We start from the raw sequence: 72089 nt of genomic DNA on the forward strand, positions 1-72089 counted from the left end.
TTTGTTACTTAATTTGTTTTTCAAAGATGTAACGTTTATTTAACACTGTAGCTTTTTACTACAGGTGGTGCTAATAGGGGTTAAACAAAAGACACAAGGGCAGCAAAATCCCTCACTTATTTCTTGCACAAAGACAAAACTGCTATGTGGGAGCAATGCAGATTAATTCCTCAATTCTCACAGCACTTCTTGACACCACTGGTTACAGGTTACCTCTTAAGTATTTGAAGATTTCAGTAGGGCTGACTGATTTAGATTTGGATAGGTTTAAATCGTACTTGTCAGTGTGCTATTAATTTTTAACCACAGTCATTTTTCCCCAGACCTGTTATTATGCTAGGCAGTCCCAGGAAGCATAAAACTTTGACCTGTGCTCTCCTGCATTTGCATACTGCACTTTCTGTAGGTTCTTTATTCTGTAATCAGAATTCTAACTACCTCCTTAGCTGCATATAGATACAGGAATCCACAGATCCAGATGAAACATCCTCCCACCTGGTTATATGGTTGTTAGACATACATTCGTTTATATTAACTGGTCTTTTCTTACTCAATTCAGATGAAACACAAATAACTTCTGCTGACATCTGAGCTCTGTTGGTGCAGTGTGGTGGAATGTGATTTTTCCTTATGACCCACCAATTATTTCTATGTTTTTTTCTAGTATTTGAGATCTCCTTTGGGAGCTACATTGCTCAAAAAATACTAAGACTGAAGCAACCACTGCCTCAGCACAATGCAAAACTCCAAGGTCTTTATGACAGCCAGTTTGGGAATGATTGCAGCCTCATCTTCTCAGATTTTCAAGATTGATAATTACACAATCCCAAACTGTCTCAAGTTTTCAAACTGAAACAACTTTTTACGAATAACAGTATTTTATTATCATTATTCTAACATGGAATTTATTCTTAAAAACCTTGGTAAAATATACTTACAGATCTCAAAACTAGTAGACCATTACATGAAAACTCCTCTATCTGCACGATCTCATCGGACAACTTAACGGAAGTTCAAACTTCATTGGTCAAACTCACAGAAAGGTGAACCATGATGATGAAACAGACTTAATTCTGAAGATATCACAGAATGTATTGACATGAGACTTGTCAGAAGAAACTGAAAACTCCAGCAAGTCCTTTGCAATTGATTTTCTTAGTCATTGAGAAACTGCTACAGAAAATTTTGGGCAAACATTTTTTCCACGTGGAAACTTAATTTCATCAGTAGAACAGAGAATTTATCTTGAGGTTTATAGTCAGTTTTTCAACATAGTAATCTTCCAAAAAGGGAATCTAACTTCCCTCCTTTTGTTCCTGAAGCTTCTTTATCTGGCAGAGCAACACAATCAGAGAATCAGACAACTATGAAAAGCTCAAAATTCCTGGTCAATATTTTTTTTTTTTCTGACAGTGTCAATGAAACTGTAACAATACAGAGAGATTTCTGTTTAACTTTTTCTTTAAAAAATAGAGCAGAGACCCTCATCCAGCCTGATCCCCAGTTTGGTCATTTAAATTGCATTTTTTTTAACAGTTTTTTTTCCTCGCCTTGGACTTTGGAAAACAAGTAGATATTTTCCTCTTTATAAAAATGCAATCTTTTTAATCAAAGCACTGCCAATCCATTGATCTTCTCTTTCCCAGGCTAAACAAACTGCATTTTGCAAATAATTTGTTACGTTCTCCATGTTGTTCAAGCACAGTCTGAAAAAAATAAATGAATAAGTAAAAAAAAAAAAAAAAACCACCAAGATCTGGATTCAAAAAGTGAATATGCAATTTCCTTTTCATTTGCTCCTTTGTTCTTTCTCTTTTTCTGTGACATTTGTTCTTTTTGACATTCGTACCCAAATCAGGCTAGATTTTTCTTCTATATTTTGTATCTTACAGATCTAAGACCAGATAACCAATTGATAGATACAATGTAAGTTTGTTCACATCCAAATAATTTTTAAGTAGGTAATAATGGTAGTTCTGATTACAAATTTTTATTTCCCCCTTTAAAAGTCACTTTTAAATATTAGATATCACAATTGTAAGATTCAGTGTTAATATCTTTACAACCTGACTTAAACATTTTGCCATCTAAATCTGTATCATCAATTACTTAAGCTTTATGATCACAAAAATCTCAGTAAAACTTTTATTTTTCTTCCATAAATCTCCCTGCTGTTAAAATTAGAGCATCTTGCTTTCTGATCTTTCATCCATAGCCTCATTTTTTTAGACCAGAAACTTTGGTACAATAAATGTCTCTTATTATGTTTGTGAAGTACTTAGCAGACTGAGGCATTAATCTTGCCTGGGGGTTCTCTTGTCGTGTTGCCAGGCAAACTTTTTTAGCTGTGAAATACTGAAGACAAATATTTCTCTTGCTTCTGCTAGTGGTAGCTATTTTAAGTTTGGGGGTGGTGGGTGGGAAGAGCAGAACAGCCTAACAAAAATAAAAGCAACTCTTGCAAATACATTCAGTCTTTCATCTCAGTGGTCAAAAACTCAAAAGATGGAATGTGATAGAAGACAAATAGTTTGGGAAAATAGCAAATGTATGTGAAATACAGCTTGGAAGCTGTCCTGTGAGAGGCTAGAGAGGACACAAAGCTCTTGAAGTATGTGGGGGAAGCACTTTCTGTGACATTAGTGTTTGATTAGGTAGTATAACAGATAATGTAAGAGAAAATAAGACTCTCACAAGAAGCAACTGAACCTTGAGTTTTGACAGTCATATGTTGGGCATCTTATCACTTTTATCCTCAGGGCCTCTTAAACGACACATAAGGACTTTATTCCAGTGGATAATTATTATAAGTGCACAGTGAAATGCTACACTTTTTTTAAAAGATGCATTGGTTAGTCTTAGGTGACTCTACAGTGGATGACAGAGTATTGGGGTCTGATTTTGCATGCTGTATGATACATAAACTCTGGTATTTGCTAGGACTTCGAATAATACAAAGGTTATGATGTCAGGAGTATAAAAAGTAGTAGAGCCTTCAAGTCTTGACCTTTGATTGATAGACAGCTTTAAACTTCCTAGCAAAAAATCAAGCGTACAGTTATTGGGTTAGTTGTCCTCTACATGAAATCATTTTTAAGTTATGATCAATCATGAGTCAAGCAGCATCTTATCATGAAGTGCTTAAAAAAAGCAAAGGGGATTTACCTAAGAGTTTTCCAAAACTGTTTCAAGAGGAGACTGTGATGTCAGAAAGAGGAGAAATTGATCAAATAACCTAGAGCAGGTGAATGTTGTGGGCAGTCTTTATCTAACCTTACATCCAGGTGGAAGAGTGGAAGTTTATCTATAAATGGAGCAAATAGCACATACAACCATTAACATTCTGCTTGCAACTATCACTTCCAAATATTTCAGTGAGGTTGTGAAAGGCTCTTTCTCTGACTATATATACAAATACCAGGTTTTCTGATGCACATGGATCTAATAACAAATGGGCCCAAGTAATAGAGGAGCCAACAAAGTGGTGATATTTGGATTTCAAGAACAAGAGGCAATAGAGACAGACTGGGACACTCAAAGTGCCTTATGAACAATAGGAAATATTTCTTTGCCCTGTGAGTAACAGATTACTGGTACAGGCTGCCCAGAGGTGTTGTGATATGTCCAACTCTGGGTGTCCATAGCTGAGTAAGGATTTGGAGCAGATGACCTCCAAATGTCTCTTCCAACCATAACAAATCTGTGATTCTGCGATAATGATGTAAGTGTTGATAAGAATTTCATACACAATTGTGAGATAGTCTTCGTACTTCAGGTTCAAAAGTGCTCAAAAGTGCTCTACAAGCATGGATCTACCTCGAATGTTAACAGCATCTATCCAAAACAGATTTCAGAAAATCAAATGATGCGATGTTACACTGTTTTGAGGGGGATTTGAAGGTCATTAATACCATTGCATTAAATGTAAATATTGGGAAAAATTCAGTGTCATTTAGTGATTTTAAGGATAAATTTAATAATTATCTACAGGCAACTGTTGATAATTTCTGTCATCATTAAAACGAAAGATAACAAAAATGTATACAATAATGAATTGCTTCTAAATTATGTATCAGACTAATCAGACTATTTTGCTCTTCACTGTAAATAGAAAAAAAATACTTACAAATACTGAAAATAATATGTCCAGTCAATTATCTTTGTAAAAGCTGTACTATCTTAGATATTATTCAGAATAATGGCAGGTTGTTTGCTTTTTTTGTTGTGGTTTTTTTTTTTCCTTCATTCCTTCCTTTCTTCCTTCCCTTTCAGTATCTAAAGGGAAGGTACAAGAAGGAAGTGAAGAGGCTCTTTAGCAAGGTCTGTGGTGATATAACAAGGAGAAATGATTTCAAAGTAAAAGATTTAGGTAGGGAAGGAGGAAAAAGTCTTTTACACTGAGGATGGTGAGGCTCTGGAACAGTTTGCCCAGAGATGTGGAAGCACCAATCCTGCAGACACTCAAGGCCAGGCTGGATGGGGCTCTGAGCACCTGATCTAGCTGTAGACGTCCCTGTTCATTCCAGGTTATTTGGACTAGATGACATTTAAATGTTCTTTCCACTTCTAAGGATTTGATGATTTTATGATTATTTTCACTTCCTTTTTCTTCCCTCCCTCCCTCCCTCCCTCCTTCCCTCCCTCCCTTCCTTCCTTCCTTCCTTCCTTTCTTCCTCCTCCCTTCCTCCCTTCCTCCCTCCCTTCCTCCCTTCCTTCCTTCCTTCCTTCTTCCTTCCTTTTTCCCTTTCTATGTATCTACAGAGCATAGAAACATAGATGTATTGCCTGACATGGGATGAGAAATATACACTCAAATTTGGATGTGACTTCCTGATGTCACAGTTCACTCTGAAACATGATCCATATGGATTTGCACATAAATGCAAATTTGTCCAGTTTGACAAATTTCAGAAAAGGCCTACTCTGTGAGCTCGGGTACATAAACCTCTACATCGTGTGCTGATAAAATGAAACACTCTAGAACTGAGTATGAGTCTTTTAAAAAGGTTGTATTAATGAACTGTGTAAAATAAAAGTAACACTAATTATTTCTATCTGATTTTTTGTTTAGCATTCACCCCCATATAGCTATTTAGGAAGACAATAGGCAAATTCACACAACAGGAAATAAATTGCAGTGTGATTTTGCAAGGTCAGAGTAACCAGGAAACTAGTAGAGGTGAATTCATTGTTATTCATTTCACTTCAAAGTTAAATGTCAGTTCCCATGACCCAGTAAATGGAGTGTAATTACTGAAAGTATATAAATGATATAACTGGAGAAAAATCTGACTCTTGTAGATGTTCTTGAGGAACTGTTTAGGGTTTTTTTTTTTTCATACATCAGGGTGATTAAAAAATTGAACTTCTGGACAGCAAGATGGGTCAAATTAGTTGCTGATCTCCTGACAGGAAAAAAAAAAACACACTTTGAAGGGCCTTATTAAGCAATCTATCTCTATTGAGCTCATTAGGTTCTGGACAGTTAATAAGAATATAATAGAATCTTGGATGTCCTGTATAACATAATCTGACAAGTTAAAGCTCCACTCCAACTTCATTTGGATAGGCAAACAATGAACCACATGCTAGATTGAAATTCAACTTAGCTTCATTCTACTTTTAACAGGACTTGTGCATTTGTAAAGATAGCTTGATTAAAAATCAGAACTGCCAGTTTAGCATCATTCTTTTCTTTTCCTTTTCTTTTTAATTTTGAATGCTGACTGACAGAAATCATCTCACATTTACTCTACAGATGATAAAGAAAGCCCTTTCTTAAAAAGCCTTCTTAAACACATATGCACAAAAATAAATAAATAAATAGAATAAATAAATAAATTAAATTAGTTCACAAAAAGTAGTTGGTTTTGGTCAAACAAAACGTCATGCTTTACTTAGTATCCATGAACAACCTGTACGGGCTCCTGGCATGAAGTATTTCTGCTCATATGTTGGTATCTCTGATATACAGTATCCATTTTCAGGTCATGTTTTGACTTAAAATGTTCTTCCAATTTTCTTCCCCTTTTTTGAGTATATGATATTTTCACTTCTTGCTCCTTTCTTTCTCTTATTGGGTCAGAGATCCATTCTGCCATTCTTAGCTCTTGATTTTAGAATCAACCTACTTCATCCTAATGCTGCCATGACCCTGATGTGTAAGTCACCAGCCAGTCCCTCTGTGTGACAAACAGGAATTTCAAGCACAGAAGCTATAATAGCTGGTGTCACGCAGAAGAGAAAGTTGAACAGTGGTAGAACCCATTCACCTGTAAATCCTTAGCCCAAATGATCATACACTCATTTGCAGTTGTAAAGGCTTCTCAGTCTGAAACTCAAGTCTGAAGAAGGCTTGAACTCCCACCTCTGAAGTGGATGATAATTTCCCTGCTCTAACAGTAAAACCTTCCTACTTTTCCTGGAGATAAAGAGTTCTCCTTGCTGTGACTGTTGTGCAGTGGAGCTGACCTTTATGGATTCAGTTAAAATGATGCTTCTCCTCCTCTTTTCCTAGCACCAACACAAAAACCGAGGACTAGAAAGCTTTCCTGAGCAGTCATCTAGCTGGAACTGAAACTTGGGTTTTCTCAAGGCTCATCCTTCTTATTGAAAACAGTCCTTGCTTGAGTGCAGAGCCACAGTGAGATCAAATACAATGACTCAGAGTGTGTTGTACTCAGAAGACAGCTTTTGTGTCACTGCAAGTCCTCCACCAGAAATTCAGACACTCTACTGAACACATATCCTGCATAGCTCATGAGATTGACTGATTGTATCATTCTGAGCTAACACTTTTCACTCATGATAGAGCCTTGAGCTACCTAAAGGCATGGAAGTCAAGATTAGCCCATGGGGTGTGCGAAGAGAGACTATTTATAAAAGCAATCCAAACAAACTGGTCAGCCAGAGATAGAAAACTGTCATCAGAGGTCGTGCAAGCCCCTGGTAATGTCAAGAGCTGGCACAATAATGAGCTGAAATATTCTATAACTGGGGGGAAATGTTTACAGCAGGAATAATTGAAATTCTTTTGACTTTAATAAGGTGAGACTGGTATCCTGCTTTGGATCATTTCTGTTAGCTACTGGGAGTGAATCAAGTTGAAGAATCAACTTTTATTATCTTTGCTGTTTGCTCATCTCTCACATCTCCAGGATCTTCCACTGCACTTGTAAGATAGTTCATGAGATGCTGGAAAAGGCCAGAAGAGAACTAGATGCTGCAGCATCCCCTCTGCCTGTGCTGATGTGAACATCATCTGTAACATACAACTCTTCCTTCTGCAAAGTTTACTTTCAGCAGTGCGTTGCTACATATCTATCCCTTTGTTAATATTCTTTGCTTTCTTAGAATCAAGTTCATCATTTCTAGTATTATTAACTTGTGGTTGAATTAGGAAAAAGCATCTGAAAAGACAGTCTAGCAACCCAGCAAAAGTCAGACACTGATGCACATAGTCTGCTTATCCTACAGCAAAGTCGCAAATTAATATCAGTCCCAGAGACTTAACTTGCTTCTTGTATTTTCATTATTCATTCTTCTCCCTGTTGTCAATGGCTTATGGGCCAGTTCGGCCCAGTTTTGTGACTAATAGTGCAGGAGACCCATGGACCCACACCCCAGAAAAAAGGGAAGGGGAAAAAGGGAGAGGACAGGTAGGTGAGCCTAAAAACAAAGCAGCAGCAATGATCTGATGAGGAAAACTAATTTATTAAATAAGATATAGGAATGCAAAATAACACAGTACAATTGGAATTGAAGTAATAAATGAAATGAGTGCCTGAAACCAAAGGCCTTATGCTGAAGCTGAAGGTGAAATGACTAGGGAAACTCCACTGCTGAGATGAGCAGCAAAAGAGGAAGTTTCTGGAACTTACGTGCAGTTTTATCTTTCTTTCTGGGATGGAAAATAGGAACACGAAGTCCTCTGGAGTATGTAGTTCTTCCCTTCTGAGGACCAGGTACCCGGAAACTTGCCAGTCCTAAGACTTGGAGCATTAACTCCTTAACTCCCAGTGCCTCACATGATGGTATGATGTGGAATACCGATAACAAAAATAATAAGACTGTGACAACTGTTTATTTATTTTGCTTTCTCTAACAGGAAACCAGGAGATAGGATCAGATTTCAATTGCAAGATCTCAAGTTGTCCTAAACTCTCTTTTTCTTCACCTTTCAAAGAGAATATAACAAAACAGACTGTAAATTTGACCTTTGAATTCTTTTAACTATATGTGTTCTTTCCAAATATGAATGATTTTGAGATGAGTGCAAGACCGTATTCAAATGGTTTCATTATTGATGCCCTTTTTTTTAACTCTTGTGATATTCTGAGGACGTATTCCTTATGTCAACTGTACATTGAGAATGCTTTGTGAATGAATTTATCTTTTGTTCCTGGAGTTCACTGAAATGCACCCTTGGGATTTTAGTCACATTGTTTTCTGGAGCAAATCTTGTTTCATATCAATAGCACATGTGTGTGTTTCATTTTTGTGGAAATCAATCTACGTGAAAGTCTGGTATGAACAAGACTGAAGCACTGATGTCATTGTGGGTGCAGTAAGGACATAAACATGGTCACTCACTGACTTGGAGTGCCTGAGGTCTGCTAATACAGATGTCATCTAGCATTCTTCCCCAGTTAATAGTGAGAGAGCCCATCTGTCCTGCTGGGAGCTATCAGGTCTGTGTGTTGTCTTCTTGGCAGTAAGTCACCTCAAGAGAGAACTGAACCCAGGCTGGCCAGTCAGCCTGGACTGATCTATCAAGGAGCTCATGTGGAAGAAGTTAGTGTGTCAACAGCAAGAAATTAGAAGCAGTAATTGAACAGAAGCTGTCCAATTATGGGAATATAATTTTTAGCTATGTCAAGTAGGGATGCCCTGAGCTTAAATGAAGAGAAACAGGAAATGTTAAAAGTAGAGTAAGATCTTTAATTCAATTTGCTGCAAGGTTGTTTTTTATTATTATTATTTATTTATTTATTTGTAACAAAACTCTCAGATAACAATAATTTGATCTGAGACCTTAAACATTCAGTGAGTGTCTAAGGATATAACAAAAAAATTGTTAATATTCTACTCTTTAGGGTCCAGAGATTCCCTATTACTACAGCAGCAGTAATCTGTTCTTTTGAACAGAGTTGTAGAGTTTTTGAGTCCTGTCTTAGCACACTCTTGGTTCTTAATAAAGGATGCATCAAAAATAGCAAAATACTTTCCTTTTTAAAACATAAACTAATAAATTACAATGAAATAATATAAAATGAGCTACAAATAAAGAAAAAGCCTCAGATACCTCATTTATTTTTTGCTGTTTTAACTATGTGGAGTTCCATTTCATGAATACCTCTGTAAGAAAACTAACACAAAATGACACTCCACAGTTGAATGTTCATGAGAATCACTGACTTAAACCAGTTTATCTGTATTTTTTTTTTCAGGCTGTTTTATTTTCATTCTATGTGGTTTTAAATCAAGAATGTGGTGCACTCCTATCTCCTGGTTAACTCTTCTGCTGAGGAGTAGGATAAATTGCTTCTTATTTTATTTGTTCTGTTCTTTTGTTTCATTTTCCACTCTATTTAGTTTTCTCTTATTAAAGGGAAAAATTGTTTCTCCAAACAAGTTTTTTTGTTTTTTTGTTTTTTTTTCCAGTAGCACGCATCAGATGAATACCACAACAGTATCTATTAATGTGTATATACATAATGACATAGATATATAATTTACCATACAGGATCTCCTCTTCCTAAGTGTGCTGTACAAAATGAGGTTTGACTCGATATCATAAACAACACCATATGAACTTGCACAATGTGCTATCCTATCTGTTTTGCCTGCAGTAAAACCACACAGATGTAGGTTGCAATAAACAAACCAAGAACTTGGCAGAAGCAAAACAAAATGCTTTTATTTGCCACTACCTGCACTTGAGGGGATGATTTTCTGAGAAGGTTGGATGCCCCTTTTCTTCCATTTGAAATGAAAACATGCACTGAATCATGCAGTGGTTTGTATTACATGAAATAGTCTCCCATGATCCCCTGGGAGACTATTTGAGCTGAGATAGGTACTGAGATTGTTCATTGGATACTTGCACTTCAGACAAAACAGAGCCTTACATCTACTATACCCATAGCCCTCAACAGAGTTACTTGATCCTTGATGCTGTGGATGTACAGTGTGGCTAGGAGTGTTCCTCTAACAATTCAGAAAAAAAAAAGAAACAGAAATAGAAAAATAATATCTCTTGCCTTCCCTTTCTTTTCTCACATACCTTCAGAAGAAGATAACATCTTTCCAAACCCATATCTTGCAAGAGGGAAGAAAATAAACTCCTGCTTTTGAAATAAAAGCTGTTGTATCTTGTGTGAGTTTGAGGAACATACAGATTTATAGGTTTACACAGTATTCACAGCAGAGATATATTTTCAAGATCACCTCTTTTAAACAAGTAAATAAAAAAAGACCAAGATTTCACAGATGTTTAACCACATCACCATGATATTACTAGCATGAATTATGCTAGTATTGAAGAGTTTTTTAGTCTAATAGTCATTTATGGTTCTTTTAATTCAACATGTTTGAGTGGAACTCAATCTGAGAAGACAACTTATACATCTAGGGATCTTAATTAAAAACAAAATTCCATCCTTTAGATCTGATATAACCTCATCACTCTTAGGAACTGTTAGCAGTTCATAGTATTCAGAAATAAAACATTACAAGACCAAAAGGTGAACATTATGTTAGAACTGTCTTCTAAATTGAACTTCTTTGACTACAAAATTCAGACATTAAATGTGTCTTCGTTTCTAAAGGGGGACAAAAGTCAAAATCTAAGGTTTTCCTGTAAGGCAGAATGCTCCAAAAAACTTTGTTTCAACTGCTCTGTAGCATTACATTTTGATAAGGTAGAAATCTGCTTTTCTGGAAAAGTCTGAAAAATTGTCTCAACTTTTTTACTCTTACTATGTATTAACTGATAATACAAAATAAATGTCAAAATGAAATGTTTTGACCTTATCAAAATGTTTTATTTTGATTATTTTCCCATCAAGATTTTAAACAAAATTGGTACATTATTGTAAAACACTTTTTTTTGTTGTTGTTAAATGTGAATTATTTCCTGGCAACTTGTTTCACTGGAAAAATAATGACCAGCTCTCATCAGCAGATGAGATGCTGAACATGGCATTTTTCTCCTCTAGATCTTTATGTCTGTGTGTTCTTTTTCAATCTGTATTTGTGGAGTAGATTTGCTCTTAACTCAAGCTGAACTGAAATTACGTCCTCAAAAACATGGGTGTGGAGAGGTGAACTGACATGTTACGCATGGTTTCCTTATCGTTTCAAGATGGGACTATTTCCAACGATGTATTATAGTCATGCCATGGATTTCTGTATACATTTTGGGTCGAACGAAGGTGTGAGAGCAGTAGCTTGTAGCCAGCTGTCTATCTAGACCAGGCATACCATAATGTAATGAACTGTTATTGCCATCCCTTCTCTCGCATACTTGCTTTCCTTGAGCTCTGAACATGTATATACCACATCTAGCATCTTAGCCACATGGAGACTCTAACTACTAAATACTGAAAGCAGTTCCAACTATCATGTTTGACCATATCACAACAAATGTTATTTGGGTTTCAGCACTGAGAGTGGATGGGAGTGGATGACAATCAATTTTTCTCATAAACATACATTAGAGAGAAATGGTGCATAATTTAGATTCTCTCCTGGCTTGTTTAATCTGCAGGTAGCCATGCTTTATATTGCATTAACATTTTGATTGAATGAGCAGGGTCAGCGCCATCACTTTTCTCATCTAGGAAAGGAAAACGATTCTGAAGTCAATCATCAATCAATGCATGTAATCAGTCTTTTTTAAAGTACCTTGGCTTTAAACATAACTGACTGTCTGATCCATTGCAATAAAATGAAAATACCAACTTTTATTCTCATTCAATAGGACTAGCACATACACAATGAAGTGTTAAAAGACCAGCAAGAAGTTGAAATGTATTTTACTATCAACAAAATTATTGCTATTGATTTATTCCAAAGGTTACACCATTTCAACTTCATGACCTTTGGTATGTTAATTAATTTGCATATAATGGTTTATATATTATTGTAAGGTATAATATAGCCTTGCTACTTTATCCATTTTCTTTAAGTTGATGGATTTTAAATAAAACCAATAAAAATAAAAGAAAATGTCACTAATATCGACCAAATATGCTGTTCAATATACTTCAGTAGTCACTAATAATACAAGCCATACATTCCACACCATGGAACTCTAACAAAACACTGGTTTTCAACAATGTAGCAAAGCCCTCCAAAATTATCCTGGTGGCAACTATCAGAGCAATAAATGTGGGTAGTAATTTCATGGGAACTTTCATTTTTAGTGCATCACCAAGGATATCCAACTTAATCTATGGGAAATGGGAAGTGAAGATGCTAATCTTGACTAATTCAAGATTATGTGGTGAATCAATCTCTAAATCATTTCCAGGAGAATCTTGTACAGTTATGTATCTCTACATCCTCACCTCTTAACTCTTATCACCCTCTCTGTGCAATACTTTTAGGATACCTTCTCTATAGACTTGAAATTGACTGGAATAGGATCTGGTTGGCAGTTAGTGCTACTTCTGCCAAATATATCAAGATCAGTCCTGTAAAAATTCAAAGTCATTAGCTTCCTTGCTTCCCGAAAAGGAATTGTGAGTTTTATGCACTTCAAACTTTCAGATTATCATTATCAGTTTGCATATCAGTTGTTCTTGTGAACAACAGGTTGGCCGTGAGCCAGAAGTGTGCCCTTGTGGCCAAGAAGGCCAACAGTAACCTGGTGTGCATTAAGAAGAGCATGGACAGCAGACTGAATGAGGCGATTGCCTGTCTCTCTTCTACTCTAGGGAGGCCACATCTGGAGCTCCGTGTCCAGTTCTGAGCTCCTCGGTTCAAAAAAGAAAGAGAAGTCCTAGAGGCAGTCAAGTAAATGATCAGAAATATAATCAGGGGAGGGGTGGGACTGTTCAGCCTGAAGAGGAGAAGATTGATAGGCAATCTCATCACTGTTTATATAAGCTGAGGTACAGGAGCCAAGTGGTTGGAGCCAGGCTCTGTTCAGTGAGGTACAGCTACAGAGCAGGGGGCAGTGGGTACAAACTGGAACACAGGAGGTTCCATACAAACATGAGAAAAAACTGCTTTACTGTGAAGGTGAGAACACTGACTCACCTGTGCAAACTACTGTAGGAACATGCTTTAACATGGAGTTCGAACTAAGTGATTTCCAGATGTCCCTTCCAACCCCTACAATCCTGTGATAAGACACGTGCAAAATGTATGTCCAAGAGTCATCTATTCTCTTTCACAGTCTAGAGTAAGATGTAAATATCATGCAGAAGTAAATATGTGGGGAGTATAATGGCCCAAGCCAATAATTCTAAGGTCTTTTAAGCTCATCATTTCTTTAAATACACTGCAGAAAAACTGCAGTATGAAAAACTCAGGAATCATGCTGCTCTCTGCCACTAATCTGATTGCTGAGTGATATAGCACCAATTCTCTTTCTGTAACTGCAAATCAGAGAATTTGTCTGTTATATTACCTGAGACTCTTGGACTTGCTCCAAGGTCAGGGTCAGAAAGTAGATGCCTGATGCTTTCCCTACAGATCTGAGACCTTAATCTAAATCTCTACTTTCTGTAAATCAGAGAGGTATTATGAACGTTCTAATTAAATGCTTTTGAACGTAGTCAATGCTAAATGTAAGACCCTACCCTATTATCCTTGTCAGACAAATATCTATATCCTTGGAAAGTTGACAGAGCCATTACTTGTGTTTAAGACAGTAATCGGATTTTCTGATCAGCAATCATGAAGTCAAGAACATTTTATCATGAAGTCAGGAATACAGAGGGTTTTCATAAGCTAATCAGCAGGCATCAAATACACAATCAATCTAATTAGTGGCTCACATTTGCGTGGCAATCACAGCTGCCAAACCTAGACAACAAATTTCATTAGAAATGAAATGTGAGAACTATGATTTGTGAAAGCTATCATTGGATTGGAATTGTGGTTATTCAAAAACAAAAATTGTGATAGTTTGGGACATTCGTGGAATTTAATCTCCATATTGGGGTTCTCATACTGGTGCTTTTTTTGTCTTCAGAGTGAATCAACATCCACTATCACAATTTTTGAAGAGCTCATTTCTCAGTGTGGAGTACAACTTCAAATAGAACTAACATTCAAAATTTAGGCACTTCTTTTGTTTCCAAAGTGCAATTGTTCATTTTGCAACTTTAAATTTCTTACAATGAACTTTGAAAAACACTAAGCCAGAGCTAGCTATATACACAGTTTTTTTTAGTGCGGCAAATATTTCTAGAACTGAGAATTTAAGATACATATGTGCATAATCATACATAAATTGAACATCTACAAAGCAAAAAATAGCCAACTAAATCACAAGGAGAAAATGTTCCTGAGATGCAATATGCCACTTATTGACAAGAAGAGATAGTGAATACATAAAGAAAAACTATTTTTATTGAAAACACAGCGTCTCTTGTCCACTGAACTCAAATATTTTCTGAGTGATTTTCTTCAGCTACATATCATGTCCAAATCTTCAATGTATTGTAAAATTACAGTTGCTGCTCTTATCTAGGAGTGAGGGGATTAACACATGAGGTCTTTTCAAATCCTATTTTACTATGATTTTATAACATATCCCCATGTTGCTGTTCTAGGTTCTAGTCTCAACAGCTGGTATGTATCAATTCCTTTAATCAAGCATCTGAAAGCTTCCTTTCTTAATGTCCCTGTAGTCAAAGTAATTGAAAGAAACACCTGGAATTTCAGATCAGTAATCTCCAGACGTTGAAGTGGTGGAAACTTAGAAGTGAGAGCAAGCTGGAGTATGACTTGATTATGAATTTAGGATATAGTAGCCCAGTTTACAATCACCTTGCACCCAGAAAATTAACTATAGAATCTGTTTTAAGAGTGGTGCATCTTTTAGCATGATACTCAGCGTAATGGAAGCACTTGATATACACAGAAGAGAGAGACATATTTAGGCTACTCAGTGAAATGCTCTTGAAGCATCCTTATAAATGATATTTGACTATTGGATCCCTACCTTATTTCATACATTTGGTGACTTTGATTGGAACAGTCCTGGAATTCTTAACTCAAGTAGTGCAGCTGCTATTGGCTACCACCAGGTTTAACACTGCTTAATGAGCACAGTACTCACTGTCATCTTAACATACAGCTTTTTATTTTAATGCAATCACTTCTATTGTTAAAAATATAAGTGTATTGCAAAAAGACATATATCTGTGTTAGCAATATCTAAGCATTAAAATGAGATCTATCTTTAAATCAAATTTACATGGACGGAGACTGCTGGGAATCTCCAAGGACTTGAGCTTATTCAAATTTTCCTAGGAAAATTCAAGATAAATCTGGAATCATTAACTTCAATGTTTTTGCATCTTGTAGTTAATCTTATGTGGCATAAGGTTACAATCCTAATTTTTAACACTCTTTCCTTATAAATGCACAACGTGAACAAAATGGCATAAATGCAAAATATTAAGTAAAAAAAATGCTGTAGAAGGGAATATATAAGCAGCTTGGATTTTTTTCTTTCAAACTAAGAATCACAGTGTGAACTGGACTAAATGCCAAGAATAAAGTTAACAGCTTAAAATGAACAGTTGAAATTAACAGGTGCTATAGCATATGCTAGATTTAACTGCCAAGTATTTCACACCTTCATTAAAATCTTTCATGTCAAATTCAAGGCAATGTTAAAATAAAGAAGAAAAGTATAGATCAGAAATGAATAGCTAATTGTTCAATCTTAGGGTACATAGTGTCAGAGAAATTCTCAGTTCATTTCCTGAGGAAATACAGTTTTAACTGGAAAAATACTCAGCTAGAATGTATCACACCCCATTTCAATTTTCAAATTTTTGTATTTGACCTTTAAAAAGTAACTCAACTTACAAAGTGTTTCATTAAGAGAGACACCAATGCATTCCTGTTTCATGGGATTTGTTGAAGGCAAACTGGACCGAGAGCAGTGACGTAAACAGAATGAGTGCTGAACAGTCTTAACACATATAGCCCAGAAAGCCAATATTGTCTCTATTATTGTCAGGCCACAGGATTTCTACTAAGACTGCAAGGTCTAGGGACTTGTCAGGCTACTTTGTGTTAATATCACTGTAGCAGAAATTCGCTTCTGACCAAGTATCACTTGTTTTGCTCAGGTCATTATTGTATAGTACAATCATATTTTTGTGCAGCTATGAATAACAAGTAGTTACGAGGAACAAGTAGTTATTCTGCACCTAATATATTTCTGAATCTGAGATTATAGCACAGAGGAATATATTCTTGAGAGGAAAGCAGAGATCTGGATTAGTGGAGTCATAACATATAATGTAGACGAGTACTGACCATATGTGGCAGTAAGGCTTGGCATTGGTTTGGCACTAGAAATGGTTTGAGTTGGAAGGAAACTTTAAAGGTCATATGCTCCAACTCCCCTGCAACGAGAAGGGACTCCATCAGGTTGCTCAGAGCCCCATCCAACCTAAAACTGAATGTCTCCAGGGATGGGGTGTCCACTGAATCCCACTGCAATAATCAGCTCACCAATCATCAATTAAATAAGTATAGACCTGGAAGTGGACCACACTGGTCTCAGGGGAAGCAAAGAGAACAGAAAGGAAAACACTATTTACATTACATACATTACTTCATATAGAAAATTCAGTCCCTGCATGGAGCTGCAGACTGATGACGGAAGATCAAGTTGTACAAAGGTATTGGCAAAAACAACAATGACACCAAACTCATCCTATCCATAGAGGTAAGGACCCAGCTAGAAAGTGGAGGGTTAAAATATATTTTATACAAGCAACAGATTTTTATACTTATTATGTATGAGTGTTTTTTTCTTTTTCCCCTCTCAATATTATGAGCATAACAGAATCAACTCCCTGAGACCTGTACATTTTTCCTATCTTTAGCAAGATCTATCTGAAAATTCCATGTGAGTTTGTGCTTGATGAAATTAACACTAATTAGTTTTTTTAAGGAAATGCTTCCTGTTCAAAAATATTGCTTTCTTTCAAGTTATTTTTCTTTTTAATCTTTTTAATGTTTTTTTTATGTTTTAATCTTTTTTTTCTTTTTCCTTTACTTATTTTTATTTTTACTTTTTTATGTAAAATGTGCTTTAAAATATATAAATCAATGGATGGTGCACGCCTACATTATTTATCTTCAGAATCACTGAAAAACTGCTAAAGCCAATTCCCTTAGTCACTGAACATGGTAGTGGTTTTTATTGTCAGGACACTATTCTAATAGACAAATGCAACTTTCATTCATATAAACGTGTTGTTTTTTTTCTCCTTGGGTATTTGTAAGAAGGAGTATAATCTTTTTTTTCTTTTTTCTTTTTTCTTTTTTGGTAATGTTTGGCATACCAAAGATGCATTGTTATAGATATTGTGCAAACATACAAAAAATACATGCTCCCAAAAGATAATGAAAGAAAGAGATAGGATCTCACTGTTCAATACAATTGAGATATGCACATGGGAGAAGTGAGATGCTCACAAATATGATAGTATGTATCACCAGTGCACATTACTGGCTTTTTATCAGTCAAAATATTTTAAAATATCAGAACTACCATCATCTTTACAATTGTGAGGTAAAATAAGATTTCTGTTCCAGAAAGTTTTAAAGTGAATAGTAATATTTGAATACAGCATAAAACTAAAGAAAATCTTACTATTTATTGTGCTTTTGGTCTTATACACCTATGCCAAAGGCCAAAGCAGCAATATTACAGCAAGCTTCACCGAAATAAATAGTTAATTTAGAGATTTTTTCTTCCCATTTTGGAAGTTTCTCTAGAACTCAATTCCTCTGGTAGCTTTTTGCCTGCATTATGATAATGAAATTCTAAAATATTTATTTTAGCTAATAGCTATTTCCTTTAGGTGAACACATACTGTGCCGAAGAGTGCTGTAAAGAAGAGACTAGGAATGGAATCAGGAAAAAAAATGTATGCTACTCATTTCAGATTTTGAAAGCAAGCAAAGTAATTTTTTATAGTAGATAGATGTTTCTAAAGTACATTGTCCTTAGCCATGGGTGAAATGTGATGAGAATGTTTAAATATGTAGCCAAGTGTGAATACATATCTCTTCTGCTAATAGTGTAGCTTATTATTTTTCAGCTTTTGATGAAATAATAACATTGCAAGCTTTGAAAGGTAAATGCAATTTTTTCCCCTTTCTCCATTTTTCTTTCTGATTTTTCTATTAAAATTAGATTTTTTTATTATGCCCTTTTTCAAGGTGTGTATTTGAGTGCTTTCCTCTGTCTTTTGCCTTCTTCCTTCCATTCGCTGACTTCCTGAAACTGTAAAACCGGGCAACAATCTTAGCATGGTAATATCTGAGTAAAATTCAGTAATAGTATAGATATGGATGGATCTGTTTCTGGAGTTAGTGAATTTTTGGCTGGATTTTTATGTTGAGAAATTACCATCTTCTGAGGCTGAAAACTCTATTTCATTCTTTCTTTTTTTTTTTTTTCCAATGAAGTGGTAAACAAAAAACAGTGATTTTTCAGTTTATTGCATTTTCTCAGTGCCATCACATTTTTGTGTTTTTCCCTCCAGTTTTTCAAGTATTGAATGGTGGAGAATGGGAAGAAAAGGCCAGGAAGAGGAGAAAGAGAAAACTGGAAATGATTAATAATTGTAATGAATAACAAATACTAAAAATAAGGCATTAATATCTTGTATACCATCTTGCAAGTTTTCAATTGTAAAATTTACTCCAGATGCCCATAGAAAGTCTATTGTTCAATTAGACTGTTTTCTACTAGACTTTAAAAAAGAAGGCAAGAAAAAAGTGGTTCAAAGTAAAACTAATATTACAAATATTTTTAATGTTCATTCAGTTCCCTGAATCCCTAAACACTGACTGGGAGTTTTTGCTATGTTACATTTGTTTAGAAATTTAAATAAATCAAATGCTTTCTTAGCTGCCTTTTCTTTTTTTTTTTTTTGTAGTACATAAGGTGTGTATCACATCAACTACCTTAATATATAGTACTCAGCTGGTACAAGGACACAGGCAAATCACTGGAGAGATTCATCACACAGAGGGTTTTTCACGGTCAGATTTAGAAGGATTTGTACCTTTGAAGGTTTAAACTGTCATCTCTCAGATACCATGTGTGATACCATCTTCATGCCTACCTATATTTTGCTTATTGTCAGCACTAAATTTACAACAAAATTATTCATGAGAGTGGGATTATTAATTCCATATTTTCCTGTTGGCTTGTTTGAAGAGAAAAGATCAGAGCCATGAAGACAGACAATCTTGACAAGTTTGACAGATTTGAAAATGGGAGTCTTCATAGGGGAAGATTTCTGTGTGTCTGTATGAAAAGATAGACCAGAGCCATCGATAAAATCTGAGCAGTCATCTTATTCCTTAAAATAGAAGTTGTACAGAAGAACTGACCGCAATAAAACAGAACAGTGCTTTGTTATCAGTTTAAATCATCATCTGAAACCTATTATTTATTTCATATTTTGCAAAGCAATTATACCAGAATACAGAGAATACATATTTTCTAAAAGGTGGACTCAATGTAATTCTGTATTTTAAATATATCACCTTTTTAAATGATTTTGTGTGTGGCTTCTGCTCTAAAAACGAAAATATGAAGAATAATTGGGTATAAAAATCAAGTTTGCGTATACTAGCACTACTCCTTGACCTGCAATAATCCTCAAGCTATTAGCTCTCTCAAGAACTCTAACAATTAGAACAGAGGCAGTCCTGCACAGAATGCCATCCTGTGCAGACTAGCATTCCGTACCCCAAATCCTGACTGTTTCTGCAAGCAGCTGAGGTAGCACTCCATGTGCCTTGAATCCTTTACAGTTCCTGTCCATAAAAGTGCAGCTTGACTCAGAAATGGCCCTGTGAGTATGGAAAGAAATGAGCTCATCTTCACATCTTATGCTTTAAGCTTTGTCTTGGGGATCATAGCAATTTCTCTGCTGCAGATTACATGGCTGGGTACCTCTGGGATCCCTTCACAATTTAAAAAGGCCAAGGGAGCAGCATATAAAAAATGAACTCTTCTTGGCATCTGCTTCTAGACATTTCTCCGTCACATGATATTAAATCTTTTTCTCCAGTAAAGAGTAACAGAAAAACACAGTTCAGGAGAGCCTGTTAGCATCTACATCATCAGCTGGAAGTTTGCTGTTTCCTGAACTGATGGGTGACAGAGCCTGTCTACTGGTGTCATTGGAAAGTGCCCTGCAAATACACCCACACAACTGTATTATGATTTGATTATAATTTCTCTTCTTCGTGTTTCTGATTTTCACATGTGATACATCAGCACTGCCTCCTGTCTCTCTTGATAATGTCATTCATGTCTAATAACTGGCATTGTCACTAGTGGAAAAATATCACTCTGGTTGTGAAAGGCCTTGAGCTGCAGATAAATCACTCCTGTGGGATGCCAGATGTGGAAAATATTACAGATGTTGCATGCATACATATACGTGTGTGCCTGTCTGTGTACATCATATATTACTCTCAGTATTCAGTTTTGGTCACTGAGTTTTACTTGACTCAGTAAAGCAATTTTTACTAATTTTTAGACAAACATCAACACGGAATCATAGAATCTTTTGTGTTGGAATGGGACCCTGAATGCCATCTAGACCAAATCCCCTGCAATGAACAGGGACATGCATAGCTAGATCAGGTTGCCCAGGGCCTTAGCCAAACTTGACTTGGAAGTCTCCAGGGATGGGACATCAATCACATCTCTGGGCAACCTGGTGCTTCACCTCCCTCACTGTAAAAGATTTTTTTCTTATATCTAACCTAAATCTCCCATCTTTTATTTTGAAAGCATTTCCCCTTGTTCTATCAGCACAGACCCTGATAAAGTGTCTGTCTCCTTCTTTCTTGTAGATCCCCTTCAGACATAGAAAGGCCACTAGCAGAGAACCTTCCAGACTTCTCCAGTCTGAACAACCCCAGCTCACTAAGCCTGTCCTCACAGGCAGATGTTCCATTCCATGGATCATTTTTGTGGCCCTCCTCTGGATTCACTCCAACAGATCTATATCTCTTTTGTACTGAGGACTCCACGTCAGGACACAGTACTCCAGGTGAGGCCACAACAGCAGAGGTCACCTCTCTTGCCCTACTGGCCACGCTTCTATTGATGCCGCCCAGGATTTGGTTGGCTTTCTGGGCTCTGAGGGCACATTACTGGCTCATGTCAGCTTCCCATCAACCAGTACCCCCAGGTCTTCTTCAGCAAGGCTGCGCTCAGTCCTTTCAACACCCAGTTTTTATTGACAGTAGGGGTTGACTTGACTCAAGTGCAAGATCTTATATTAGGATTTGTTGAACCACATGGGTTTCACCTGGTCCGACTGTTCAAGCCAGTCTAGATCCCTCTGGATGGCATCCCATCCCTCTGGTGTGTCTACCCACCCCACAGCTTCATGACATCATCGAACTTGCTGAGGGTGCACTCAACCCTGTGGAGATACAGTTAGAGAGCAGGACTGGAAGCACTGCTCAGCTTGTAACATAGATTTATTAGCCATTGTAGGCCACAAACAGTGACAAGAGAAGAGCAGGATAAGAGAATGTTTGATATGAGGTGTACTGTATGCACCTGGTTTGCTTGGAAAAAGGCATTGATAAAAAAATGTCACTTAATCACAATGCTACTTAGTTACATTTTAAACATTATAGCCTCCTTGCACTGATACTATTGTGTAACTATAGATGAAAAAGGCATAGAAGCTTAGCTGTATGTACTGTTAAAAAATTATTGTGATTGTGATTGTTAGAGATAGATTGTAAGAGAATGTAATTGATTGTAATAGACTGCAATAGTTTATAACAGCTTCAAGAATAAGAGGGCTTCATGCTTGCATCAAGCTGGAGACCCTGTCTCTTTACTACCATCACCATCAACCCCACTGTCAACATCACTGATGATGATATTAAAGAGTATTGCACCCAGCACCTACCCCTGAGGAACATCATTCGTCACCAGTCTCCATCCAGACATGGAGCCACTGATCACCATTCTCTGGACTCCATCATACATCCAGTTCTTCATCCACTGAATAGTCCACCCATCAAATTAATATCTTTCCAATTTAGAGAGAAGGAGGTTGCAGGGTACTGCATCAAGTGCCTTACTGAAGTCCAGGTATATGACATGAATGGCTCTTCTCCTGTCCATTAATGTAGTTACACCATCATAGAAGGCCACTAGGTCGGTCAAGCAAGATTTGCCCTTGATAAAGCCATGCTAGTTCTCCAATATCACCTCCATACATTCCATGTGCTGTAGCATAGCTTCCAGGATAATCTGTTCCATGATCCTCCCCAGCACAGAGGAGGGACTGGCAGGTCAGTAATTCCTGGGGTCATCCTTTTCATCCTTTTTAAAAATGGGCATGATATTGCTTTTTTTTCCACTCACCAGGAACTTCACCTGGTTGCTGCAACTTTTCAAATATCATTGAGAGCGGCATGGAGACTACATCAGCTAATTCCCTCAAAGCTCTGAGATGAATTAGAGATAGCATGAAGCATTGAATCAAAACATCATAGACCCTGGTGATACATGAAAACAACCTCTCAAGCCAATAAATTGCCACTGCACAATGGGACCCACTCAACCACACCAGCCCTTGTAAAGAAGAGATAATCAGTTCTTCAAAGAAACCATGTAAACCATGACACTTTCCCTAGCTAAGCGCTGAAGGGGCTGTGTGATTCTCCTCAGACAAAGTACACTTGTGAAGATTGCAAAAAATTCACATATGCAGTAAGCATTTGCTGCATTGCAATCCAGAGAACACCTAAGATGGGGGGTAGGACTGCATATGTTTTATGAATTACTTTTATTTTGGAGCACAAGAGCTCAGAGGTAAAAGTGCTTAGAGAACCCTCTACTGGTAGAGCTGAGAACAACTAAACATCGTTCAGGGATGGGTGTGAGGGTACATGGTATGCTAAGTAGTACAGCAAATGATCACTATTAAAATCTTTTAAATCTTTTATGAAAGATATAGAAGACAAGTAGACAAAGTGTTTGTTATGTAAAGTATTCAAGGAGACTTTCATTTTAACACTACCTTTTATTCCCCTTTCTTTTAGCTGCAGAACATTTTTATGAGGAAAATTCCCTGGCTGATAGTGTCTTTTTATGCAGTATTAAGATGACATTAACTCCCCCTTTGGGAGAGAAAAAGAAAATAAAAGTAGCTGGAGCTTATTTTTTGTCTCTTTATTGGAATCTAGTCCTGTTCCCTCAAAAATAAAACAGGACAAGCACACACAAAGGGAATGAGGAAGACAGCCAAGAGGAAAAAAAAAAAAAAGAGCTTCTGTTTGTGTTGTTCACTCTGATTTGTAACCTTGCTGCTGAAAGAAGGCACGTACAGCACTTATCATCTACTCCAAGACCTGGCAAACTTGAACCAGTGTCACACTGTTTCAAGACATTACTATTAGCTGCCTTCCTAGTAATAGGGCTAACAAATGAAAAAAAAAAAAGAAAAAAAAAAGAAAAAGAAAAAAAAAAGGATAGACTTGGCCAAGCTAAGCCAGATTCTATTTAAACAGAAAAGACAGTGCAAAGAGAAAACAAAGATGAGGAAGGACAAGGCTGAGAGTTACACCAAAGGAACAAGACTCCTCTCGTAATTAGTGTACAGGAATCAGCCAAGGCCAGTAGTGAAGAAGCTGTTGTGTTTTCTCTCTGTGACTCCCTTGTCTGCTCAGCCCAAATCTGCTTCTCTTATTTCTCAGCAGAATATTCAACAAAATAAAGGGCATCACTGCAAATTGAGAGCTCCTAAAATAGGGTGGGCCTGACAGCTGAATTGAAAACTGATATTCCTTTCTGTTTTGTTGTTCTATAGACAGTATCATCACACTATTGCCAAGTATGGCCATTGGCACAGTATCCCTTCTTCCCATCTTTTTATTCATCTGTTAATTCATGTCATGCTGTTGTTCTGTTGCTTTCTCATCTTTCTTCTTCTGATTTACCAGAAAATTTTTATAGTCTTCCAAGGTATCAGAAGGTCTTGTTTGTTTGTTTGGCTTCATTATATACAGATAAGTCTTGCCTACTTTTGGAAAAAAAAATTCATAACAAGGCATGTTGGTCTTTTGCTGCCTTGAATGATGCAGACTGCTGTCCTGCATATTGAGTGAAAAATCAGATCCAATCCAGTGTCCATGCAGCCCCGTTAAGGTATACCTAAGGTCAGCCTCCCATCCCAGCCTTACTGTACTATACTACATTTATCCACCCCACAGCAGTGCCATTGGGGGAAACCTCCAGAGCACTTCATACTTATTTCGCTTACAATGAGCTGTCCATAAAAATCAGAAAATTGTATTTGATATTTGACTTAGACCTATATGGACTATGCTAGGACTGCCATGGTCAGGATCTCTCTAGAAGTAGTTTGGGTTGACTTCCATGCTTTTTCTTGCACATAAGTCATGATGGTCTTAGCAGAAATGAAAGGGCAGGATACACTTCGATGGTAGCTGAGAACGGGTTCATGCATCTCAGTCCGTCTATGAGAGGTAAATGTTTGAGAATAAGAAGTTATTTTATACTCAGCACCAGCAACATATTTCTGTATGTTACAGCAAGTCTATTTTCTTGATTTATTGTCCATATCTTCATTATTACACCTCCTGTTCTTCTACTCTCACCACAGCTCATTTAGGTTCTGTCTCAAAGGGAGAAGGAACATTTTCAGCTAAACTTAGGGCAGGATGGTAGACTCACTTAGAAGGAAAGTCACATTCCAGGTAAGAACTATCCGGAATATAAATCTCTGAGAGAAGGTTGGACCAATCTATGCAGAGCATCAGTTGACAAGGTCCAGAGAAATCAGTACATGGGATCTATGAACTAATTTGTCACTCCTTGTCTGCTCCTTAGGTTCATAGGTTCATAAGGTTGTAAAGGACCTACAAGATCATCTAGTCCAACCATCCTCCTATCACCATCCCTACCCAACTACTAAATCAAATCCCTTAGCACCTCATCTAAACGCTTCTTGAACAGCGCTAGGGATGGTGCTCCAACCACCTCCCTAGGCAGGCCATTCCAGGGAGTCATGGCTGATTTCCAGGGAATTACCTCATGGTAAAACCAAATCTTTCTTCTTCTCAGCAGACCTCCAAAGAGCCACCAACCATTGTCCAATGTTCTCAGGGTCTTTCACAAGTGGAAGTGCAATCCATCTATTCTCAGAAACAATCCTGTCAGAAGATTCAAATGACGGTCATTTTCTTTCTTTTTTTCTGATACAACAAAAAGTGTATTCAAGATATTACATTTAAAGACATATTTCTGCCTTTATTCCAACCAGTGAATAACTACTCAAGTTTTCCAGACAAGTACTTCAAGTACTGAATATTTATCCTTGTTTTTATAGAATAAGACTTAGCATACTACAAGGTGATTAAATATAGGACTATTGCTCTATCTCATTTAGGTATTTCTGACCAGTAAGATTTTTAATATCACATCCTTCTTGCTCTTTCATGTTCAAAATAAAGTAATCATGATTCAAAATGAGATTTTAGGCACATAAAGATAGCCTGCTTTTCTTAGGGCATGTAAGAATTGATTTCTCTCTTTTACATCCTCGCTTGACAAAACAAGAGAAGTGAAGCCAGGAAAGCAATTCCATTGATGGGTCTGGATGCTTTAGTACCTTACTTTTCAATATTTACTACTACTGAAAATAATTTCATATTGCTAAAAATGTCTGGTATAAATCTGAGTACTGCTTAGCTTTACTCAATCATATATGATTAATGCTCCAGAAGTAATGCCTCCTATTTTATTATGTTGGCCTACAAGATCAGAGGCAGGTGGTGGTGGTGTATCAGTAGAGGCTGATTGTATTTTTGTTTCTGGATGACAGATGGCAGCAGAGGAGCAGTCTGACAAAATGGCATCTGACATGGAAGTGTGTATGTAGCAAAGCTATGTTATTGAATTCCTCCGTAAGAAAAAAACGACACTCACTGATTTTCATTTTGTCTGAACATATATGGAGTCCAAACAGTGAAAGTGAGCACAATGGGATGGTAGGTGGTGTGCTTCAGCAGTGGTACAGTTCTTTATGAGTGTAGCATGCATGCTCATCATTGGTGAAATTAAACAGCTAGTGGTGGTGACTATGTTGAAAAGTAGCTATTTGTAGCTGAAAATATGCTCCATCAAAAAATATTATAGTGCTTCTTGTATCTGCTGTAGTTTCCAGAGAAATAAATAGAAGGCATTACTTTCGGAGCAAGCTACGTACATTAGAAGACTGAGTCTGTAAAGACAATGAGTCAAACACACTTTTCTATCTTTAAGAATTAAAAAAAAATCTAAAGATCTGAGCTGAAGTTCTCATTTAGTAACATTTCAATACTTTCTACTTTACCTCGGTTATCAGATGAGATTAAACTTCTAGAAAGAACTAAAGAGAAACAAGGATTATGTTGTGAAAGGTATGGTCTGCAGAGGAATAAAAAAAAAAACCTTGCAAGGTGCCCAGAAGATATGAACTATGACTATTTCTCTCATTTCTGTCTTCAGGAACTGAATTTTTGTTCCTGTCATTCTATCATTCCAGTTTCTAAAACCACAAATTAAAAAAAAAAAACATCCTTCAGTGGGTGCTAACAATTTCTACATTTTTTTTTTCCCAAATTTAGAAACCATGTGTTAGGTAAAAAAGCAAGGCAAAATAAAAGTTATAAGTATTATATGTTCTACTGTCTATTTCAATATCTACATTTATTTCTTCATCTGGTTGTCATCCCTACTTGAGTAAATTTGGGGATTTTGTTCAGGAAAGAATCCATACTTACTTAGAGTCATTCAGAAAGCTTTCTTAACAAATCTTCAGCTGTTGGGACTATAGCATGCCTTGAGAACTTCTCAGTCTGTGCGGGATTGCTGAAAAATTCCTGGCTGAAGGCTATGACCCATGTCAGTGGCATTCCAATGGAGCTGGGTCTCTTCCATAAGGCACTGACTGTTTGAAGTTGTTTTGCAAATGCTGAATTTCTCCTTACGTACTAAGCAGAGACAGTAATGAGGAATAGGCTGCAGTGGGGATAAGGAGGTAAATACTGTATGTATACAGCACTTAATTAAACACATTATTCTATATTGTCATAAGAAGGCATTTCCCACACTAAGTGTTGCTCACATTATTCATAGTAGATTTATGTTTTTGAAATCCCACATAAAATCATCCCAGCTGTTCTTTATACAGTATCTAAAAGTACTTGCTATTGCATGTAGGAAGGATAATTAACCTAAAGAACATTATATTTCACTGCCAAATGCTAAATGTCAGTATTATAAATTTCCTAATATAAACAACACATGTAGAAACAGTAGATGAGATAGAGATGGAGTATTTTTTGAAAAGGTATCTCACTGAGGGACTGGATAACCCTGGCAATTGTAGCAAGGTACCTTAAAGTCATCTTTTCAAATTCAGTAGTGTCTAACAAATCAGTAGTATCCAGCTGTGATGGGAGGTACTTGAGGACTTAATGCTGTAGATCTGACTACACACAGTAGTAGTTCTGTCTTAGTAGCACACTATTATTCATAAAGAGCCTAATTCCTTTGGCATTTCAGTTTTCTGGGTTTATTTTTAAACGTATCCCAAGTTATAATGAAAAATGAATACTATATAGTTGTTTTTAGTAATATAATTTTACTTTTTTAAATTACAAAAAAAGGATTCATTGGTTTTGCTCACTAAAATCAACTTTGAACTTGCACTTTTCAAGTATTCCCAGTCTATCTCATTTTAAAAATGCTGACTGGGCCTTCATACACTACAAGAGCTTTTGGCAAGTTAGAGATTCATATTTCAGACACAGGGAACGCTCAAGATAAAGGAAATTCACACTTCAAATACAGACACTTCGGACTCCAGAGATTGCTACAGCAGAATCAAGAGAGCAACTTGGGAATATCTGCTTGAGTAAAGATATCTGAGACTTGAAAGTCCTTGTCTCTGCTGGATGCTGAGGGGAAACTCTGGACTGTTTCAGTTTGGTGATCCCCTCCACAGAAGTGGATTTGGAAGTCCAGTGTTCAACAGGAGCTAAGCTGGATCTTTTAACCTTTGGCAAAGGAGTTCTCTGAAAATGAAAGAAACTAGAAATTATTTTCAAGGAGAAAATAACCAGACACTCTAATACGTTTATCCTATTTGTAGGTTTTAGTATTCTTTTTATGATTAAGGAATTTAACCTTGATTCCAGATTGAATTGAGTCTGAAATAATTCTGTAGACAACAGGAATGGCCTTTGCACTTTGGCAAACCTTACCTTATTTTCCAATAAAAAACTAAATCAACATTAAATGATGCAAGGGTATGTCACTTTTCTGAATTCATTTTTCATTCTGATTGAACAATTCTCAGTGTTTGCCCAGTTCCTCAGGGTCCCTTACATAAAGGACAAGGAACTTAGGGCAGAAGGCCAAGGAGAAAAGAAGGAAAGAACAAAGGAAAGAATAAGCAAGGTTCAAAAGTACTTGGATATGAGTTTTAACAGTCTGGCTATGACAGCATGGGCATCCATATAATGAAGGCATTTCAAACTCATTCTCGAAATCTTTGATGGAAGATTAGTATTCTTCCCAAGGTCCAACACTTGAAGTATATCCTCATCTTCTTGACTCTGAGCCCTTCAAGCTGAGAAAGAACAACTAAAACCACTCACTACGATGGGGACTGACTGTGCCCCATTGCACTCAATGTACATTTTGCCAGTGGCTCTTACAAGAGTTGCTCTGGGCTTGTGATTTCTTGCTCTACAAACTATCATTTCTATATTTCCACACAAATTTCAAGAAGCAATCTAAAGTGTCACAATTTCCCTTCAACACAGCAGAGCAAAGAAAGCAATAAACCTGCATTTGCAGAGTTACCTTTAAGAGAAGGGGATGGTCAAGGGCTTATGTCTTTTCAGCATTTCTTTCTTTATTTTTAATTTTTAACATTTCATTATTTTTCTTCTTACAATATAATTCTCACTGTAATCAGGAATTTGAGAATGTGAATCCTGGCTATTGACAATGCACACAATTATTACTGTTAATTTTTCAGGGGAAAAAATGCAGATGACATTGTACTTACTGATCTGGAGAAGAAGCTTTTCTCTGTTCATGACAATTATTTTAGAGATGAAAATTATTAAGTAGTTCATCATCTCATTCTTCCAACTGTCATTTTTCTTCAGTGTCTTTTTCTCCTTGCAAAAACTGAAAGCATTCAATATTGTTTCCAATTCTATCATTAAAAAAGGAATGGAAGAAACAGACTTAAAATCCAAGCTTGAAAAATGTATCAAAGTGTTAACACAAACTCATCGCATGAGATTTTGTCACTGTTGCAGAATTTTCACGTGAAAGATGCCCTAAACCATGATTTGTGCTTACATTACTGTAAGTAAATAACTTGTGGTATTATTGGCTCCTTTACAAAAGTTTTAGACAGGTGCTCTTGAAAATAGATGTTTTAATTATAAAGACAATAGAGCAGAGTATGCCATGATGAAAAAACAAATCTTTCCATTTTTATAAGTCACACAATATCAACAGCTAAAACTGCACATTTATAATAGGTTTTAAAAAACAGTACCAAAAGTAAAAATCAAAAAATGAACTTGAACTCCTTAATTTAAATATTAGCTGAGTATCTTTGAAAAAGCTCTTAAATTCTGCACAATGCATTCTGAGTAATTGTTACCCATTGAAAGCTAAACAACTTCTGCATATGATAAAACCATCTAGTTCTAGCTGTAGTGTTGTATTACAAAGTTCCCAGGCAAACCTTCTTGTATAGGCTTTCTTTGTTTACTCACTGATTACATTAGGGCAAACATATATAATAAATACAATAAAGCAAAAAAGCAAGTGCAAAAGCCATTCTTTTTTAAAATACATCAGAAAGAAGTAAGGAAAAACTCAATTTTGATTCAAGAAATCTGAGGGATTTGAGGACAAGTAGTGGTGCATAAGGGTACAAATATCAACAGATTTAAGGTTTGCAAATGTTTTCAGATGATCCTGTCAAAATAGAGTTCCTGGTTGACAAAGGAAGAAAAAGTATTTGTATAGACACAAAAAAGAATGTTGTTTTCCTACAATTAATGACCGTTATCTAAAAAATATACTTCATGTTTATGAACGGTAATACCTTATTTCAGGACAGCTTCAATTCTTCTTTACTAATAGCATAGTCTTTGATTGTCTGCATATGAATGGCCAAGACTATCACACATTTCTCATCTTGGTAAGAATCAGTGGGTCACTTTGGGCTTTGCTTACCTCAGATTTACATTTCATGCTCACAGTGTATGGGAAGACTTAGATGCCAAGAGCATACAGTGCAGACGTAAACAAGAAGCAACAGGCAGCTCCTGGTGTGTTTTATTGTCCTCTGAGGACGTAAATGGCTAAGAGATTTTGAAAGTCATAAGAGATTTTGAAAGTGGTTATCAGTCTGTCTTCCATAAATATTTGATGGCACTTTGAGCCCAAAATTGTAGTACTGCAGTTTTGAAAAGAATTCATTATAAAATATGACCGGAGGGATTTTTATTTTCAAGTTACCAAAAAATACAGGACTTTGCTCATAAGTAGCTTTGTAACTTCCCTCCTGTAAAAGAAACTTTTTATTTATTTATTTATTTATTTGGTGGGGATAAGTTACCATAATGACAAACTAAAAGCAAAGAGAGTGGGTATTAATACATTCATATCCTGTCAGTGACCCATTTATGAAAGAGTTATCCCAGGTTCACAAGACACTGTGAAATCCCTTCCTGTTTCACTTCCTCCATATATCAAAATTTCTTTTCATCATAAGCAGACTTAATAAGAACAAAGTTATGCACCTTTTTAAATGCTTTGCAGTACTGAGGATCTCTGCAGTCCCTCTTAAACCTGAAAGTAATTCAGGCAAATCTGAAACGCTTACTTAGAAAAAGAAAAGCAGGAATCAACGGGGTTCCTGGCTTTCACACCGTATACATTTATGCTGGAACATGGGCACTGACATTTCATTCTTTGCTGTTGTCACACAATACTGCATAGCAGATCAAATGTAGCAATTAAAAATGTTTTGAAACTGCAACTCCTACTCCACAAATTACAGCAGCCTTTTGTTACAGAACAACCAAGTCAACTTCCTGTTTGTGCTTAAACTATTCACAGCTTCAGCTGATGTCCTGCAGTGTCTTTTCCAAAGGTCACACCACAGTTTTCGATTCACACATTTGATTAAAAATATAAGAATCGCAGTGTCCTGGGAAATGATCTGCAGTAAAAATAGATCAAACTACCTGCTGTTTCCAGGATAAACCAGGTTACTGCCTCTTTTCCCCACTCAGTTAGCATTGCAAATAGAGGAGGAAATATGCATGTCTGCAGAAATCCTGCTGATAAACTGGGGAATTATAGAAACTGAGGTTGTTGTTTTATTACTCATTTTTTAAAAGCGTAGTTTCTGTATCTGTTAAGAAATATACTTATGTTAATATATGGTCAAGGAAAACCAAGAAAGAGAAAGCTAAGAGCACTTAGATTTTGTAAGGTTTGAGCTCCCATGCTTCTTTAACTGCTGCAACATACTTTTGCACAATTGCTTTCAGACCATATTGTCATAACTTTCCTTACACTGATTAGCATCCTCCCTGAAGTCCTATTTGCATTTAATGAAGCTACTATGGAAAGAGACTCTTCAGAGAGAACCTATATGTCGTCCTATCTTTCTTTCAAGATCATGTCCCTGAATATACGTGGTAGGATAATTAAATGACTACTCTGTTATCAATAATTTTAATACTTTGGTGTCCCACATCCAGAAACTTTGAAATATTCACAGCATATGTTGCAAAATCCCTGGTGAAATAAAATAAAATACAGGAAGAAATACAGCAGTGAAATACTTCTCCATCAAATTACAAATTCCTATGAAATTCCTTTGAGTTATACATTAATCTCTGTTTTTAACTCAGCAGCTTCATTTTATGTCATGAGTTCAATTTATCTAATCTTATCTAATGTAAAGAAAGATCACGATTCTGTCCAGGAAATACATTCACACCAAATCAGATGACTATAATTACAACTTCAATCCTTTGCTGCATTTTTAGCTTTTCAGCTACATTGTCCAAGGAGAGATTAATGCAGAATCACTTAAACAGGAAATATCTAAATGTGAGAGCAAGCATGTAGGATGAAGGTTTATTTTAAAAGTGAAAAAAAACAAACTGGTGAAACCTTTCCTGGAACCTCTGCTTCTCCAAGGAATACTTGGATAGATTAAAAAATGGAAAATCCCAACTGGACTTTACCAAGATCCAGTGGTTAAACAAAGTAAAACCAAGTATGTGGTGCTGAGGCAGTTTAGGAGGACTGCTCTGAAAGTAGTGCTTCCTATTTTATTATGATGGCCCATAAAGTCAGAGGCAGATGTTGGTGTAGTATGGCAGTAGAGGTCGAACAGCTGTCACATCACAAAATGAAGAATGCCTTGATCAGTTCATCTTTACACATTCATGACCAGGAAACTGTGTACAGTGTTTAACATTCACTTCAGTGAGTTGAGAATAATGGTGGCAATATTGGAATGTCACAAATCTCGCACTCAGTGGGTCCCACAAATACTCAAACTGGAACTGTAAGAACACCATATGCAAGTTTGTCAGGACTTCTTATTGAACCAATATGAGGCAGAAGGTGATAGTTTACTGCATCACATTATTACTAGTGACAGGACAGAGTGTAACCACTATGAGACAGAGTCAAAATGGCAATCCATGCAGTGGTGACATCTGAATAGCTTATAGAAAAAAGCTCAAGATGCAGCCCTCAGCAGCTAAAGCGATGTGCACTGTCTTTTGGGATAGGAGATGGGTGATTCTTATGGATTTTCTGGAACATGGACAAACCATGAACTCCGACCACTACATCTCAATGCTAAGTAAGCTGAAGGCTGGGACTTTGAGAGTCAGAACAGAGAAGATAGCCTTTCTCCTGCAACATGATAATACTAGGCCCCATAACAGTTTGAAGACCACAGAGTACATGTTGACTGGACATTCCTACCGCTCCCACCACGTATTCTGGATTTGGTGCATTCTGACTTCTACCTGTTTGGATCAATGTAAAAAGGTCTGTATGGGCAATGTTTTCCTAGCAACAATGCCATCATAGCAACTGTGAAACAGGAGGTCATCTCAACCTGTGCAGTTCATCGCTGGTGAAAATGTAAAGCTAATGGTGGTGGTTACATTGTAAAATAATGTATTGTAGCTGAGAATTTTCTCTATCAAATAGTGCTCTTGTGCTCTTTGTACCTGTTGTAGTTAGTAAATAAATAGGAGGCATTACTTTCAGAGCTACCTATGTGTAACAGGTTGGTGACAATTTTGAGTGGGAATGGATCAAGTTCTAAGAGTAGATCTAGCACATGTTCTTTCAAATGCAAATTGGACGAAAAACTGTCCATTTGACTTTTTCTACAGTGAAATGCAATGACATTCTGATTTATTATCAGTGTAAGTTAAAACTAAATTTAGTACGATTTTTATCTTAAGAGTGACTCTAGGGAGAACTTCACATTTCTTCATAATTTCTATTGTAGCTTTAGCTATATTTAAACTGAATTTTTATGTATGTATACCATCATAATTTTATTTAAGTACAAAGAAAAACTGTCAGAGAAGAGTGAAGTAAGTCTTTGTGACCTCTCACTGTGACTATGGGTTTGTACCACTGGAAAATAAGTTAGTTGGATGTCCAAATAAAAGATAATGTTTGCACTAGTCAATCATACATCAAGAAATGCATATTATTGGCCAAGCTCTGCTCTAGTGATGCTCTGACCCCCTCATTTAGAGATACCAATCCTGCTGTGGGATCTGCTAGCATGGAGAACCAATAATCACTTTCACCAGGTCTTTTTATCTGAATTGGAGCTGAAACCTACAGTTTCATAATGAATGTTATTAAGTTGATTGACTAGACGTTAGCATAATCATTTATATGGGTTTTTGGAGAAGCAAATGCAGTGACTGACTTTAATGACTCCATTACTGTGCTGAACATTGACAAGATATTTACTACCTCTTTCAAGATCTTTGCCTCTAAAGTAAAATAACTTCAAATATTGATATATATATATTTTTTAAATAACCATTCTTATACATTATTCTCCTAAAAAAACCCTTAGCTTTCCATATGCAATACATATATTTTTCCCAGTCAACCTAAAATCTGAAATTGTAATATTGGAAAAAAAAATAAAAAATAAAAACCTTGCAAGTGTCTACTTTTATATTTTCACAACTCAAAAATAGCCACAGCAATCTTTTTGCCACTATATTTTCTGAAACTATACTGTATAACAACACTACATCGTTTTGATGGCTCACAATTGCAACTCTACTTTCCTGATCCAATTTCAGCTTGATATTTTTGTAATAGATCATATCACAGAAGCAGAGCAGCCAGAGCAAAAATTTAGCATAAATCACATGTTTAGGGCTCTGTCAACAGATGTTGAGAGTTCAAAGGAACTATTGTGAAGATAAAATTAATTGTAAGTGAACATTTGCCTATCAAGTCTGGATGAATGGCTGACCACCTGGGTTGCCAGCAAGTGTATATATTATTTTTCTTGAACTTTGAATGCACTAAAATAAAGTGATATTGCCCAGAGAAATAAATCAGTTTAAAAGTAATATACTTCTTTCTTTCTAATTACCATTAATATTTTACTTTTGCAAGATTAATGCACCTTAACAAAGATACAGTGTAATCAATTGTCTGTGCTCCAGCCTTCAATCATATCTCTGCCCTTTTCTGCGTTACTTATATGTGTATATATTTCTAAGCAAATTTGAAGTAAGGATGTACAGTACATAACATACAACAGATACAGATGAAGCAGCAGTAGCGCAGTAGCTTTCCTAATATGTTCAAGAAGAGAAATTTTCTTAATTATTCTCCCTCTTGAAAACTGAAAATTCACTGAGATTTATTCTTTCCACTAAGAAGTAAAGAAAAACACCAAATAGTGCAGAGAATGTCATCCCAAAAACTTCATGGATTCAGTGGTTCTTTGATGAATAGCGGGTGGTTTTTCTGACTGTTCTGGTTTCTGGGGGCTCAATCCTAGGGCACACAGGCTTGTTACAGCACAACCAGGTTTCTGCCACTGGAAAAGTCCCTTTAATGAAAGAAAGCTCCATGTGTATTAGTACCTTCAGTCTTAGGAAGAAACAGAAATAAATGTTTTCTTGTCCAATTTCCTACCATAATGCCACTGTAAACTTTATGAGCATTTTCCTATCTTTTTTGACTCTGCCTACTTGCTCTCTTGAAATTCAAAATTCTATTTAAATGAGTGCAAGTTTGCCTGAAGTTTAGGTCAGCACATATGGCAGCGGGAGGTTATGTTCACAGAAACTTACCTGGCTCTGAAGCTCATGACCCTAAAACAAGAACTCAGAGAGCTTTACAGATTTTCAGCTCTGTTGAAGTATTGCAAGAATTCTTGACTGCTTTTTGTGAAATCAAGACTCAAGGGCAAAGTTCTTCGGACAAGCTCCTATGATACCACTCAGCTGGGCAAGTGTAGAGAAAGGATTCAGTTCAGGGTTAAGGATCTTAATGCACATGCCTACAGGTGCACTTGGGGTCGCATATCGCATTGCAGTTTATGGAGATGTACTCAACAGATTTTGGTTCCCCAGCCAATGGATGCAGAACTCAGTTGGGTATGAAGTGCTATCTGAGACATCTTTATACAATTGACGGATGCAACACAGGGTCTGCATAATATAAACTATTCCTTGCAAGCAACAAGCACTGCAGTGGGAATTGAGCAGTTGAATTCATACCTATTTTAGAGTGAAGTGAGCTTGCCACCAACTTCCACTGACTAATGATTGATTTCTGGTGAATATAACGGGAGTGTCTCCTCCCCTACTGCATGCCAATAGTCAATCACAAAATAGACACCTATGTTTTGGTGTTCCAGTTTTGAACTATGTGTCCACACATAGATTCCTAAGTTTTGGTGTTCCAGTTTTGAACTATGTGTCCACACATAGATTCCTAAATTTGCATGTCTAAATATGTCAGCTGAATACCGCCACTGTATCTAAAATTCACTATAGATAGTGAATCTCTCTTTTGGGTCAGTCAGGAGATAGATGCAGATCTGTAAAGCAATTCCTTCTATTTTAGTGTGATAATTAAGAGTTCAGATAGGCCATTGACATCTTGAGATCTTTGAATAAATTTGGGGGTAAGCTTTTGCACACGAGATGTACTAGAGAAGGGATTCCATTCTGGAAACATGCCTTGTGGCTTTCATCCCTAACTCCAGCTACTGGTCTGGAAGGGTAACAGCCTTCTGTAGGCTCTGTGCCCAGCCTGGAAGCCACAGACAAACAACTTGGAAACATCAGGGCACCGTTCTGAACACAGAAGCTTATGCTTAATTAAGTGAATAAATCCCATAAAGTTAGTTTGAATGAGTTCTGTTCATGGTATCCAAAGCTGAGCAGTATCACAGTTTACCTGTATTATCCCTCATATTATAAAGGAAGGATAAATTTATCTTTTTGATTAAAAAAAAGTCTTTTTGTCTTTTATTTCCTGAATAATATGTTCTCTTGCCATCATCTTCTTTAGAATAATTGGTATTTCCCTTCTCTAGGTGGGCTTTTTGTTACTACATACCATCTTTTGCATTTGGCTTAGTATAAGGTTCTTTTTTCAATGAGATGTAAGAAATAATAGCCACTAACAAGAGGGGCGTCATTGTTCCCAGTAAGTCATTAAAAGCTTTCACTATCCCTAAAATCTGTATGAGTTTATACATCAAAATAGATATTAAATAAATATCTAAAATGCCTACCTGTTCTGTGGATTTTGTATTCCTGGTTCTTGACTGAGGCCAGACACAATATCATACTCTAAATTGACAAGTTATTTGAAGTGATTCCTAAACTCCCCAGAACCCATTGCATATAATGACAACAGAAATAATTCCAACAGATGTGACTCACATACACTGGAAAAAGACACACCTTTTGGCTTTCCCTGAAGGACAATGCAAGGCTAAGCTCTTTGTGTTCCCTCACTGTGGACTTTACTGGTTGTCCAGTCATGGTCACCCCTAGACTCAAAACAGTGAGCTGCAAGAGCTCTGTATTTAAAGCATAGTAAAGATCTAGATATACTATTTGATCTCAATATCTCATTAATAGAATGCAAATAAAAATGCTTCATCGTCAGCCTTCCTTTTTTTAGATTTTATCACTAATGCTCTTATTAACGCATTCCCAGAATCCTGACCTCATTGAGAACTGCAGTTGCACTTCCAACCACATCACTAGTTATGAATTTGTTAACCTTAAGAGGAATCAGAGAGATACTAGAGAGACAATACAGAGTGCTGACATTGAGTGGGAGTGCTGTGGCTAGTGCACTCAAATAGGGAACATCTGTGTTCAGCAAATCACCAGGCCTCACTTGGGATGTTCAGTGACTCCTAAATTTCACTTACTTCCCTGAACCATACAGCACCACAACCATTCCAGCATATTTCATGTGCACGTGGATGTTCCTCCCACAAAACATTCAGCTAACCAGATTATTTCTAAGCTCTTGCTGCTGTCTTTTCAAATGTTGATCTTCTGTTTGCCTTCAGAACCTCGCTAGCATCCATGCCTGTACATCTTGTCACTTCTCCCTGTCAACGTGAGCACCACTGCAGCTGCAGAAGGGCAGCCGTTAGCAAAAGCTCGAAGGCTAAGTGGGTAAGTGAGAATGAACATGAAAGGACATTTAACTCAGCTTGACGTTGTAGGTGACATTTCTAATTTCCAAAAGCCTTTCAGCCCTTGCAAAATGCAGAATGACAAAGTTTCTATGAAAGATGGGCAGACCCATCTGCCTTGCTGTAAATGTTAACAAATTACATCTGTGATGAAGGTCAAAGAAAGGCTGAGTAATATTTATCAGAGATGAAAGAACTGGAATGAAAAGGACAGATTTTGGATTTTGTTTTACTGAGAATGAGGCTCTGTGGGTTCCTCTCCTTGTGGGATTGTACAGTTAGGGTCCTCCTTATTTACAGATACCCTGATTCCACAGATCTCAGAGGTCTTTTCCAATCTTAATGATTCTATGCTTTAATATATGATTCTAATGCTGTGCAGAAGCCTTATCTGCTGAGGTTAGGATTGTTTCCAGGAAAATAAATGCGTGGGTCTGTCAACCAGCAGGGTGAGGGAGGTGATTCTGCTCCTTTACACTGCTCTTTGTGAGACCCCAGCTGGAGTACTGCACTCAGTTCTATAGCTCCCAGCATAAGGAGGACATGGAGCAGTTTGTGCAGGTGCAGAGGAGGGCCATGAAGATGATCAGAGGGCTGGAGCACCTCCCCTACAAGAACATGCTGAGAGGGTTGGGGCTCTTCAGCCTGGAGAAGAGAAGGCTCTGAGGAGACCTTACAGTGGCCTTTCAGTACCAGAAGGGGCTACAGGAAAGCTGGGGAGGAACTTTTTGTAAGGGCATGTAGCAACAGGACAAGGGGAAATGGCTTTAAACTGGAAGAGGGTAGATTTAGACTAGATTTGAGGAGGAAATTCTTTACTGAGAGGGTTGTGAGACCCTGTCTATTGAGGTTTAAATGCCCAAGAAGCACTCCAGGCCAGGCTGGACAGGGCTGTGACCAACCTGGTCTAGAGGGAGGTGTCCCTGCCTTTAGCAGGGGGGTTGGAACTAGATGATCCTAAAAGTCTCTCCCAACCCAAACCATTTTATGATTCTATGAACTCAGGCTGAGGTGAGCCTACACATTCTCAATAAAATACTGAAAAGATAGACTCTATGCTGCTTAGATTTTGTATTAACTTCCTTGTGAATTTTGGTGGAGTCCTCCTTTCCTCAGTTTAAGACTGCTGATGGCTTTTAAGCCTCAGCTAAATATGTAGCTGTTGTTTAGTTTATTTCCAAGCATATGCAAGTGGAGTTATTGAGGTTGCTGGAGAAATAGCCCTGGTCAGGGCCTATCTGGACATAAAAATTCATTGTTGTTGCTACAGTATATAGTTTTCCCAGAAAGTAGTGGAAGCATTTCGAGAAATTGTACTAGGTAAAGGGATGTTATATGGAGAATATTATAACTGTTAAAAATGTGTGAAATTTAATTATCAAAAGAGATATTGTCCTATTTTTTAATTGTGCTTTTCCCCAACACCTTCCCTATCTTGCCCAAATTTGCATACTTTTCTTTTTAAGTGTTTCAGGGAAAATACATCCTTCCAATCAAAACATCTATATGGACGTGAATTTTTATATCCTTTCAATATAAAAGACTTATCTATAAATTGGGATCACTTTCACTCAGCAAGACAGATAGACGTGATGTTTCTTCCACTTTCTTGGGATATGATGTCTAATTTTACTTGAAAGTATGTGTACTTACTCCTTTCAGATAAGCTCATATTGATGTCTGTAATAAAATACCCCAAAAATTGAATTGCTACCAGCTTTGCATTTCATTAGGAATGCTTTGTATGCCTCTGATAAGTATTTGCCAGTTTGGATTTTACCCAGACTGCTAGAGTCTATGCCTCTGATATCTCAGAGAAATGGCTGTTGGTCTTTATTAATAACAGGTCTCCAGGCACCTGGTTTATATTTTATGTAAGAGTTTTATGCTTCCAACAATATCATGCACTACAGAACAATGCTGCCCCACTGATTTAGTGCCTGCTTCTCCCTAACCACAGTAGAGGTGTGTTGTTTTGCAAATCTGCAATCACTACTGTGATTTCTGCTTGTAAATACAGTGATTCTCACTGACCTCATCTTTTATAATAGCATTCATAATATTTATAACACATTAAGACCCCGTGCAAGACTGTCGCTAGCTTTTCATCTCATGGGAAATCCTTTGTGTGCTGCTAGTGACTATTCTCAGTTATCTAGAGCCTGACAACACACCTAGCTAACAGCATCTTTTCTCTAAGAAATTGATTATACCAGTTGGATAAGACAGAAAATCAGAGACCCAAAGACTTCCCAGGATTACCACGTCGGGGTACAAAATTAAAACGGCCTGTATTTCAAATTTGTTTCTTTGTGACTGTCACATGTCATTCTGATGACACTTCTACCTTCATTTTTCACTTTGCTCTTCATGGTAATGGCATTCTCCTTCCACACTCATGCCCATTTAGTAAAAATTTGTCATGCAGTACTGAGAAGGCTGGAGACTTCTAGTGTTTTGGAGTTGAGCTCCAAACTATCAAAGGAAGAGCTCTGTTTCACTTACGAAACACAGAATCACAGAATTGCAGGGGATAGAAGGGACCTCAAAAGAGTCCAACTCCCTTCTAAAGCAGGTTCCCTACTACAGCTGACATAGGTAGATGTCCAGACAGATCTTAAATATCTCCATACATGGAGATCCACAACCTTTCTGGGCAACCTGTTCCAGTGCTCTGTCATGCTTAGTGTAAATAAGTTCTTCTGCATGCTTGTATGGAACACCCTATGTTTGTGTTTTAGGCCATTTTTCCTTGACCTATCACTATGCACCACCAAGAAGAGCCTGGCCTCATCCATTTGGCTCCCACCTCCCTTTAGATATTTATAAAGCTTAACGAGATCCCCCCTCAGTCTTCTTTTCCCCATACAGAACAGATCTAGGTCACTCAGCCTTTTCTCACACAGGAGATGCTCCAGGCCCTGTATTATCTTTGTGGCCCTCCGCTGGACTCCTTCTAGGAGATCCTTGTCTTTTTTGAAATGGTGAGCCCTGAATTGGACATAGTAATCTAAATGCAGCCTCATCAGGGCAGAATAGAGGCAGAGGATCACATCCCTTGACCTGCTGGCCACGTTCTTATTAATGCAGCTCAAGTTACCATTGGCCTTTTTGGCCCCAAGGGCACACTGCTGGATTATGGCCAAAAAAAAACCCACAAGAAGGCTGTAATCTAAATCAGACAAATTTCTTTAAAAAAAAAAAAAATGATGTTACTGTCATAGCTAAGTATTTTAGTAATAATACCAGGAAAGTATACATTCTTCTGTGTGAGTGTAAAAATCAAAGCATTACAAATGGGATTCTGTTCATGATCTGATAGGCATGTATATGTACAGCTGTGTTCAGACATTCACAGGCTATTTTGCATATCTCAGCTCTGGACATGCATAATAGTTACAGGTAGAGCAACTTAACCTGAATGAAAAGAAACTTGATATTTTGAAAAAAAAAAAAAAAAAGTCATTTTCTGAATTAGCTGACATATTTCCTGGTGGAAAATGTAACTTTTAATATAGTGAAACTCTTTTCCATAGCCTCATCAATTTTGGAAATGTTAACTTAGACCTAAAATGTTTCCAGAACCTGTTCAGAATAAGAATAAGGAAAATCAGATACACAACTTCACATAATAGTGACACTGTTTTTCAACTAATGCTGTCTTACAGTTTAGCTGCTCTGTGACAGAAGAATTTTTCCATCCATGTCATTTGAATGAATGTTATTGCAGTCAGCAATAAGAATTTCTAATAACAGAACAACAATTGTTGAGTGCACATAAAATCTCAGTTGATAGATACAAGATTGAGAAACAGTAAAAGCTTCAGGCAAAACCCGTCATTATTCGAAAGATGTGTAATCAGATTTATAAGGCTGATTAAAGTAATATATAATCTAAGACTTGGTAAGGTACCCCTAAATTTTCAAAGATTTAGGTGGGGATTTAGCTCTTTGCAGCTGATAGGAGTCACACAGGCTAAATTACATGCATTGCTCTGAAAATGTAGGGAAACAGCCATTGAAAGAGAAATGGCTCAGAGAACGCTGTATAAGGTAGCATGTTGTTTGCATACTATTATATGGAATTGCAGGCTCTGCAGTAACTGTTAATGGGAGAAATTTATCACTGTAGAGAGGACCTGTCAAAGCAGAGATGAGGACTGACAGACTGCTTGACAGGGAAGCAAGAAGGGACAGACTAAAGCCTGTTCCACAAATGGAGGACAGTATGGAAGAACGACACGGGGATATATGCAGGGAGATATGGGCATACAGAGAGATCACTGTACAAGAGCCACTGTTAACAGTGTGGGGAGGGAGAGAAAATGCACCCAGAATATGTAGAAGGACTGTCCAGAAAGTACTTCTAGCTTGGTATTACCTCTTGTGCAGTTCCAAGGTGTGCCTGCTGACATGATCTCACACAATACTGCTGATGCACTCAATTCTGCTTTAGAAGACACAGTGAAAAGGGTGTAAAACTCAACCTGATATGAGCTTTTGTATTGGTCTGGAGAGGAACCAGGAACGACTATAAAAGAGGAAAGGGAAGGAACTAAGTCCAACTTTAACACTGATATAAAATGTGAGGGGGGAACATGATGGCATTGTGACCTGAGGCAGACAAGAACTTTCCTTTGTCCATTCCATCATGGACAGTGTTATGTTTCATGTAATGAGAAGAGAGTTCGAAGGTAATGTGAAAGTCATAGACATAGACAAATATGTAAATATATACTGGATTTGAAAAGGGAGCAGGACCAGAAGCTGGAAAATAAGTTTTTAGCACAGTATCGAAAAGATGGCAATAGAATGGTGTGACCTAGTGAGATTACAAAAAAGTAGAAGTGTAAAGACAGTTATATATTCTTTTCCCTTTTTATAAATAGTTTCTGACTTGATATACTGTCTGCGAGAGTGCCATCTGGTGATCCACAATTACATTACAAAAATGACCTTCCCGAGCAAGCTATGGTTAGAGCTAAAATACAGATATTTCAGTAACTCAACCCTTTGCTGCTTTCATTAGACCAAGACACTATTACATGTGTTGCACTGAGAAAATAAAAATCATTAGAATTCACAGGGGAAAAAGCTGGAACAAACACACTTAACATTTGAATAAAATACGAGCAAATTTTTAGCAAACAGAGCACAGAAGGTATGTATGTAAAATCCCATTTATGCTACAAGTATGGAAAGGTGCTTTATATAAAAAGGAGAGTTTGGAGGAGTATTTATACAGGTTTTTAACATTCTAGTTAAATCTTCACTCTGGAGTACATAAAATGTTAAATGGTAAGTAGTAAAGGTAGAGTCGGTAAGGCTGGCTTTTTGTCTTTAGAGCTCTTTCTAAATTTACTTATTGTTGTTCAGATCATTCTACAGTCTCTATAAGTATAAATTGCTGCCACTTCCCTCTATGACCTCCTGAAAAAAAATCTCACAGCCAGAACACTTACCTTTGTTGTTTTCATCTTCTTTAAACCTTCAGAAGAAACTATGAATTTGAAATAGTGTCAGTGATTTCTTTCATTACTGCAAGGGGAGGTTTCTGTTTCTGTCAATTTGGGATTCATAGGACCTACAAGACTTGCTTCATGTAAAAAGGAAATGTTTTTTGCATGAATCAGAATCAATACATTAAGAAATGATGAAAGGAAATTTTTCATATGAATTACACACCTGAAATACCTGTTCATCTCCACTGTCTAGAAAGTAATGACTCCATATTTAAACCAATGTGAAAGTCTAGATTAGGTTTGGATCCAACTCATAAAATACCAGTCTAAATTAGATATGTTATAGTTCAAATTGTCCTATTGCTAGGACACCAGCTCTGAGCACCAAATATGCCATGCAGAAGAAACAGAAAACCCATCTTAACACTTCTAATCAGAGGATCAGAAGGTGTATTGCTCAATCAGGTGATTATTATGCTATTTGTAAAGAAATTAAGACGTGAAAAGACAAAGTGACTTTCCAAATATCATACAGAATGTGCTTACAGGGGTTAGAAATAGAGTCCACCTAAGCCTACAGTTTTGAGCCTGGATTTAGACACTAGACCACAATGTATTACCCCAGAGACCTTTGTCATCCCAAGGAAGAACTGAAATCTGGGTTAAGAACTGCAAAGACTTGGAAAATAATTTCTATAAACAACACTAATTGTCTATTTAATCAGTCACATTTATCCTCATTTAGATTTAAGTGAAGATTAGGTCTCTCCAGGGGGTAAGAAATAGCTGAAATAAACACAAAGCATTGTCTTTTGAGACACTAACCACCAGCAGCTGCTCATTAAGATCAGCTATTTTGCAGAAGACTGGGAAGTAGTAAATGATGTACCTAGTTCGAAAAAGGAATAGATTCTAGGAATAGCAGTCAGAATAGATTTGCTTCAGTACCAGGTAAAATAGCTGAAATACTAATTAAAGAGAGGGGAACCAAACTGCACACATGAACAGCAGCTAGCAGGGATTAAGCAATACAGTTCGGAGAAAAGGAAATTTTGTCCTAGATATGCTAGAATTCTTTTATTGTAATAACAAAAGAGTGAATAAAGGAGAGCTAGTTAAAATAGTTTATTGGGACCTCCTGGAAGCCTTTGATACAGTCTCCTACAATAGCCTATTAAAACAGCCAAAAATTGACTCCACTGGGACTAGAATTTTGCTCCAAGCAGCTAGAGTGTGCAGAATTTTTAGACAATGGCAAAGTCACAGAAAACAAACTGAATGGAAGGAGTGATTTTGTTATCAGAGGGATGCTCTGAACTTTCAAATTAGGACCCATGATCTCTGTGAAAGGATCTCTGAAACAGCTGTCAGTAACAGGCATATCTAGAGGCATTCAGAGAAGACTTTGGGAAAAACATGAAGACATCTGTTAATGATACAGAAATAGACAGAAATGTTAGGTAATTTCACCTGTAGCATGAATTACTTAAAACTTCTCCTTGGCTTTGAATGGCCATCAGAAGGAATCACATGACAACAAGGATCACGTTGGCTCCCTGATCAGTTGAAAATTGTACTCCATTTCTTTTGTCATTCATTGATAAGTACTCTTTTTCAGTTCTATTAGCAAAACCAGTTCCCAGTTCCTACTTATTTGTGGTTCCAGAATACATCTTACAATGACAAATGGAGACAGCACTATTTTGCAGTTATTTGAATGGCACAAAAAAAAAATCATATCTGGATATTTAAGTGTAAATATTCACCACATGATAATCTTTGAGTGTAGTGGTACATGGTTAAGACTGTGAATCTGTTTTATTATTATTATTATTATTATTTTTCAGTTGAAGTTACAATGGAGTATGACTTTCAGACAAGAAGGACAGCAGGTTAAACTATAAGCTCTAAATACAAGTGAAGAGATATCAGCACCTTATCTGTGGAACAACATGTATGCCATCAACAAAAATCTCTTTTTAACACCTCAGGAACACTGTTAGGGATTCTCATTTTTGCCTCTATGAGATTGCAATTGTCTGCTTCACAACTTAGTGTTCACACATCTAAGTTATTGGAATGGACTAGTATACAGTTGTATAAATTCTGGGAAAAAATCCATAGTCTGTGCAAATGATCTCAGTGCTTGTGTAACTTTTCTGAGAAACTTTGTTAGATGAAAGCCTCTGTCACTCAAGTTCTGCTTTACTTTTCAATAAAGATCTGCTACACAAGAACAGGAAAAATCTAGGAAAAAACATACCTGTTTCAAGAATGCCAGATAAAATTTGAAAAATCAAATAGCTATGAGAGAAAGGGCCAAAAAACCAAAACCATAAAGGATTATGATGACAAGAGGACAGCTGATCAGGTGATCAGGCAGCAATATATACAGGCTGATCTTTGCCCCTCAATGGAAAGACTGTTTGTTTATGTTTCCTTTATATTGGGAGGTGACTTAGGACACAAATCCTGTTACTACTACAACCATAAAGTCTAACCAAACATATACTACAGATATTTTAAATATAGATTCTTTGGTTGCTCCTTTATGTATGTATACAAATATAAATGTCCTATCTGTACATGTAGGGCGGCTGGGCATGAATATTTTCTAATTTCAGATGCAGTTAAGTAAGTGCTTAAATGGCTGCCTTTTTTATTCATGAAATTATATGCACAAGATCAAGACATGACTTGCCTTCTTTTTTTATTTGAAACTAGTTTTAAAGGAGAATGAGACGTTTCAAAATGAATGAAAGGGAATTCCTATGCTGAATATTGAACAACGGTCATGGCCAGCTGTGTGTACTTTCCTTTTCTATGAGCTCAAATCCTCAAAATTATGAGCCAATAGCTCCTCTGAGAATTACTCACAGAGATTTTGTTCTTGTATTTTTATCACACTATCCCTCACTCCCAACAAGCCAAAACTACCATCACCCTACAGTTAATTGGATGTTATTGTGCCTATTTTCCATCAAGTATGAGGTTCATGTATTGTTCTCATAGTAAGAGTGCTTAAAAATGGATTCCCAGAGTGCCTATTTGTATGAAACATGTATTTTCAGTGTATAGAAGGTTATGTACCAAGGTCTGAACTATGCCCTGTGCGACTCCTCATAGAGTCCTTTACTCACAATAGGTAAATGATTTCTTAGTATCTGAATATTAACTCCCCACTTAAAATTTGCATTCGTATTCAGTCAAGACTTTCATTTCCTGGCTATGAAATTTTTGTTTTGTCAAAGAGACATCAGCATTTCTAAAGCTAGAGTGAAAAGCTTCAAAAAATGATATTTTTATTAAGTGACAAGTGGAGGAATAGGAAAAATTTAATGGGTAATTGAGATCTGTGATCCTGTCCTAAGAAAAGGGATTTGAGGAGAAAAAAAGGCCTTCTGAAATGATTTTCTTTTTTTTGGTAGAAAATACATATGATATTTTGTTTCCTCAAGGCTTAAAGCCTGGGACATGAGAACTACCAATTGCAAGATACCCTTACCTTCCCTACCTCAGCCTGAGATTTCACGGTCAATTTTTCATATCTGCACCCTTCTTTATCACACACACTGCTAGGAGAGCAGGACTGCATATTGCAGCCATGTCAGTAGTAAAAATATCATTGTTTACCCTTAATTTTTCCTATATGTCAGCTACATCACTTTGTTTACTTACAGATTTTGAACTGGAAAACATGTCTCCAGTGATGTGTTGTTTCAAGTCATCATCACTCCCAGTTAGTTAAGCAATATTTTCCGGACAAGTGTTTTCTGAGGCACTGAATCACTGAGTGAGATAGGGGTAACCATCATACGTTTGGTTTTATAGATAAATGTAAACAGGCAAAGAAGCAGTAACCAGATTAATGCTTGCATCTGAATAATGTCATTGTCGATGTGAAAATCTGGTAGATTTGTTTTACACCAATTACATATATATACATGTACGAACATTAATTTTCACATGACCATTGCAATGGAAATCATAATTTCATTTCTTAGTGGAAACTACTTGAAGAAGTGCAAAAGAAGTGTATTTGATCTAAAAAAAAAAAAAAGAAAATTCCGCTGTTCTCTGAGAGAAATGGTACTGAGTTGTAAATTTTTTTGGTGGGAAAAATGGAAAGATCCCATTCATTATACTTACACTACGTATCCTACAGAGAAGGGAGTTTTGGTTGCAACTAGTGAAATAAGGGAGAGGCTAACCTCTGAACTGATACATTGGCTCAAAAAATGGGATTTGCTTTATATTTATAAGACCTGGAAACTTGTATTTGGGGAATTAGTCCAAATTTATTCAGATATATTGAGTCTTTAGGGGGAACAGACTCTTTTCAGATTTTCTCCATAACAAATGGAAATTTTCATGTACATACACAGGGATCTTTCAGATAGATATAATAGACTCCTTACTCACTTGTACACAAGCACTCACTAATTAAACCTTCATGTTGACATGACATAATATACTTAGATTAAATCATGAGACTCTGTATGCTATTGCATCAGAATACTCTCAGATTAGCGAAGCCCTCTCTTGTTATTTCTATTACTATTTTTATTATTATCGAAACGTGTCTATGCTCTACCACTGGTACCTACCTGTTGTGCGTTATAAAACTGATAGTCAAAGACACTCCTTCCTTGAAGAGTTTATAACATAGATAAATGAGACTTTCAAAGAGAGGTAAGAAATGAAACGTTTTGTCATTGTCCTAAAAATGAGAAACAGAAGGAGGAAGATATTAAATGACTCCTGTAGAGGAAATATGTGACAGAGGCAGAACAGAAGTTACACTGAGCACTGATGATTTAGTAACTAAGGTACAAGACTATCCTCAATTTCAGAACTTATTAAAAGAAAAAAACAACCTGGTCCTTCTACCAAATCTTGCTTTCATATCTGTCAAAGTTCAACCACTGTAAGTATGAAATATCAAGAAACTTCTTTGTTGCTTCCCAATGCAAGAATAAACTCTCAGTAGTTATCTTACAGATTTATTTATGATGTGATTTCCACTTAGTTTACATCATTTTAGCTTAAATAATAGTAATAAAAAAAGCTCTCAGGATTTCTTTTAGCTTTGTGATACATCTCCCTTTTATCAGGACATTAATGTCCAGATTCTTTTCAAAGCAGCTTCTCCTCCCATAATTTCTGTAAATCTCAGTATGAAATTCTGAGGACTAAATCCAGTTAAGCAAACACTAACAGCAAAAGTCAACTTGACTTCATGTCATTATATAACAGCTAGTGAGATAAGCTGAAATTCTGAGACTGTATGAAAGGAATATGAAATTTAATAGTAAATCCACCAATGAGCTGAATAAAATGCATGTAATTAGACTGTTGCCTGAGAAAACATTTTTAAAAGATCAGTGTCAAAATCCAGCTACCTTATCCCTGAGAACAAACAGGTAATGCATCTATATCCATGCTTGCATTTATGTATCTGTACTATTTATGTATCCCATTCAACTTGACATGACTATGTAGGCTCCAGAGACTAAAGCACATTCTTTTTCTACTTGAAAATAGTTATGTATATAACTGTAATACAAAGATGTTTGGACAGCTTTTTAGAATCCTATTGTGTTTTGCATTTTAAGCCACAATGACATTTAATAATAGCATCAAGATATATCTGCTACATCATGCTGATTTATTTTTAAAAGGATCAGCTTTTATATCATCGGAACAGGAACTAATTACTGATTATAAATCGTTCAGACTTTTAACTCTGCCCCAGACTTCTCACATTCAGTTCATAATAATCTCATATTTCATGCTCTTCCATGTTATTTTTTCAGACTTGCAAATATGAACTGGGTACGTTGGGAAAGAACATTTGACTCTGGTCTAAAATAACGTTAACAGAAGTGAAACACAGGAGTGACTGTGGTGATACTACACAGAAAGTATGGTCAAGCATTTGAACAGGCTGCCTGGGGAAGTGGTGAAGTCCCCCATCCATGGAGATATTTCAGATACTTATGGACATGTCACTAAGGAATATGGTTTAGAGAAGACAGTCAAGAATTTTCCAACCTAAATGATTCCATGATTTTATGACCCTCTGGACACCACAAGTCTGGTTTGTATCTGTCACCAAATAGAGCTCAAGTGTTTTCTACTCTTGGAAAGCCTTGCCCTTGATTCTGCACAAAACATACCAGGAAAAAAGATTAAGCTGGGTCTGATCCCACCTGGGTCTGAGCCCACCTTAAGAGGCATCTTGGCCTAAAAAAAAACTAAATCGGAGACTTCTAGAGTATGTATTTGCACGTTACTTCTGCCACTGCTGACATGAATTTGCTGGAATTGACAGGTGCAATGAAAATAAAGATTTAAAATGCCAGATTGGAAGCTGTGGAAGGGGGAGTCAGAGTATCAGCTTCACTTTCTCACAAGAAAAAAAAAAAAAAAAAAAAAAAAGAAGGTGAATAAAAGTGCCTGGTTTCTCTTTCCATGAGGGGGATGCTCATGGCAGGATCCCCCCCAGTGGTCTTGCTGCTGGCTTACACGAGGGAGTAATTTTCACTGGAAACTGATCTTTACCATGTCAGAGGCTCAGTGTCAATTTTATCTGTGTTTCTTGCTGTCACTGCTATTTTCCTCAGCAGCAATGCCACTAGCCCTGCTATTAGCCACTGCTGGGCTTTATTTACCTCAGAGAAGCCCATTGTCTGTTTGTCTGAAAAGTTACAGAAAGGGGCAGCATTAATAACAGTAAAATGATGTTCAAGGCACTGCTGCTTAAGGGTAAAAGAGGTTAACTGGGCAAAGCTATGTCAGCCTGACCCAGGCAGGGTCTCAACAGTAGGCTCTGAGTTCACTCATTTACATTCACATCCTAACCTGAGCTTTTCAGCTGGAGCCGATTTCCAAAGACCTGTCTAAACAGGGGCAATCAGGAAAATGAGCCTGACTTAACAAAAAGTGTGACTTGAAAGTGGATTAACTGAAGTGCATTTGTGAACACTTACAGAAAGAACAAAAGTGGACACTTTTCTATTTATTTTATTCCACTTCTGGCAGGGAACTAATCCAAACATGTCTTTTTCTTCTCAAAAATGATGTCAACTATTGAATATAATGAAGTTTAATGGAATCACTTTAAAAGCTGATTCTTACTAAGGTTGGGGGTTATGCCTTATAAAAGAGGTCTACTTTAAAAAGAAAAAATTACTAGGGATTCAGACTTCCCCATATCTTCTTTAGAGGCCAAAGGAAATGGGAAGCAATTTTGATATATAATAATTCAAATAAATGAAGGTGAGAAGAGCAAGGTTTTGTTGGAATAAGATGTGGCAGTTGGATTCTGGAATTATATTCTTCTCTGAATCCCAGGAAATAAGGATGCATAGTTCCTGCTTGAGTTCTCCTGTAGCCTGGAGACAGTCTTGTAAACACAAACCTCTATCGACCTAGAAGAACCACAAGGACCATGAGGACCAGGCATTCCACAGTTGCCTATGAGATCTGAGTAAATCACTTGTAATATTAATCCCAAAGGAAATGAAGAACAAAGACAACCATCCCTCTGACAAACTGAAATTACCCTCTCTTGAAAGCCAGAAGATCTCTATGCTTTTGATCATTTTAATTCTAGATTGCTTAATATACGCCTTTAAAGTTTGTGTATAGTTTCTCCCTACATGTGATAAGCAGGTATGTTCCTGTCTTAGTATAACAGGAGAAATCTGAATGGCACATCCTGTTCTACAAGCTACTCTAGCAATAGTTACAATGCAATAATTTTCTCTAATAAATGATTTGAATATGGAAAAACAATCACACACATCAAAATGTTCCATTTGTTGAAATATGAAGATATTATCAACATTTTTAAAGAATGAAAAAATATCAAATCACTTGCATTATAAAAGAAAAATGCACATCCACCTCAGCATAACTCAGAAAAAGAAAAATTCTGTTAGACACCTTCAACTTTAATGTCTTTCAGGAGCTTCTGCCGGGCTGCAGAAAGCAAGAGACTTTTGTTTTCCTTTCTTTTTTTTTTTTTCCTATTAAAAGTCTTTAAGCTTTGTCATAATCAACACAATATATGTGCAATCATGAAAAATAGCCTGCAGCTCTGCTGGATGAAGCATATCAGCTTGTTCTCCAATTTTAGAAAATTCTATTTTATGACTATCAAAACTGCAATGAGGAAGCAGAGTTGTAAAGTGAAACTGTATGAGCAACATGCAGAGCTCTATCTTGATGAAAAGACTAAATGATGACAAAACAAGGTCCTTATCAATTCATTCAAAAAGAACAAGTTATAATAAAAAGTTGTGATACACCAGGGAAACACTCAGATTATGTTGTCATGTATGTTTGAAAGAAGAACTTGATAAGTGGAGAAAGAAAAATAATCTCTAATATATGAGCAAATTTCAAACTTTTTTGTGGTGTATAGATTGATCTTTGTTCTTGCAAAATAAAAATGTAAGTGAATGTAAGAAAGAAATCCTGACCTTTCATCTCCTTACTTCAGTCCTCTGACCCTGTTCTAGTGTCGTTCTGTGAAATTTTGGATTAATGGTGCAAAACAATATTTGCCTTGAAGAGCTCTCAGGTTCTCCACCTTTGTTTTCATTACCTGTTATCCTTATTTACAGTATGTAAAGTCTGTAATTTGACAAGACAGTAATGTTTTACAATTTACAAGTCTAGAGACAAAGCATCCTGCTTGTCCTCTATCCATGTTTAGTACTGTCAAATCATTAAAGCTTTCCCAAGGGTATCCCTTCTTGCCAAATTTGAGGACTTATTAAGATTTAAAGGATGAATTTGAGACTGGTGAATAGCAGTAGAAGCATATTTCCCAACTGAATTTGCACAAGACAGCTAGCTCCCAGACTTAGAAGTTAGTCTTATTTTGCTGAAATTGCTGTTTCTTAGGGCTCATAAATAATGATAAATAACAGTGACAAAACATGAGCTGAGAATAACGAGAAAAAACTAAAGAATTATCTAGAAAGGAATCAAACTGAAAAGTGCACTGGTCTGATATGAACCTCACTGAAGTTAAAGAGATGAATGGATTGAGTTCAACAAGGTCTATGCACTGCAATAAGAGCAGAAAACATATGAGAGGTTTTGAAGTCCACTGGCAGTGGGGTACTAGTTTAGATGTAAAACATTTTGGATTTCATTCCCAATCCAGACATGTGAGGTTCATAAAACAGCCAAAAACCCTCGTCAGACATAGATGACCCTAATCACCCTTCTTCCAGTGCATTACACGTACAAAGTACAATAGGAAAATTCATCCGAGTAATAATGACTATTAAAAAGTTGCCAGAGAGAAAAAAAAAATCAATAGCCACCTCCTCCTGCAGTACTGCAGAGCTGGCAGAGTCTGGGATTGTTCATAGAAACCATAGTGAGAAGGAATTAGCATAGTGATGGAACCAGCAGACCTGGAAGTTAATGAAGCTTTCCATCCTCAGACAAGAGCAATGGTGCTCAGTAAGGACTCACAGTTTGGATTGGATACCCATATTAAAAGAGGCTCTAAGTGCTGAATGGCAACATCATTGAAAGGAAGAGCTGGAAGTTAATCCTAGAGAATGCAGCTGAGAGGATTGTCAAATGCTCCTGTCCTGAGTTCTACCCTGAAGCATGGGATATACCTTCATCTCTGCAGACCTTGAGACACTGACTCCTGCTCTCTGATTTTGGTTTTCCAACCAGCGTTACATCAGATTTTTAGTTTATTCTAGACCACTTTTTCTCCAGCTTGCATTTGCAACCAGGTTGTAAAAAATGTCTACAAAATGATGTAGGAATGTAAGTTAGTTCTCTGTCCACTGTAGAACTGCTTGGGAGAACATAGATAGGATTTTATGGCAGGTAGATATATCACCAAAAGGAGAAATGAAAGCCTCACTGTGGAATAAATGAAACACAAAGAGAGTGATATTTCAGGTCAGTGTTCAATGGTTTCAAGACTTCACTCTGCTGCAAAATTTTAGTCCGGATTGTTTCACTTTATATTGAACCTGACTACAACTTACCTTCTTAATATATTTACTTTAACAAGCAAAACTACCCTCTCGCATATCTTTTTCATTCTCATATGACTTGCAGGTCTAAATTTCTTCTCATTATCATTAGGAAAAAAAAAAGAAAACAGAAACAAGAAACACAACAACAACAAAGATCCCAACCTCTGCAGGTGGTGCAGCAAATCCCTAGAGCAGCAGCTGGTTAAAGTCCACTGGAAAACATCTGTTCCTCTACCTGACCCTCACAGGGCTCAGACTTTTGCTCTGCTGCTTAGCAAGCTCTTTGTTTTTTGTGATCTTAAATTCGTGTTTTAGGATTGGAATATTGGACAATATTGGAGCTCTTTTTACCTTCCTAACCCTACCCAGAATCATGAGGATATCTGCTGTCCCTTCACCCTCACTCACTTCCTGGCAAGTGTCAGCTTTGTCAATCACAGAGGGATGATCCAGCTCATGGAAATGTGTCACAGCAAGTAGAGTTTCAGCTCTGACCTTCAGCTCTGCCCTCCACTGTGACAAACAAGTTTCATTTGCCACTCAGGTAAATCTGTTTATTTCTGGCAAAATATAACATCTTGCTTCCAGGAGAAAGAAAAAATGATCTCCAGCTGAGGAAATACAATAATTTCTTGAGTTTACTTCACTTTTTTGTTCGGGTCTAGTTGCAACTTGTTCATATGCAAGAAAAATCTATACGAATAATTAAAATTGGAGCAGGAAATCAATCTTCCAATTAAGCTTCATCTCTTGTTTGCTGGGGGTCAGAGTTTTCATATGGGAAGTTACAACCAATAAGAAAGAAATGGAATTTCAAATAAATAAAAGTACTATATTTTCTTTTATACACTTATGCAGGATCTTGTTATTTGCAGTCCATGAGAGCTCAAATGATATCTGTGCATTTTGAAAATATCCTGCAATCGAAGATCATTATTACACATGATTGCGTATCCAGAATTCCTGTTGAAATCTCAGTAAGTCCAAAGAATGCATGTGTGTGGCTGTTATACAACAGTGTAGGACACACATTTCAATGCATCCAGGTGATCCAGCAGCTTGAAGGTCACAGGGCAATGAAATGATCTCTAATGAACATGAGGCATTTGAGAACATGTCCATCTGCAAGCTTACTTAGTATACCTTTGAGTTCTGCATCCAGATCGTTTATAAAAATGTAGAAGAGTCCTTGTCCTAAAGAAACCCTGCAGAACCCCACCAGTGACTGGCTGCCATCCTGATGTAACCCCACTGAACCTGACTTATTACCCAATTTTTCACCCATCACATAATGCTTTTTGTCTGGCTGGTAATTTTTGTTATTTTGAAACAGCATCTGAAGCTTTCTGAAATCCAAAGATAACATCTGGCTTCCTTTGGTCAACTGGGTTGGAAAAAAAAAAAAAAAAAAAGCAGATTAAGCTCAGGACTTCCTCTTGTGAACCCATATTGCCTGTGACCAATATCTTCCAGGTGTTTTACAATAAATTTCAAGTGGAAAAGAAATAAATAAAAACATAAATTAATGTAAAATTCAGGAAAAAATAAAGGGTAGAATATTATCGTAGCTAAGTATGGGAAAATGCAGGTAGATAAGCCAAAGCATCCCTTCTTTTTAATTAGTGTCTTATTGAGCTCTCTATCCTCAAAACTGTCCAGTGCATAGAACTTCTATCTGTCAAATTTAAAGTAAAATCTGTATACTACATTTGAATATTTAGTAGTCAGTTAGGTACACCTATGCTACAGAAGATTTAGTAGCTTACATAGTGAAAATAGAGTAGTTTAGATATAACAACTTCATGTTGTGATTGCATAATCCATGATCATTCCATAAAACTGTGTTTGAATAACAGCACATAGTTTTCTTTTGAATTTCCTTGGATAAAATGTCTTAAAAAAAAATTATAAATACCCACTGAGCACCCACGGACTTCTGTTTCATTGCTTCTGAATTCTAGCTTCTCATCTTGCTTGTATGTCATGTACTATATTACAAGGAAATGAAATGCAATTCAGTAAATTATCCACTTCAAGTCATGGCCATTTCAGTAGATAAAAGAAGGGTTCTTTATCTTCTATTTGTTTTAAATCCCACTAGGATGCTAGCTTTATATTTAGTCTTAGCTTGGGCTTTGCTGTGAATCTTCAAGAAGGCTCCTCAAGTAGGGTTATAATGAGCAGAGCATTCTTGAACAAAAGTAATCTCTGACTTTTAACACCAGCACTGCTTATTGCACATATATAGTGGCACCACATCTAATTCCTGACAGCTGAGACTTTGGTAGCTAATAGTAGTGAACCTAACATTTTACTCTTGCTTTTAACAGTTACCTAATCAGAACACCAAAAAGGGGATTATTGTTGAATCAGGAAACAACAGCCAGGAATGCAAGAACAGCTCGACAAAAATGTTGTGCCACAAAACATCACCTTGGCTTTTAAGGTACTTATCAGAATATCAGCACAGAGGGATGGCTGTTTTTTTGTTGGTTTTTTTTTTTCTTTGTGTGTGTGTATATGTGTGTGTTTTTTAATGTGCTCAATTCAAAATTCCAGAATGACTTGCGACTTGGATCTACTAGTTAATGCTTGCTAGTGCTAGAGACACTGGGAGTGCAGTGCTCCAAATGTGGGAACGATCCCATGCCTTTTGCCCCTAACTCTCAGTGAACGTAGATCAGCCTCTTCCTGTCTGCGACTGTTAATGCCAGGCACTTGATCTGTAGGCAGATACTAGCTTTGGTCTGAGGTTCAAAATGTAAATCTCCACTTGAATCAATTCATCCTCTCTTTAAAACAGATTACTTTAATTGAGATGACTCAACAAAAGATCCAACCTGTAATTTAATTCACCCTGACTGGGAAACTGTTTAGTTTTCCAAAAGAAAGGGTACCCATTGCATTCTGAATAAGCCCCATTCCAGGTAAACAATCCCTGGCCAGTGTTTAGCTTCTTGAACAAATTAATGAGAAATGTAATGTCAATGAAAGTGATAGTTATTCAGTTCCTCTGAGAATCAAGTCCTTAATTAGTTATTCAATTATACCCTGATACTTAATCACACATGTATTTTAAAGGAAGAAAAACAAAAACAAAAACAAACAAAAAAACCCACTGACTTTAAAAATGTTATCTATTTTCCCCCATCCAAATGACCTTGAAATTTCCCTGACTTTCCTGGCTTTTTTCTTTTTCCAGCTTTTAGTCACCTGATATATTTCAGACCAGCAATATTACTGAAGTCTATAGGAACATTGATAAGGGTATGTGCTACTCAAGATGAGTAAGACTTGCACTATCAAGCCCTAAAATTATTTGCTTACCAACAGACTATGAAGGAAAAGATATGTGTACATGGAAAGGTGAACTAAGTTGATATATTTTTCCTCTGATTAAAATTCCATTCTAATCTACTTCTGGAGTAGAAATTGTTGTTAGCAAGAAGCCTTCAGTTGCTTAATCTTGATGGCAGCATTTTAAACACATCAGAGTTTGGTGAAAATATTAAACATTCTTGTAAATTTCATACCCACACTATATTAATAATTAGTACCATAATTATTTAACCCCTTGGAGAGTAAAGCAATTCTTGTTTTTAAACATTAGCCATCTCTATGCTAAACCAGAGAGTTCTGGCTGTGCCCAGACAAAAGGATTACACTGCATACATTAAACAAGGAATATTTAAACATATATCTGATTCTTCACTAGGAGCACTGCTGCAAGTGAGCTAGAAAATTAAGCTTTTCATATTTGCTTCCTGGTGTAAGCTATGTAAAACAGAATAATAAATGATTGTCACTTCATTTCAGAACATAAAATTAATCTTAGAAAACAGAAAAGTCATGAGCAATATTGCCACAGTATTTCATGGTTCACTGGTTATTATCACTTGCCAACATTAAGGTCACAAAAGAACATTTCTCATTTGTTGCCTAGAGTATCTGTGACTATATTCCTATTGTCAAACCTAACCTTTCGAATAACCACAGAGGGGAAAAAAGGAAAGGGGAAAAAAAATCACTATTTTGAAGTGTAGTTTCTTTTGCAGCAGTACGTGTAAAAAGGGACATTAAAATTAAAAGCCTAGAGCTGATAGAGATAGAGCAGGGTGCAAACTTTAAATATTTGGTCATTGTTGAGAGCAAAGTATTAACAAATACTCCAGCGGCAATCACAACTGCCCAGACCACAGTGGGTAGTCATTTTATCACGTGATTTAAAGGGAAGTGGGAATGAGACAGGAGGCTACATATGGGTTGGAAAAATTGGCCCATGTGAAGAATAAATGACTTTGGGGGCCAACGTAGAACAATTTCCATCTTGGTGAGGGATCTGAAAATAACCACAGCTATCAGTGCACACAAGTAATAAATACTATCCTTATGGTCCATCCTGAACACAAATCCCAGAAACATTTAAGGGGATGTTTGACTACCTGTAACAGTTATACAGCATTCTTTTCTTCCATGCCTCTAAGGAGTGGGACTGAAACTAATTGCACTACTCAGTTCTTTGCCTAATACAAAAGTACCCTCTTCATTCACTTATGCTTTTCACTAATTGATCATTTTAAGGTTGAGGAAGGATATTCAGCACCATCAAGAGCCTGTTTAAATTATTGCTTTATTCCCACTTGCACTTACTCTAGAAAGGCCCTTTCAGCCTCTGTGAAAGGTTCTCAGAGAAAGACATGCAATTAATGGCATTAAGATACATCAGCCTTGCAAATCTAACTACACAGTCTATACATCACAACAGAGAAAGAGACTAAGACTATGCTACTAAAGTTAAATGTCCTCCAGATTGTTCAGCTGTCAAGGAGTAGCTTGAGTCAATATTATTAAACTCTCCTGTCTTTCGGAAAAAATGGTTGCAGTCTAACAACTGAGTACAGCCCACATGTCCTCTCCAAAACAAATTGGTAGAGCTAGTTGGAAAAGGCTTCCAGCATGCCAGAAACCCTCCCAGCAATCAAACAGCACACACAATTGAACTGCTGCATCTGGGAAGGCTCACCCTTTCCTTTTCTAATTCATCTGTGGACAGAGGCCTCCAGAGATTCCAAGGTGATCTAGTCCTCTTTCAACAGTTTTACTAAAGAAAGCAAAAAAAACCCAACAAAACAACAAAGCCAAACAAAAATAATAATAATAAAAAAGTCTCCTTAAAGAAACTACCATCAAAGTGAGGATTAATGAACAAACCATTCATGTTCTCTGCAGCTAAGAAGGAGTAACTCTGAGTTTGTGATACTGGAACATTAAGCATTTGGTAGACTAAAGTATCTATTTTTCCACTGATGTGTGGCTGATTTATGAACATAATCTGCATTAACATTAATGGAAATTGCCTAAGTCAACTATCCAATGCAGCATATCAAAAGCACTCTCCTGCATCTCCTGATTTTCCTAATAATTCAAACAAATGCCAACTGTGAATAGACCAGACTACAGATTATACTACAGCTTGAGTGAGGAAAATTAAGAAACAACAGAATACCCAACGACCTTCATACTATAAAAAAAACCTCTGTCCTTTGATTTTTATTTTTTATTTTTTAAGATAACAATATTCTCCAAAGTGAAATCCTGACTGAGACTCAGTACTGGAGGTATGAGAAAACAAACAATTAAGCAGGATCCTGCTAGTGATTTTTTAGTGTGGAGTCATGAACTCTTTCCCCCTGACTAGCCTCACTTTAAAATAAAGTGACTGGCTCAAATATGGAAGTGTTTGTGTTTTGACAGCTTCCCTGCTCTGCTTTTTCAACCTGAGCATAGTAAGCAAACAGCGATGAGCTGGCAAAGTGTTTCTAATTAAGTATATAGAAAGCTCCTCTGCTTCTAGTGAGCAGTCCTGCCTGGAGCCCCCAAGTGTTCTCCTCAGCCAAAAAAAGTATTCTGAAAACTAATTAATTCATGCTTTATGCCAAATTCCAGAACATCATTATTTTTTTCCCAATATATTATTACTAATGTGGAGAAAGTATTCAGGAAGGCCACATTATCAGCAATGATGGCTTTTTGCATTTTTTACTTTAATGCTTTATGTTGAAGGATTCCCAAGTGCTTAATAATTATTAACTTAGGACAGCCATTGCAGCCACCACCACGATGAAACACAATGCTTGGATGAACATCAAAGATATGTATCTCACTGTCTTCCATACTCGTCATGTTATCTATTTTAAGCAACAGTCAGTTTGGGTAAATGTAAAGAAATGAATAAATGCATGTGTAGCGTGTGATGAATAAAAATCCCTCAAGTACAAGTGAATGAAGCATTACTTGTAGGCTGACATTCTCTTGTAGTTACCTGGAAATCTCTGCACATGAACTGAAGGGGAATGAGCAGATTCCCATATTCAGCACAGAAAGTACATATATTCTTATCTGACCTAGAATACGGTTAGGAAAGTTTTTCTCTCAGCTCAACATTAAAAAATTAGAAAAACGATCGACCTTTTTAATAAATAAAGCAAAGGTTAGTGTACTTTATTTTCCTGTCATATTTCAGAAGTAGCCATGCATAAAATCATCTTTACTACAAAACCCTAAGCTGAAGATATGTTTACTGATAGGTTCGTTAAGGTTCACGAGGCTTTTCAGAACCTTGGATTGAGATCTGAGTCACTTCCAGATGCCAGAAAAGGATACAGACAGAATTTTGAACAATCCAGGTGAAATATAAGAAGTTTTGTTTAGTTTTTGCACAAAAGGACTTTTATCAGGGTCAGTTACATTTTTGCTTTGAAATTTTGGGTTTCTTTCAACCTGAGAAAAAATGTCAATATCTTCTCTCTCCCAAACTGACAGGAAAACAGTTTTAGCCAAAGTCCCCAAGTGCAAAAAATAAAAAAAAGTTTCACCTAAGTCTGATAGAAATTGTCTAAATCTATACACAGTGAGATGATCCAGTGATAAATTATTGATTTCTGAGGACCCTGTGAAGTCTTCTTGGCAAACATTTCGGGACAGTAAAAGCGAGCTCTGTTTTTCGTAGAATCATGGAATGCCATGAATTGCAAGATACCCCAAAGACCATCCAGTTCCAACTGCCCTGTCACTGGCAGGGTTGCCAGGCACCAGCCCAGGCTGCCCAGAGCTCCATCCAACCTGGTCTAGAACTTGCCCAGGGATGGGGCAACCACAGTTTCTACGGGCAGCATGTGCCAGTGCCACACCACCCTCTCAGTGAAAAATTTCCACCTGATATCTACTCTGAATCTCCCCTCTTTTAGTTTAAAAGTACTCCCCCTTGTCCCTTTTTGGCTAGTGTTACTCCATCGGCAGTCAGGAATGATGCTTCCTATCTACTGAATTTATCCAGAAGGTGAGTCTGTTTCTTTTTATGTACCAATTATATAATCATTTATGTTTTTACAAGGAATTCTGCTAGTAATGCACATTATCAGGCAATACAATATCGATAGGTTTCTATAAAAAAGCCAAAGAAGTACACAGTAAAACTGGAGGCGGTCACACAAAATTCATGAGATGTTCTAAGGAAGCCAAGTAAGATCTAGAAGAGTGATACTTAATTATTACTATCAGATCATCTTTTTTTTTTTTTTTTTTACTCCATACCCTACAGGATACTAAAATGCACATGGACACCAACTACTCCACTGAATGTATTTTATTAAAACATTCATAAAAAGCTTCCCCCTGGGCAATGAAGAATTAATAAATAAGTCTCAGGCAGATAAAATATCAAAGGGAATCTGTTAGACTGACCAGGAAGCAGGTTTAAAGAAAAAGGGGAATTGTTCTCCAGAGATAAGATATTTCTCTTTCCTTGTTTCATAAGTTAAGGGAGTCATAATCCAACAAGTTCACAATAAATTATTAATATTGTCTTGTAGCAGCAATTGATAAAACAGATTTTTAAAAAGTTAATAAATTAATTAATGGCTTGAAGCATTAACCCCACACTGTGGATTTATACTACCTTGATATACAACTTCTTCCCCTACTGAATTTATATATTCACCCACCCCTCAGTACTGCCTTTGGTGGGTTGAGTGTTGCAGAAGGCTGGGAGATCCCAGATGGAGTACTGAGATCTTCTGAGGCATTAGGAAATCATTTGGAGATTTTTTTCTTTCCATCAAATTTTGGGAAGGGCATCAGTCTCTATCTGGGCAGCAGTGTGACCAACTCAGGCCCACATCTTTCTCTGGGTAAGAGAAGCAGAAGTTAAGTTAATCCCTCTGAAAGTACAAGCTCTGAGTTGGTGTAGTAGGATGTTCCCCTCCTCCCAGGAATACAAGCCATGTTTCCAGCCAATTTTCCCCTTAGAAATGTTTGACAGATAGAAATGACACTGTGATTGGGTAGATCTGTTCACAAACAGGATGAGGAGAATATTTATTTTCCTTTATTCTTGGGTCACTCTCTTGCTCACATGCTCAAGATTTAACAACTCCAAATGTAGATTCAGAAAGGAATTTCCTATATGTGTGTTTGTCTGGAAAACAGTAGTATAAGACACCACATACCTTTTAATCTCATCTTAGTATATTCTGTCCTATAGATTCCCTGCCATTGCATTGGCCTCTGGCATTGTTGGCATTTCAGTTTCACCCGATCTCTACCTGTGGTACATCCATATTTATGTCTGCTGAGAATTAAACATTTAGCTTATAACTGAGGTTACTGACTTCAGTGTAGGGATATATTTCATGTTCTATTCCACACGGTTTTGAATTCCCCTTATAATATAATGAAATACTTCCATAACCTGAAACACCAAGAACTTTCTAAAGCGAAACCTTTCTACAGTCAATGTTTTTACCAATTCAATGACAGGAATATTTTTCCCAAATGCAGAATTCAAATGATAGTACTCATTTCTTTCCATCACTGCTTTCATACATCTTTCTCATACTCTCCATCATTTAGTTAACTTGTTCTTTTCTTTTTAATATATTAAACCAGGCAAAATCAGGTTATTATTCACTTGTTTGTAATAGTGGAAACAATATAACAAAAGGACACGCTTTTATTAGTGCCTTTTCTGTCCATCCCTGTTTTTCTGCTAATAATGTGGGAAACTTAACAGAGGTCAGAACTCATCCTGACCCCAAAGCTACTGTGCTAGCTTCAGTCTCTCTATTATTCTACAAAGAGAAAGGGAGAGGCTGTTTGAAAGTGCTTCATTTCTGTCACTTAATTTTCCTTTTCCTCCAGCCATTCTCAAAGTTTTGGAAAGTATTACTCTACAGTTAAACAGGCTTTGGTCTGTGTTTCTGAACAGCTTGCAGAGACTACCATATATAACCTAATGAATGTTCTTCTTGAAGTCTTCGCCTCATTAATTGGCACTGTGATACGCTCCTGATCTCTTCCTTCCTGCTTCCCAAGAGAAGTGTCAACATTTAAAACTGAAGATTTCTCTGCTGATATTTTTAAAGAGGTAAATAATTTAATTCATAAGACTGTGAAGTATCTATTCAATCATAAATGTGATTATAATGGACTTGCTCTCTGTAGAGAAGAACGGAAAAGCTGAAAACCTAATTGGGGTTTTCAGGTCTACTCAACGGTCTACTTCTCAGTTATACTAAGAATAAGGCTCATTTTTGTAACACAGAGAAACCCAAGCTAGCTTGGATGTTATGTTCAATAAAGACAGCATAGGATTTAAACAGCTTCTGCAAAATGAAAATCTCAGTCTAAACCATGTAAGTTGGCTTTTTACGATCAATAGGGAGAATTAGCTTTACTAGAGCTCAATATATCTGACCTCATGTAGGTTTCTGTTCTAGGGAAGACAAATTACTGCATGGGAAGTCTTTTTCAACTCTGTAAGTAAATCAGAGGTATGCACCTGTCTTGCAACAGATCTGTTCCATGCTTGGACCATCTTCAGTCTGGGTTGTTCCCCCAGCTTCTCCAAAAACATCTCAGACTGCATTCTTCATTGGCATAGTTACTCACTTCCACTAGTAGTCTGAATTACATAGTTGGCCTGGGAATTCTTCTGCAGATAACACCTTTATTTTTAATGTTATCCTACCAGCGTAGGTAGGAATGAACAAACCTTCAGTAAATCCATCTGGTCCAACAGTATTTACCATTCCATGTAAGTCCGTAATGACAGTCTGGCTTTCTACAGAGATGTCTAAGAACACAATAAAAACATAATTTCAGATAGTTTCAAGTCACAAGCCAGGGTTCATCTGAAGCTGCCAGTAAATTTTAGGCTGGTAGCATTTAGCTGTATTTTAATTGCTTTTCTAGAAATTCTGTAACTCACTTATTTTTATGATATTTCCAAAAACCCTAATAAAATTTTTACAGATTTTCTCTTTTCAGTCATTCACATAATTCATTTTTACTTTTCAAAAATTCTGCCAAGAAAACACAGGAGCATATAATTATTGTTTCTCTTCTGATTCTTCTTATTCTGATTCTCTAATTCTAAGCACAGTAAAGCAACCTCTCTCACCCCAGCAGATATCTCTAAAAGGATTATGGACTTTAAAAAAGCACAATCCAATACATAAAGTATATTATCATATCCTATTTTCTTTTTTTTTCTAAAAAAAAACCAAAAACAAAACAAAACAAAAAAAATATGTTTGAAATTACTGAAGATGGAAAAGCTGTATAGAATTCAGGCGAATAAGTGATATAAAAATTAATGCCCTTCATAGCACTATGTCAAAAAATAAGGAAATAACAATAGGAAATCTGCAGGGTGTCACCCCAGGAGTGAACCATGCCTGATCAATCTAACACCATCCTGAAACATTTATTCTTTCCTTGATACTTTCTTATGACCTTCAAAGATCTCAGAAATATAGAATCTTCCTCAACCTTGCCACTGCCCATGAAGAAATATAATGGCTGAAACGTATGGGACATCTCCTCAGAATATATCATACTGAAAAAAATATAGAAGAAAAAAACTTACTAAAATTCATGGGCAAGGGAAAAAAAATACCCTTGCAAAAGAGGCAGCTTTCCTCCAGCAGCCATGTACTTCAAACATCTACAAAATAAAAATCAACACAGAAGATGACTTGTCATGATATCTCAGAAAAGTATTATTTAATCAATTGAAGTAACATAATATCAAAGATACATTTATGAAAGGCAAGTACTATCTGAGCTATAGAGTTGATATTTGAAGACATATAAAGCATTTCATTTTTCGAAATACCGACATCATTTTCCCTTTATCTATATAAACACAATCAAGTAGGATTAAACTCTGTCAGAATCATGCATTTACCCCACCAAAAAGCCTGAAGTAGAGCAGATACCATATAAGCTTCAGACTCATTGAATTGCAGTTATTGCTCAGGCTTTAATTTGCTGACAGTCTCTTCATAACTCACAAACAACTAATTATTCTACTGGCTGTTCGAAAATTATGGCAGGCTACTGTGCTGTATGAAATATGTTCCAATTTACAAAGTTCTAGCCCAGGAGTAATAGTGAGGATTGCTACTCCATTCTGTCCACTTAATATGCAGTACAAGGCACATATTTAACAGACATCTATGAGATCCTGGTTTGCCCACCTACACATTTCAAGCATCATGCTATTTATGATCATGCATAGAATGATTTGATTACAAACATAAATAAGCACTGTTCTCTTTAATGTGGACATAATAGTTATGGATCGAGCAGTATGAAAACCCTATTGCATCCTTCAAGTACACATCACATCATACACTTGACCAGTGTGTAGTCTTGCACCCCATAGCCCAGTTCCATCAATCCTAAGGGCTGTTCTCAAAAGGTAATAAAAACAATGAAATAATTAGGTTAGAAATGCGGAAAATATACTCATCAGGAACCTCCAAAAATCTCATTTTGAAGGGATTAAGACAGCGACTTCATCCAAAAAAATAAAAATAAAAAAACTTTCATAACTCCTTAAAACAAACAAACAAACAAAAAAAAAAAAAAAACCAAACAGTATAAAGTGAAAAAAACATGAATAATTAAGGTCTTTGTTAATATTTTCCTTTTTCTAGTATTTCTTTTTCTTGACTTTGATTCATTCCATTCACTTGTACCTCTGTATAGAGAAAGAAAGAAACAGACTCTCTACTTGCTGTTGTTTTCATATCCCTTTCTTTTACAGACAGATCTCCATCTGTTGATGACAATCTACTGAATTCCCACTTTTTTCTCTAAGACAGCGTCCTTAAAGTATAAGCAATCCTTTTCATCACCAGTGCAAGGACAAGTGGGAATAAACCTGATGAGAATCACAGAAAGATTTCCCTGCCAATAGAGCACTCAGTACATACCAGACTGCAGGTTATCTAAGTACTAAAATGTATAAACATCCACTCACACAGTGACTATCCTGTCAGATCAGATGCTATCATAATGACATCCTGTTTCATGCAATGTATATTATTTTTATGTGCAGCATTCTCTCCCCTCCAAAAAGAGCCAAAGTCTTCAAATGTTGGTTACATGTTTGAGTAGTTAGTACACAGAGTAATACCCACCATATGGAACCATAGTCCTTCAAACCCCAATATAGGAAGCACTTCCAATGTGTAAGCAAGGAGACCTATGCCTGTGGAGTCATAGAATCAGAATTATTAATGTTGGAAAAGACCTCTAAGATCACCTAGTCAGTCTGTCCACCTACCACCAATAATGACCACTAAACCATGTTTCTTACTACCACATTTACACATTTCTTGAACACTTCCAGAGATGATGATTCAACCACCTACCTGGGCAGCCTGTTCCTGTGCCTGACTATTCTTACCTGAAAGGTAAGAAGTTTTTACTGATATCCAATCTGAACCTACCTTAAAATGATAGATATTCCTGAAAATGATCCTGAAAGCACTATACATCTAAAAGCATATGCTCATGTGTATTATAGATTATCCAGCTTTATGCACAAATACTATGATTTCGTATATTTCCATGAAAATATCTTCCCCTTATATGTGTCCCTGGATTGCCTTTCTCTCCAAACCTGAGAATGCAGTTTCCTGCATTCACCTCCACAAACCTACCCTCTATGAAAAATAACTATGTTTTCTTAAGTACTTTTTTTTTCATTTTTTTTCCAGGATTTTATTTTAATTTTGTCAACTGCTACAGTAGTTTCTGTTTCTCTTGCAAGTAATACATAATCAAGAATATCAAGAATATTGTATTTATTATAAAACTTCTGGACTCAGTGATGAAAAATGTTAAACTTGTAGGCTCCAATGTTAGAAGTCAAAAATTGTCCTCCATATTTAATCATAAAATGAAAGCAGAACTAAAAAGTGTTGTCTTTAGATTTTTAAGTCAGTTTTGTAATGTTGTTTTTCTTTTCAGGTCTAGATTTTGAACAAACAAATTTGACAAGGTCTTAGCACAAGTTCCAGATCATTGTTTATTTAACTGGCACTAAGAAGCTGTTCCTTTCTGTAGGAGACTCAGACTTTGCAACACTCCAGGTTTTGTTTCCAATTTGCCAGGAGCCTGGAGGTCCAAGTGTATGATCCACTAACATTTACATAGAAACTGACCTATAATTTATCATTCTGGACACATACCTTATGTGAGATGGGAATAGAAATTTCAATCTCAAATTCACTGACAAATCAAATCCACGAACTGTCAACTCTGTCCTCACCCTCAGAGGAGTGTTCCTCAGCTTCTCCCTCTTTTGAACTAGTGTGAGGGGCTTGAGAGCCACTATGGGTGCCAAAAACACAACAGGACAACCTACTGCAGACCAATCTGTAATAAAAGGGTCATCCTGCAAAGACTTGCCCTGGCCACAGAAATGAACTGTGGGTACTAAGAGATGGTCCATCTCACACCTCATCCTGTTCATAAACATTAGCTTTTCAGTACATGTCTGTCACCAGGTGTCTTTGAAATTCTGAATGGCCCATTTTTCAAGTGACAGAATGAGAGTACCTATGAACATCTGCATGTATATGTACTCAGTGCTCATCTGTGCCTCTCTCCAAAGTTGAAGGACAAAAAAGATTGTGCTGTTGTCATTGCATCACCATGCAATTGCTGTGCAGTTTTCTTTAGCCTTGTAATAGAGGGGGTCAAATAAAAATGGCCAGGCAGGTCCCTTTTAATTGGAAAATCCATTAAACAGACAAGAGGAGTGGGAATTGTATACTACAAAAAATATCAGCATTAACCTAATTTTTGCTTCAAGATCACATGCTGGAAAATATTTACCAGAAATACACAGAGCTCAAGGCAAGGGTCAAGCAGCAGAGGGCTGAACAGATAGAGAGCCATTAATATAAAAGCTTACAGTCAGTGCAGGACTGAGAATAATATCATAGATGCTCTGGCAGAGACACGCGTAAAAAAGGCTTCTAAATGAAATCAATGAAGCAGAAGTTCTGATAGTTTAGCAGCACCCTCTGGCATGCTGCTGCTGAGAGAGGGGAAGAAAAAAAAAAAACACTTGGGGGAAAAAAGTAATAAACTCTAGCTACCCTTGAGCAAACTTCACTACAGTTGAATAAGACAAATAGAATAAAGTGTCCACTATTGCCCAGAGGGAAATGTAATGACCAAAATTATGACCTGCCATAGAAGTCCCTATGAAATAAGACAGTAAGAAACCTGGGAAGTTATCTGAAACTAAAATAAGGCCTGAATTAAGTGAAAGTCAGCAAAGAACTGATGGAATTGAAAGGAAATTTTTATAAAGCTATACTACTTTTTTCCACTACTCTAAGACAAATTATTGTTCAGTGTACTCAAATCCAATCATGACAAGTAAAACAGGAAAATATTGTGACTAAATTGACACACTAGCATTGATATGCTACAAAAAGATAAGTTTACAAATCTCAGAACACAGGCTGAAGGAGGCCCAACCATTATATCCACATACCATTGCCACTAACCACAAAGAAACAAAGACCATTTCTAAGACAATACGTTTTTTCCCGTTCTCTATTCAGTACAGGCACTAAAACTCCATCAGTGCTTTAAAACTTTACAGTCTTCGCAGACACAAATCACTGCTGTGAGAGCAGTCACTGCTTATAGAAAGTTTGACTTTTCTTAAGAGTTGTATTTTTTTTTTTTCTTTCTTGAATTTCAATATCAGGATGTGCAGGCAGTGAAGCTTTCAAGGATAAAAAAAGGTTTCTCCATGTATAAGAGCCATGTATGTCTTTGGGTAAAGTTCTCAAGTAGTGAGCAGACTGTGCAGAAAATATTTGAGCTGTAGATTAGAAGAATACTGATTCTCTTATATTTAAAGTTCTCCTAGATTGCTTATTTTCTGGAAATAATACAGCTCATTTCTCATCATGTAATATAGTTGAAGCTAAGCATAAGCATGCACTCCTTCTCTACTGCTCTTTCTTTTTCTTTCTGGTAGTCTTTATCTACTTGACAGAAGAGATTAACATTATTGCTTTGAAAGAAGGTATCTGGACCAAATATTCCTCTGAAGTCTCACATCCCACATCCCCTTTCAAAAAAGCAGACTGAAAATTTGAACTTTTCACAGAAATGCTAACATGAAACATGTTGACCTGTCTTTCCTCTACCCCTTGAATTGATGAAATATTTGTTGACTATGACCTAAATATGTCAATCATTTAGCAGCCTTGAAGTTACATTTTTAAGTTTCTTTGGGAAAAAGAGGGAAAATTCTCCCCATTTTGTCACAGAAGATTATAATACACCACCTCGGTGTACTTTCTCTTATTACTCTCTATATTGTCATTAGATGCCTTCTGGATGGTCTCCTCTCTACAAACAATAAATTCTTAAAATTTGAACTGCTGACATCAAGATACCTACCCAAAAGAATGAGAAAGGCATACAAAGTGACTATCATTTCCTTTGTTTGCATCTGCAATAACACTGGTTGAGACCTCTCTTTGTATGAAGAGATAAAACCCAGCCCAAAATATTCAGGTTTTTAAGCAAGAAAACAAAAGTAGGAAGCTATCTCTTCTTTTTTTTTTTTTTCTTATCCTCAATAATCCTCTGACCATTTTACTGCATCACCCTCCTTCCCTAATGGTTAGAAAACAATTTGTTTTCCCGCCTCAGTTTATTATTTGGTGATCCATGACTATTTGTTCTTGGATTTAAGTTATCCACTACCTTAAATAATTCTTTCCCTTTCTGTTGTTTATTCTCCTCAGTTTGCTTATAAGAATCAATTATGTTCCTTTTCAGCCTTATTTTTAAGAGGTTAACCAAGCCCCGCTCTCTCCAGCACATCTATATTGACTTCTCTTGCAATGAAATGAACTGCAGAGATCTCTGGGCTAGAAGAAATACAAGCTAGTCTGTCTACATGATTCACTGCAACATCACATGGAATTACCAGCTTAGGTCTGAAATTAATATAGCCTCTCTTCTGCAGTACTACGTTCTTGCTAATAATTTACTTTCTTCTGTCTCGCAACCTCCTCTCTCTCTTCCCTCTCTGCCCTGAGTGATCAACTTGCACACACATTTCTTTCTTTGCCTTTGTCTTCCACCCTCCCCCCCAACCTTCTCTGAATAATGTTCATTTTCCACTGGAAAGAATCAGTGTTGGTGTTTGAATATTATCTGTGGAAGTGCACAGACTGCAGCAGAGAAGAGCAGTGCTGTACTCTTACATGGGATCAATTGAAAAATGTGGTGCCCAAAAGGCAGAATAGACAGAGTGAAGATAGATGTTGTGAATCATTTTGCATTTATTGGGCTGATAATGTAAGACACTGAATGCATATCACATCTACTAAGCTCAATAAAAGTTGAGAACAGCATTTTTTAAGATCTGGATGGAAGAATAGAAAACAGGGAGATGAAACAGGCAATTAAGATACTGTGAGAAAATCATAGAAATTAGGAACAGACAGGATTTTAGGGATGGCTGTCTGGCTCATTAATAGCCAAAACAGCAATTTCTGTTGTAGCAGATATTCTACGCATTCTAAAATCAAACTCTATAAAACAAGTCATAAAATGTTTTGCTTATGGTGGGGAATAGGAAAACTCAATTTTCCCACTCTCTTTCAGCCAGTGGAACAGTTGTCCAACTGCAATAAATAAATATTAAAATAAAAAGCCCAATAACTTAAACTACCATTCCTTTTTCTAAACAGCAGATCAACTGCACTGAAACTTGTCCAAAAGGAAAAAAAAAAAAAACAACTTTTGCATTTAAAAAGAGGTAGTTTCTGAGAGTAAGAGAGAGGAGAGGGAAGGAAATCACATAGTCCTCTTAAAGACAGATGGAAAACTCCACTGAGCACTACCATGGCGATCACCTGCTGTGCTCTGAATGGTGGGTGATAAATAGCATGTAGCTGTAAAATTATGGGTCAGGCACTCTCAAGCTCTGCTATTTCTTATCTCTGCATATCACAGACTCGCATTGTGTCAATTCAAGTCTACAGAGATCATTAAATACAGGTTCTGTACTTCTCTGCTGATAGACCTTATACATTCTGTTTGAGTCCCTTCCTATAGCACTTGGGATTGAAAAGATCTCAATGAAAAATGGGCTTAATGAGTATCTTGAAAATCTCCCTGAAGACTGTTTAAGTGGGAATCAAGCTACATCATTTTGTGTCACAGAAATCAATGCAGTATTTCTTGAAACAGAAGATGGTGAAATATGACTACTTGGAGTCTAAGGTTATCTGTTCAGTCTGAAAAAGAGTCATAGGGTTATAGGTGAAATATGCAAGTACCTCAGTCTAACTGACATGCTCATAAAAATCAATTTGATTTTAATGGGAATTTTCACTGGCTAACAAATGACTAAGGAGCACTGCAGAAAGCCCAAAGATAGCAGCTAATATTTCAAGGATATTTTGTCTCCCTGAAGGGGATTGCATTACATAACATCTACATGCAACAGTTATAAAATACACAGAATTGAGAAGGTAGAGATACAGAATAAAAGAGAAATAAGTGCATCTTCATTTCTGGAAATCATGCCAATCTTTCATTTCTGTACAAGTGAACAACTGTATCGACAGTCACAAAAGCACAAGTCACAAATCATTTTAGAAGCGGTGCTGAAAACTTAAAGAAAATCACTTACTAAAAACACACAGAAATTTGTCATTTTGGGGAGAACAGGGCAAAGAAGAAGAATAAGGAACATGAACCTATTCAAATACTCCTATGCTGGGGTTTTAGAAAGCCTAGACTCTCTACCAGAAAGCTTAGGAAAAAAAAATGCTTAAGAAGTCAAAAACCTAACACCAAACAAAAGCAGTGAAAGATCAAAACCATAAAGTTGCTGGACTTAAGTCTAAAGTTGAGGAGGGCTCAACAGACAGCAAGAGGGACTAAGTACTTTTCCCTCCCAGAGGAAGAACAAAAAAATACCGAGGAGCTAAACCTAAACAAAGAAAAAAGTGTTTGCTCTTACAGGGTATGGACCATTCATTCCAGCCTTGCAAACCAGCAATGCTTACGTGGAAATGCAGAGGTCAGTGCTGGGACTGATGTACTTCATTGTCTTCACCTGGAAGACCAGCAATGCCTCAGGAGGTGCCATCTAAGACTTGAGTGAGGGTGACGTG

Source organism: Cyrtonyx montezumae, unplaced genomic scaffold, assembly GCF_038088225.1.
Source record: "Cyrtonyx montezumae isolate F1298 unplaced genomic scaffold, pur_monq_1.0 scaffold_13, whole genome shotgun sequence".
NCBI lineage: Eukaryota > Metazoa > Chordata > Aves > Galliformes > Odontophoridae > Cyrtonyx > Cyrtonyx montezumae.